Source organism: Halichoerus grypus, chromosome 8, assembly GCF_964656455.1.
Source record: "Halichoerus grypus chromosome 8, mHalGry1.hap1.1, whole genome shotgun sequence".
NCBI lineage: Eukaryota > Metazoa > Chordata > Mammalia > Carnivora > Phocidae > Halichoerus > Halichoerus grypus.
Window position 1 is genome coordinate 41,084,894 of NC_135719.1, and position 69,083 is coordinate 41,153,976.

The 69,083-nt window shown below is 56.3% G+C and overlaps 1 protein-coding gene, 1 long non-coding RNA gene and 1 pseudogene across 3 annotated transcripts; 2 read left to right on the forward strand and 1 right to left on the reverse strand.

Moving 5' to 3' along the window:
• The first annotated feature begins 769 nt into the window (after positions 1–769).
• Positions 770–23,954, forward strand: SEMA7A (semaphorin 7A (JohnMiltonHagen blood group)). Of its 2 annotated transcripts, none has more exons than XM_036117744.2 (14): positions 770–993; positions 13,782–13,933; positions 14,475–14,531; positions 14,877–14,969; positions 15,180–15,264; positions 15,384–15,494; positions 16,116–16,255; positions 16,864–17,048; positions 17,986–18,094; positions 18,178–18,376; positions 21,177–21,304; positions 21,497–21,651; positions 21,840–21,901; positions 22,210–23,954. In XM_036117744.2, exons 1-14 carry the CDS (start codon positions 825–827, stop codon positions 22,569–22,571), a joined length of 2,007 nt encoding a protein of 668 aa, XP_035973637.2. In that variant the 5' UTR covers positions 770–824; the 3' UTR covers positions 22,572–23,954. The 2 variants fall into 2 exon arrangements, with proteins under 2 accessions (XP_035973637.2, XP_035973636.2); XM_036117743.2 differs by having other exon boundaries at positions 772–993; positions 14,475–14,516.
• Positions 23,955–47,011: 23,057 nt separating this feature from the next.
• Positions 47,012–50,612, reverse strand: LOC144382872 (uncharacterized). The gene is made up of 2 exons (XR_013450400.1): positions 50,361–50,612; positions 47,012–50,110 (listed from the first exon to the last, which is right to left on the reverse strand). It is a non-coding gene; the product is annotated as an uncharacterized LOC144382872 (long non-coding RNA).
• A 13,384-nt stretch (positions 50,613–63,996) lies between these two features.
• LOC118528181 (ribosome production factor 1-like) lies at positions 63,997–65,726 on the forward strand (annotated as a pseudogene).
• Positions 65,727–69,083: the final 3,357 nt, after the last annotated feature.

Genomic DNA, 69,083 nt, shown 5'->3' on the forward strand with positions numbered 1-69,083 from the left:
TGGGCAGAGACTCCCTCAAGCCGGTCTGACCCTGCATCCAGGACAGTGAGTCTTGGGAATGCAGGATGCTCCCTTCTCTTTCTACTGGGGAAAGGGGCCTTCTTAATTATATCGCCTTCCACTCACATGGAAATGAGTTTGGATTTTCTGAGCATACACCAGCTGGCTGGGGGGAGGCAGCCCAGAAGGCTGCTGGTTGGGGAAGGGAGGAGAAGGGAGAGGGGAGGGAGTCAGGCCAAGATGAAAATTCCGTGTTCTCACAGCAGAGCAGTGATGGGGTGCTGAGTGCTCCCCACAGATCATCTACCCTCTGTCCTCTTGCCCTTAGGGGAAAGCATCTTGCTCCTCCCTATAGGCTCAGAGGAAACTGTGTCCACTCAAGCCAGCCTGTCCTCTGAGAACTACAGCTTTCAGGGTCCAAGCCACTTAGCTGGCCATTACTGAGGTTACCTGGTCTGTGCCCTGGGAGAGGTCCTCCCCAGCTTCTAGGCCAACCTTTTCATGGGGTGGAGGGGAGTGGACCTGAGGCTCAGAGAGGGGACAGGGCCTGCCACCGATCACAGAAGACCGTAAGTCTGTCTAGTCCCTGGCGGCCTGGGTTCTCCCCTTGGAGTTGCTGAGGAGGGGGTGGGTGGCGAAGGTTCCCCGGCGCTGGGCAGTGCGCCCCCCTTGGGCAGCAGGGAGGCGAGAAAGGCTGCGAGGGGGGGGCCGGGAGGGGGAGGGTGGGGTCAGGCATTTGACTCCGCCTCCTCGCCTTAGCTCTGCTTTTGGTGGGGCGCTGGCTCAGTCTAGGCTGCTCGCCGCTGTCGCTCCCGGGCTGCGGGATGACACCGCCTCCGCCCGGATGCGCCTCCCTTGGCGCCCAGCGTGCCCGCGTCCCCGGGCCGCTGGCTCGGTCCCGGCTCCCGCTGCGGCTGCTGCTGCTGCTGTGGACGGCCGCCGCCACCCAAGGCCACCCCAAGAACGGACCCCGCATCTCCGCCGTCTGGAAAGGTAGGCGGCGCCGCGCGGCCGGTGGGGCGCGGGATCGGACGCCGCGCCGCGCTGGTGCGGAGTGTGCGGGCCCCGGAGGGAGTGCGTGCGCGCCTCTGCGGGTCCCGGGCTGTCCCCGCGGGGAGCGTGTGGGTCTGGGTGAGCGTGTGAGTGTGCGCGCTGGCACGCCGGAGCGGGCTGTAACGCCGCGGTGAGCGAGCGGCTGGGGCCGGAGCCCCGGCTAAGTCGCTCCAAGTCCGCCCCCAGCCGGGAACCGCAGCGCCGGGGCGCAGGGGAGGGAGAGGGCCCCTCTCTCGGCGGAGGAGGGCCGTTCTCGGCCCTTCAGCGCCAGGACCTCGGTACAGGACCCTTTCTTCGGCCGGGACCCCCCACCCAGGTCTCCTCTTCTTGAGCGGCGGGCTCCGCTGTCGCGCGGGGCGCAGGCTGGGCCGGCAAAGGGGGGCGCGCACCCCTTGCCGCCGCCGCTGCGCTCCGGCTGCGGGAACAAAGACCCCGCTGCCTGCCCCCGCCCCCGCCCCGGCCCGGAGCGCGGGCCGGGTAAAGGGGTGGGCACCCTGTGGCGAGCCGGGCCACAGTGCGGTGCGGAGGCTTGGGGCACCCGGGCGCTGCCTCTGCAATGCCGGGACCGGCCGCTCCCCCCTTGTCCGCACGTGGCAGTTGTCACCAGGAATCGGCGCCAGCGTGGGGGGCATGCCCGTTGGGTGGGGCATGGTCGTTGGGACCCCCAGGCGGCGGATCTGGGGTGGGAGTGCAGCTTTTAGGCCGCGATGGATTTGTGAACCTGGGGGACCAGAGTCTCCCCCAAGGGCGCCTCACTTTAGACCCCTGTACAATGGGTCAGAAAGCGGGCTAGGTGGGATTTGAGGCTTTCTGCCGCGAGGGGCTGAGCTCCTCTCCCCTGCATTGCACACACATGCTTCCCCGCCCCTAGACCGACAGGGCTCTGTCCCCCAAATTCGGCGGCACTGCGGCCCCCCTGTGGTGGTGGTGGACTCGCGGTGGGGGTTGGGGGACTGGTCTGATCTGGCCCTGCTGGGAGCCTTTGATGCCTGCGGCGGTTTGCAGGAATTGCCAGAGCCTGAGCATTATCTGGGGCAGGTATTCTTAGCAGAGATCGAAAAAAAAAAAAAATCCCACACAAAACGAGTGGCCCGATCTGCAGCTGCAGCAGAGGGAATGAATGTGACTTGCCCAAGGTCACTCTGCAGCATGTGCGCTCACAGTGCAGACTGGGGGCTCTGATCTGGCACAGGACCAGAGCTAGTTCTGAGTTAGGGAGGGGAGAAGGATTTAGGCAGTTTTTTGGCCATAAAGGAGGGACTTTGGGGGCGAGCTCTGCTACCCAGCCAGAGGTATTCCTGGTGGGAGTAGAGTAGGAAGCTGGACCTCTGGTCGTCTGTTCGTGCTGGACACCTGCACAGTCCTCACTCATACCAGCTCCAGCCCAGGCTTTCTCTGCATTCCCAGTATCTTTGCTTTGCCTCAGTCCCCTTGGCTGTCCTGGATAGCACAGCATTTGGGCACTCTGAAGAGGACTCATGGCCATATCTGAGTGTTCTGGAATCTCCCCCTGCACCAAACCCCTTGCATACGGCTCTGCTTGCCCCTACCCCCAAGTCGTCCTAAGACCCCTTCCCCCCCCATACTTAATGCATAGCCAGTTGTTAGCACTTAATGTGAACCTCCACATCCAGGGCACTTAGTCCTCACCCTGGGGCTATTTAAAGATGCTTTCAGTCCTCTTACCCACTTTCAAAGCTCCCAACCCAGCTCCAGCTCTTCTTTCCACTGCACGCAGTTCGCGACTGTGCCGCACTGGGCCGCACTGGCCGTGCCCTCTGCGGGTAATGCACTATTGATCCCTACTGGGATCTGCCACCCCCTCACCTATCTTGTCCAGAGGCAGTCTTGGCTCATCTTCGCCAGTGCCAGGCGCCCCACTGGCCAGACAGACCCTGCCATCAGCCTCTCCCCCAGGACCACCAGCTGGTGACGGTATGCCTGGCTGACAGGTGCCTCCTGTTTCCTGTGAGGTGACACATGGCCGTCGGACAGGAATGGGCTTGGGCGGGCCAAATCGGGGAGTAGGCTGAGAAGAGGCCCCTCCAGCCTTGCTGTAGACCTAGGTCCCTGTCTTCCAGGGGGTGGGTGCTGGGAGGGTGGGCCTCCACCAATGACTAGACCAAAGATAATGGTGTTTCTGAAGCTACTTTTCTATGAGGCATAGACTGGGGTTTTAGTTTTCAGCCAGGACAGGTGTGGGGACTGGAATAGGTATGGAGGGTTCTTCTCTGTTGTTTATTTGGTGTTGCTTAGACTCCTAAGCTTCAGGGAAAAATTCAACCAGAGTTCTGGGAGATTCCCAGCCTGATGCCTCTCCAGCCCGATGAAGGCCTGGCCGGAGAGAGACGGATGTGTCAACACTGACCTGCTGGGTGCCCTTGAACTCTGCACCTGTCTCTGACCCTCCGAGCTTGCCAGATCAGGAAGGGCTCTGGAGATTGTCCTCTGAGGGCGTCAGTGACACATGGACCAGTCACGGATGCAGAGTGTGGGCCTGACCTCCCCGCCAGCAGGGACTGCAGGTGAGGGCAGGAGGTTGGCATGCTTGTGTAAGCTGTGCACCCCTCTCTCATTCCATCCCTGCTTGGAGGAGATGGAGAAGCCCAGGAAGGTCCTGACCTCCATCCAAGATCAGAGGTGAGCCAGCATGTCCACAGCGAGAAACAGCCCAGGCTCCAGTCTCTACCTGCCCAGCTGGTTCTGAGCTCTCTTTTGTCCAATTAAACAACAAGATGTTGTTGTTGACTTGGTGGCTGCTGGGGGAACCATTATGGGGCGACTCCCCAGGGCAGGGGCTTGTTGTCATTTCCACCAGGGGATGAGGTCACAGCTGGGGCTCCCCAAGCATCAGCATTTCCAGTGGAAATCCTTGCCTCCTTGGGGACTTAGATGTGCTCATCACCTTCAAGGTGAACTCCCCCTGCAGAACCAGGGAGGGGGGGCAATTCCCAGGAGGAGAGAGGGGGTTTCCTGAGCTGGGAGAGCTACTCGGTGACGTCACCGGGAGTGTCTGGTCAAGCTGTGTGTGGCCCCTCCGTCCTGGATAGTGAAGATTCTGAGAGCAGGCTGGGGTGCGGTGGATGCGGGCATAGGCCTAAGACATCCACAGTGTGGGGAAAAGAGAGCAGAGGTCAGGAGCCTGGCTCTCGTCCTAGCTCTGACCTGATTTTCTGTGTGACTCTGGACGGGTACTTGCCTTTTTCTGAGGCTTAGTTTCCTCAGATGCCCAAAGTGGGTGGAGGGGGGAGCTTATACTTATCAGAGCATGGATTCCCTGGGATTCCTGCCTCTCTGGGATGGGCAGAGGCTGTGGTGGCCGGTTCAAACCTTAGCACTGAGGAGAAATTGAAACCTGGGATGTCAGGGGAAATCCTCGAGTTTTGTGTTCTTTCCTATCTTTTTGTCTCATGAGCTGAAGGCTGAGATCAGCTGGAGGAAGTGGTTCATTTAGTTTGTAGTCTCAAAGGTGACATAGTAATTTAGCGTGTTTGACATTTGACATTTGCTGGGGCCAACATTGTATTGGTCCCAGGGCAGGGCTTGGGGACCCAGGGATGAGACTTCTCAGTGTAGATGGGGAGACAGACAGGCAGGTCAACCTTCCGTTACAATAAAACGAGGCAGGACCTGTAACAGAGGGCAGCTATGGGGGTTGAAGAGGTACCTAACCCAGTCTGCCCAATCAGGGAGGGCTTCCTGGAAGAGGTGGTAAGTTGGGATGGCAGGAGGAGTAGAAGCTGGCTGGGGAGGGGAGGGATAGGAGGAGGTACCTGGTGTGACAGGATTTCAGACCCCAAAACTTGCAACTAGGACCAGGGAGAGGAGAGGAGCTGAGTGGGTGCCCCCAGGAAGGAGACATTGAGTTAGCCAGGGCTTGGGGGCTCCAGAAAGGTTTCTTGCAGGAGGGGACATCTGAGTTGGGCCACTTGACCTTACACAGCCAGTGGGAGGAAGGACCATGGCTGGCAGGAGAGGCCTCTGGAGTGTCATAGCTCCTTGATGGGAAGCCAGGGCTGGGTTTGGGGAGACCGGAGCTTTCTGCCTAACTCCTGACTGCGGGCTTCTCCAGATGAGGCAGCCTATATCTCAGCAGAGGCTCTCCGTGGTGGGGAAGAGTTTCCACCGGCACCATCTAGGCCCTGCTGATGGGGGAGGGGCAAATGCCCTTCCTGTGACCAGCTTCCCCTTTCAGGAACCTTCACCTCCTTGGGGGGGGAGTTGGGGGGGTAGGGAGGTGGGGGTGGGGGGTGGTGTAGATCACTCCTTGGGCTACGGAGCATGGGGGGAGTTGCCTGCAGGTGAGGGCAGGAGGTTGGCATGCTTGTGTAAGCTGTGCACCCCTCTCTCATTCCATCCCTCAGGAGAAACAGGGAGAACTGGGCACCCTTCTTTGTGAAGGGCCAGGCCAGGGCCCCTAACGTGTAGGTGGTAAGCCGAGGCTCAGAGCAGGGGAAGAGGTCAGTAGCCTGCAGGGGGGCAGTGGTGGGAGTGGGTCATCCTGAAGTTGACAGCTGAGGTCCCAGTTGACGTCCTGTCCTCCGCCCCCAGCCCCGTGTCCCTCATTACAGCTACCACACGGCGTCTGGCTATGTCACAAGAGATGACCGTACTTCCTCTACTCCGGTTGGTAACTTTGGGGCCAGAAAGCTTCCGTTTCTCTTAATTTCCTTTTTTGGCCAGGCCTGTCTGCCCCCAGAAGCCTCCTCCCTCCCGGGGGGGGAGGGGAGGAAGGGGTCCTCCTAGAGCCTGGAGGATGGTGGTCCCTTATTGGGCCGCCTGTCAGAGAATATGCGCTTCCCCTCCCCTAGCTAGCCCAGGCCACAAGGGACCGGGAGATCTGTCCCCTTGCCACCCGTCTATCCCTCCACGTCCCTGTGTAGCACGGTTCACCTAGAACATGCAGTGACAGAGTTACCGCCCTCCCCAGTGCTGCGTGGTGGCCAGGCCCTGCACCCACCTTATTTCCCATACATCTGTCTTCACCTGTGTTTTCCTGCCTCGGGGCTGCTGCCCTGCTGGTTGTCACCCCCATCACCCTTCTCCTTTCTGCCATTTCTGTCTCACTTCCTCCAGGAAACCTTGGATGACTCCAGCCCACAGCCTAATGGGGGCAGAGCTTGAGGCGTCAGAAGACAAATGTCAGAGATCAGCTGGGCCAACCACATATTCCACGGATGGGGAAACTGAGGCCAGAGATGACAGGGACTGGCCCAAGGTCACCCAATGACACAGGCAGAGCTGGGACCAGGGCTGTATCTTCTGTCCAAGCCTGCTCTTGGCCTCAGCTATTGGCCTCCCTCCACCTGTCTGTCTGCCTACATGCTCCTTCCCCAGGCTTGGGGCTCACTGAGCCCCTTCCTTCTTGGTCAGCTCAGCTGAACCCAGATTCTTCCTGCCCCAGTGCTGTCTGCTCCCAGGAGCCCCCCCGGCAATGACCATCCTCACTTCGGGACCTTAGATTGGGCCAGCTCGATGTGCCTCTTCTGGTCTTTTCCTCAGGGCAGCTGGGCCTCAGGTCTTGAGGGCAGGTTGATCTGTGTCACGGCTTGGGCTAATCTGGGTTTAACCGTCACGGCAGCCTGGGATTAGGCTGATCCTACCCTGCCTCCTGCACCCCTTGCTTCCAGTCAGGGGCTCGGGCTCTGAGCTAAGACCGTCAGGGGCAGCTCTCATTGTGGAGGGCAGCCAGCAGCTGCCCCCATGCCTGGGTCCGTCCATGTTCAACAACTCTAGGGGAGAGAGCAGGAGAAGGCCTAGGTTTGCCCTTGGAGAGCACACAGGGTCCGTCCATGTTCAACAACTCTAGGGGAGAGAGCAGGAGAAGGCCTAGGTTTGCCCTTGGAGAGCACACACTGGCGAGGTGGGCCTGCTGTCTGGTTAGGGAGGGCACCCGGGAGACCCGGAACCTGTAGGTATAGCCAAGGACTGTGACAGGTCGTTGTGGGGTGGCACAACCATCCTGGGGAGGGGAAGAGCCAGGCAAGAGCGAAGGGCAGGTGCATGGGGTGGGGGCAGGGTGGGGAATGGAGAACCACTCATGCTGTTTATCTTCTGGTCCCAGGGCTCTAGCCCAGCCTAGTGAGGAAGGAAGGTGACCGTGATAAACTCGGTACCCTGTCAGTAGCCCAGGAACCTGTTCCAAGATGTCGAGCCTCTGGCATGGCAGTTTACCCTACTGCCCCCGCCCGCCCCTCCCTACTATCTGAGCTGTCCTTACTTGCCCAACATTAGCCTTGGCTTGGCAGGGCCCATGGAATGAGAGGAGGCCTGGCCTTCACCTTGAGGACCCTACAGTCCGGGCAAAGTCGCATCAGACAGTGTGATCTGAGAGAAGATGTGTGTGCCAGATGGTGCGCAGCACAAGGTCAGAGGGAGGATGGAACAGTGAGGGCTGGAGCAGTCGGGAACGCTTCCTAAAGCCAGGACGGTGGAGGCCAGGTGTTCAAGGACAGATAAGACCATGTGCACAGACAGAAGGGGAAAGGGCAATCAAGGGAAAGGAGAGCACAAGCAAAGGTGCGGAGGAGGGCAAGAGCCGTGGCAGAGAGGAGCAGAGATGGGCCTTGACTGCCAGGTCTGCCAGGTAGAGGGGGAGGGCCCTGCTGGGATAGGCATTTGGGAGCCATGGTGGCTTCTTGAGTCAAGGGTGGAGGCGAGTGTTCCTGGCAGTTGCTGGTTGGGTAGGAACGTGGCTGGGCAGATAGTAAAGAAGGGTTCATGAGTGTATCCTGCCCTTCACTGTGGTCTACCCCAGGCCGCACAGTGTCTTCTATTTTAACAGAGATCTCAAGAGATTTGTCTTCCTAATTAGTCATGCCGGTCAGCACTCAGTGCTGTGCTGCACCCCCAGATCCCTCCCCCCTCCCCCCCACTCCTCATGCCTCAGGCCTGCAACCCACGCTCACTTCCACACACTCTCTTTAGGGTGTCGTGGATAGAGATCAGGGCTTCCTGTGCCACGAGGCCTCTGGCCAGGCTCCACTCTCTCTGGTCCCCAGTCTCCTCTTTTGTGTGGGAGGCACTGGCTTGGAAGCTTCCGGGGGCCCTTCTGCAGAGCGCAGTGCTATAAGCACAGATTCCAGACTCAATCTGCCTGAGTCTCAACCTCCACTCCACCACTTAATAGCTGTGTGATCCTGGGCAAGTTCCTCGAGTCCTCTGTGTCTTGCTACCCTCACTGTAGAATGCGGGTAATAAGAGAACCCACCTTAGAAGAGTTCAGCGATCATTAAGTGAGTTAATGTATCTAAAAATCACTTAGACTAGAGCCTGGCACATAGTAAGTGCAGGGGAAGGGTGAGGCGGGAGGGATGTCACTGTCGCCATTGCTGTTGATCTCCCCCTTCGGCATCTCTGATTTCTGGGGAGACGGCCCCTCCCGCTCTCCCTCACCGGCTGTGCTGGCGGGCTGCCCTTGCCTACCCCCACCCTCCCCGCGGGGGAGCCTTCTGTTCCTCCACTCGGTTGGTGTAGCCATCCTCTGCCCTCTCCCCCACCTCTGCCCTGGCTCTGCGCCCAAGGGCAGGCCCTGCCCCTGTGCCCATCCACTCCTTTGAAGGAGCTACCCGTTGACCTTGACCTCACTCTGGGGCCAGGCTGAAGAACAGGCGGAAGGTGGGCAGGACATGCTGTCCATCCTGGGTTTCCTGCTTTCCCTTGGCCTTGGAACCTCCTCCCTGCTCCATGTGGGCCTCGGGAGGAGAGCCTTCCCGCCTTGAGTCCCCTGAGTCTGGCTCACAGCTTGCCGTCCACACTGCCCCTTCCCCCGCAGCCTTTGTCCCCTCTGGTCCCCCCCCCTCCCCCGAGCCAGGCTTCTGGTCATTTGAGTGCAGTGGCCCAGTGCAGAGAGCATACAACCCTTGCTGACTTGGAGAGGCCTGAGTCTTCCTGTCTATCAAATGGGGTACAGACACTTGTCCTGCCTTCTTTGCAGGGTGGTTGGGGAATTTGCAGGCTAGTTGACGGAGGCAGAGGGGGATGTTGGCTTCTTCTGCTGCCCCCACCTCCATTCAAAAAGCTGTCTGTGACTTTTCCAGGACTCATAATCCCACACTTCCCCCAAACGACCCATGAACTCAACACTGTGATTTGTCCTAAGAACCACGGTTGGGTCGTAAAACTTAGACCTTAGCAGATACCAGGCCCTTCAATTCAGAGAAGGAAACTAAACCTGGGGAAGGCCCTGGTCACAACCAACCAGCCACCTGGCTGCCAAAGCGGGCACAGGCTTTCTTGGAGCCAGGGCTGAGCCCACATGTGAGGCATGCTGCCCTCCCACCCATAGCTGACCTTGGTGGGTAGGAGGATGTGTCCCTTCAGCCCAGCAAGTTTTCACCTAGTAGACAAGGGAAGGAAGGATGGGGAGTAGGAGATGACCCAGGGAAGTAGAGAGAAGCAATATACAGTGTTTTGTAAAGCAAGAGGCTCTCAAGGAGCTCGGGGATGTGGTCCTGGAGGGCTGGAGCTGGTGATGGGGCCCAGAAGCCCTGCGCTGTGGCCCGGCCCTGCTTCTGCTTCTTTGGGCCAGTGGCGCAGCCCGTCTGGGCTTCGTGAGTGTTCAGATCCTCTCCTTTCCAACTTGACCTCTGGGGTATGGGTTGCAAAGGGCGGAGAGGCTGCACCCTCATTCCTGGGTCACACATGGGCCCTCCCTCCTCTTTCTCAGCCAGGTGTGTGGGGTAGGAGAGGGTGTGCGGTGGGCCTGGCAATGCAGGGTGGGGTGCAGGGTGGGAGAATGTGGCTGAGTCCCCAATCTGAGGTTGGCCTGGCTCCTGCCCGGTGCCTTGGCCTCCCTGGCTGCCTGACTCAGGCATTCCCTGCTGGGTGCCCACATTCCTACCATTCTTAGAGCCTGCCTCAATGCCCACTTTCAAAGGGCTCCTTGAGGTTAGCATTCAAGGCCTGTCGGGTCAGTGGGTCAGGTTGGAAGGCTGTCCCTGCCTGGGCCAGACTGCCGGCCCTGTCCCTTGTTGCTGCCTTCAAGGACAACATCATCCCCTACGTTCCATCCTCTACTCCCACCCTCCTCTTGGGCTGCCCCCCTCTTTCATTAGCAACAAGGATGTGGGGACAGTGGGGACCCGACGGTGACAGCACCCAGAGTGAAGGAGAGGAGGAACGATACCCCTCCAGGCCAGCCTGCTTTAGGAAAACCCACCCTATGGAGGTCCAGACTCGCTCCAGCCGTTAGGCCACTGGGACGGTGGTGGGAGGGTGGTGGCCATGAGAGCAATCAGGTCTGATTCTTTCCAGTGGCATCTTGCCTCCCACACCCAGCCATCTTCTTGACCCTCCTCTCTGGCTGGGGCCGGGTCCTGCAGCTCCTGCCCCCATGAGGAGGCTGAGGCCATGGAATCCGGCTGGGCACAGGGCAGCCTGAGTGTGCTCTTTCCCGGTCCAGAAGGAGCAAGGGTTGGCTCAGAATCGCATGGGGGTGGGGGTGGGGGTCTTGTGGCTTGGCCCACCTTTGGGGCCATGCCCTCCCTGTGGGCCCCTAGCCCCCTCCCCTGCCCGAACCCCTGGTTATTCTGGGAGCTTTTAGCTACCACTTAGTCAGCCGCTAATGCGTCAGGCTGGGGAGTGAGGGGGGAGACCCGGTGCCAGACGGTGCTCCTTTTAGACATCCAGGATGGGAAGCAGAGGGGGCTGGTCAGGCAGGGAGAGCAGGGGGCATGCTGGAGGAGGGGAGGCTCTCTCCATCCTAGCCCTGCCTGGAGGGAAGGGGGGGGCAGCACTGCAGACTGATGGGCAGTATCCTTGGGCTCCCCACCCCATCCCGCTCAGGGCCGTTAGGTCTAGGTACTCCCCATTCAGTCAGCCTCCCCACCTTGGCTCAGCTCTTGCCCTTGTCTGGTATTCTTTTCCTGCCTGTTCCTGACCCATCTGGCTTTGATCCGCCTTCCCCAGCCCTTTGGATTCACTGGGAAGCAAAAAGACGCATTTAAGGAGGTGACACTTGCTCACCCGCCTGGGCTTTTTTAGGGGCAAGCTCTGGCCTTGCTCAGCCCCGGCATGGGCAGAGCCTTGAAGGCCGCCCCCTCCCTGACCCAGCTCTTTGTGATGGTGCCACGGGGACACGGGGCCTGGCTGTGAAGGCTTGGTGCTGCCTTCACTTCCAGGCAGCCCTCCTGCCCCTGAGCCCCCCAGCCCCCGCTCCTGCAACCTGAACAAAGCTTCCTTTCACATATTCATCTAGCTGCTGCCGCTCAGACACTTCCCCGGCACAATCAGGCCCTTTGAGGGCCTTGGGCAGTTCGGGAGCCAGGCTGGGGTTGGGGTGGAGAATGGGCCAAGGCCTGGTCCTGGGGCTGAGCTGGTGCCGTCCTTCCCATACACATCATCAGGCGCAGAGTGGGGAGGGGCGGGAGCCTGGGGGTCAAGGGAGGCGATGCTTCCTGGCCCCTGTTTGTTCTTCTGCAAAATGGGGCGAACAGTTCCTGCTTAACCCACCCCTGGCTGCTGTAGCCAGGATTTGAAGGGCATGGGACTCATGCCTGCAGATCTGTGCGGGACCGTCCTGGGCCCGGTGTGGTAGCCTGCCACACTGCACCCCAGCTGCGGGCAGCCCTCACCCGCCCTCCCTTTGTGTCCTCAAAGATCCTTTGTGAGCAGCCCTGAGTTCTGCCCCGGGACAGTCCTGCATGCGATTCGGGGAGGCTTGCTTCCGGGTGGCTGTCTCACTGTCTGGATTTCAGCGTAGGGCCGGATCTCCTCCACACACCTGGCTCTCCAGGGCCAGGCCGTATGTCTCCCATCAGGCTTGACTCCCCAGGGCAGGACTGCCACCTCCAGACAGGAGCTGTCCCCGGGGCCCGCTCTGGTGCCTCTTTCCCCGCTACCAGAGCTGTGGTTGGCCTTGAGGGGTAGGCTTCTGGGGGCTTCAACTCTCAGGCCCCAGCCCATCTCCAGATGCAGACATGCAGGCTTTCCTGGCCATGGCTGGCTAGGGGAGTGGAAGGGGGAGCAGCTGCAGACTCTCTGGATCTCTGGCTGGCTGCCAGTGAAAGGGGAGCCGGGCACCCCACCTGGAAAGGCGGGGGAGCCCGGGCCCCGAGACCTGCCAGCCATGCAGTGCCCGAGCCTTGGCCAGCAGCCCCCACCCCCAGCCCAGGGCAGAGCTGGGCTCTCAGCACTGGCCTGCGCAGCTGGGGCTGAGGGGGTGAGCCTGCGGGACAGTGAGGCATGACACGCCGAGCTGCCCAGGCTGTGTGTGGAGCGCTCCAGGAGAGCCAGGGGAACCCGAGGGCAGTGAGCTCAGCACTTCTCTGTGGCTGGCATCTCCGAGCACCGATCCTGTGAGCCAGTCTGCCTTCCCTCCTAGCGTGACCTTGGGCTAGCGTGTCCCCGGGGGCCCTGACTTTTGGCCTCTGTGCTGTGAGCCAAGCCACAGTGGCAGTGAAGACTGAGAATATCCCACTTCCAAGACTGTGCGGGGCTGTAGCCTATGGGAAGGGAAGGTGGCTGCGGGTCACAAGGTGCGCCCCCGTTGAATGCAGAACCAGTAGGCATGGCTCAGATGGCCGGAGAGGGCCCGGGGCAGACGTGAGGAAATGGCAGCCCTCTTCCGAGTGGGCTGGGCTGTGTCCTGCTTCAGTGTCCCTGGGGAGCTGGCTGCCCCCAAACTCCCTGCAGCTGAATAAACAGTGGTCGGGCCAAATTCTGGGGTGAGCCCCAACTGGTCAGGGGTGGAAGACGCTAGCTGGGGCTGCTTGCGGGGGGGCCCAGCCACAAGCCATCCCATCTCTGTAATTTAGTCCTGCAACCGGGCCGACCTCGGCAATGTCACCGGAGATGAGATATCTTCTCCCTGAGGTAGTGGCTACAGACTGTTTCTTTTTTGGGCAAAATTGCCCTGGTCAGCCCTTCTGCTTAAAGGTCCGTGCTGTGCTTGTGAAGGGCTCCCTGTCCCAGAGCTGCTGCGGAGGGAGGGCTGATCTTCCCCCGCCTGGGCCAGCCGGCACCCTGTGAAACCAGCCCAGAGCAGGCCAGGCCACCGGGTGCAGCTGGGGGGCTGCGGCATGGGATGTCATTCGGCGCCTGCTACTGACCCTGTGACCTTGGGCTGCCGCCTCCTTCTGGACTTCCATTTTCCCATCTGTAAAAATGGGGAGGAGTGGATACTCAGAATCCTTTCTAGCTCTGATCTAAGCTGGCTTGCTCACTAAGGGGCTGGGTGGACCAGGAGGGGTTGGAGAGGGCTTCCCAAAGGAGGGGTGGGCGTTCTGACCAAAGCGATCCCTGGGAACCTTGACTCTAAGTGGGCTGCATCGAGGCCCTGCTACCCGCGGGAGACAGAGCTGGCCGCTGGCTCTGTCCTGGCAGTGGTGAGCCTCACAGACCAAAGCCAGGGAGCCCTGGTCGAGTCCCGAAGGCTGAGCCCAGCTTCTTAGGAGTAGCAGACTGTGCGGTGTGTCTGTGTGTGTGTGGATGTTGGGTGGGGGTGGACGGTTCTGTTTTCTCCAGGGGGGCCCCTAAATCCTGCCCTCATCCAGAGGTTACACATATTGTAGGATAGGGGTCATGGCTCTGGGCCAAGGACAGCTGGTTGCTGGACCCCAGCAGGGGACCCTTCACTTCTCCCACTCATGGCTCTGAGTCCTGGTACTGCCCTAGTCCAGACCCCAAACACTAGTTGTCAGGCAGGTGCTGATATGCCTAGGGGGGTGGGTAGGTTCTTCCTGCCCAGGGCTGAGCCTCAACGTTTCTGCCAATTGCCTCCTCCTCAGGCCGCGCAGGACAGGACTGGGTTGACTTCGGCCTGGCAGAGCCTCACACGGTGCTTTTCCATGAGCCCGGCAGCTCCTCCGTGTGGGTGGGTGGACGTGGCAAGGTCTATCTCTTCGACTTCCCCGAGGGCAAGAATGCCTCCGTGCGCACGGTGAGCCTAGACCCCTCTGCCTGGATCTTTCTGCTGGCCCCAGGAACAGAGCTGAGCCCCTCCCTCTCTCCTTCCTCCCCCCATTTCTCTCCTTATCTCCCCTCTGGGGTCTCAGGGAATCCATGGGAGTTAGCGCTCTTCCTAAATTGGTCTACTCCCTATTATATCCCATAATATAATTATATCCCATAATATAGTCCCTGGGAGAGGCTCCCTAAAGATAGTCCAGATCAGCATGGGTGTTGGGGCGGCATGGAGAAAGGCCTAGAGCTAGTCCCCCAGGCCAAGTGGGTAGTGCTGCTGCAGGGGACCCCGACAGGAAGCTGGGCTCCAGGACCCCATGGCCCCCGTCCTCTGAGATTTCTGGGCTGGCTCTGGGCTTCGGCTCTGGGTATCAGGCCAAACAGCCTGTGATCTTGGGTAAATCACTCAGCCTCTCCGAGCCCTCATCTATAAAATGAGCTCATCCTGAGGATGCATGGAAAGTACTTAGAGGCATCTCGCCTTGCCAGAGTGGACTAATGCTCTCCCCTCCCCCCAGGTGAACATTGGCTCCACGAAGGGGTCCTGCCTGGACAAGCGGGTGAGTGGGGCCCAGGTAATACAGACGGGAGGCTGACTCCCTTGGAAGAGGGAAGGGAGTCCCTGAGAGTCTGAGGAAGGAGGCATGGACCTGTCTTGGGAGCCATAGTCTGGGAGGAGAGAGGTAACCTTGCCTCAGGATTCCCAGTTCTGAGGGGGAGACATGGTCCTTCTCCAAGGCCTCTCTGCCCTACTCTGTTCTTGGGGGGTTGGAGTGAGCGGCACCCCCTCTGGGCTCTCCTTTTGGAAGGTACCTCCTATACTCAGACTTCTGATGCCTCCTTCCCCAAGACCGAGGGTCCTAGTGCTAGGCCTGCCGGGGCCTCCAGCCAACCTGTCTCTTTCCCCTTCTCCCTGGCAGGACTGCGAGAACTACATCACGCTTTTGGAGAGGCAGGGTGAGGGGCTGCTCATTTGCGGCACCAATGCTCGGCGCCCCAGCTGCTGGAGCCTGGTGAGAGGGCCCCTCCCCGTGGACCTGGTCAGCGCAGTCTTGTCTGGGTGGGCTTCTCCATGGTGGGAAGGAGCTGGGGGGGCTCTGAGGCTGGCCTCACCTTGTACAGAATCCCTGGAAAGAGGGGGACCCTGGCTGGGAAGCTGGCACCCATGGGAGGCAGTGGCCATGGCGTCACATGGCTGTCTGACCCTCCTTGGTGTCCCCCAGGTGAATGGCACCGTGGAGTCGCTTGGCGAGAGGAGAGGCTATGCCCCCTTCAGCCCGGATGAGAACTCGCTGGTTCTGTTTGACGGTAGGGCTGCTGCCTTGGGCTGGGGGAGGGCGGTCAGCTCCGTGTCTGGTGGCCCAGGCGTGGAGGAGGGACTTCCAGGAGCTGTCTGCCCTTACCCATGGCCCTCCCCCCATGCCCAGGGGACGAGGTGTACTCCACAATCCGGAAGCAGGAATACAACGGGAAGATCCCCCGGTTCCGCCGCATCCAGGGCGAGATCGAGCTGTACACCAGTGATACCGTCATGCAGAGTAAATCAGGCTCCGGCTGGGCCGGAGGGGCGGTGGGTGGGGTCCTCCTCTTCCCTGGGAGGGCTCCCCGAGGGCCGCTGGGGCCACAGCCCACTCAAGAAACGAGGAGGCTGACCTGTAAGGGAGCAGGGGAACAACAAAGACAACAGCATGCCGGTGGGGGGGGGGCCTGTACACTCGGGGAGGAAAACGGAGGAAGCTGCAGACCCAGCGGGGGCTCCCCGAGAGCCAGAGCGTATCCCTCTGCTGAACTCATGTGGGGGCAATGCCTCCTCCCTCCTCATTAGGGCTCTGCCAATTAGGCAGAGGTGACATAGGGGCCCCCAGGGACCTCCCCCCAGTCCCCAGGCATGAAGTCATTGCTCTTGGGCCGATGACATCTTTGTAGGAGAGGGCAAAACAGGTGTGGGGTGGGGGTGCAGACTCAGGCCCCTTGGGCTATTGGACCTGATGTTCTTGAGTTTTTTTCCAGGTCCGATTTGCCCTGGGTTTGTAGAGACTCGGGGGGTAGGGTGTGTGCTCACATGCACGCAGAGTGGGTGCACACAGGGTGGTTGCACAAAGGGTGGGTCCTCTGAGCAGACTCCCAGCCTCACACCCATTTGCCTGTGTCTCTGGCAGACCCCCAGTTCATCAAGGCTACCATTGTGCACCAAGACCAGGCCTATGATGACAAGATCTACTACTTCTTCCGGGAGGACAATCCTGACAAGAACCCCGAGGCCCCTCTCAACGTGTCCCGCGTGGCCCAGCTGTGCAGGGTGAGTGGGTGGCTGAGTGGGCAAGAGCGTGTGTCCGTGCCCGCGCAGGAGTGAGCAATGTGTGAAAACACACTTGGGTCAGGTGTCATACGTGTTTGCATGCAGGAGCATGTGAGATGTGTGAGTCCGGGTGTGGGATTGTGGGAGCAAATGTGTGTGCCCAGGAAGGCCTGTGCGTCTGCGAGTGGGCGAAGGTGGTGGGGCTCGGGTGCATGCGTGGCGGTGTGCACAGGTGTGATTTCATGTGGGACGTGTTCGAGTGTGTTCGTGAGCGTGGAAGTGCGTTTACATGTGTTCGTTTCACCTGACTGAAGGTGCTGGGACGTGCATCTGTGGCACGTGTGTGAGCGTGTACGCGTGGTCTGAGCTGGTCTGCTCTCTGGGGACCTGGCACCCGGAGCCTGCGGGTCCGCACTGCTGGCCCTGCGTCCTGGATCAGCCAGGCCTGCGGCTGGAGCCCGGCCCCAGCTCCTCGCGCCTGTGCCTTGGCACCTGGCAGGTTATGGCCCCTTCCAGAGCTTCCGTGCCGGCTCTGAAGCCCGGGTGCCGGCGTTCCTGGCAGCCGGGGCAGGGACTGAGGGGCCTCTTCCTCCTCCTCACCCTTTCAGGGGGACCAGGGTGGCGAGAGCTCCCTGTCGGTGTCCAAGTGGAACACCTTCCTGAAGGCCATGCTCGTGTGCAGCGACGTGGCCTCGAACAAGAACTTCAACAGGCTGCAGGACGTCTTTCTGCTCCCCGACCCCAATGGCCAGTGGAGGGACACTCGAGTCTATGGCGTTTTCTCCAACCCTTGGTGAGTGACCTTCGCCAGGGCCGGGGCCGGGGCCGGGGCCGGGGCTGGGGCCAGCGGGGCTCAGAAGGCTGGGGCCCTGCTGAGGAGAAGGCTCATGGGGCATGAGTGGACAGCGCTGCTGCGGGGCCTGGGGTGGGGGATAGTCCGGGCTCAGGGAGATGCGCGCGCTGGAATGTTTGTGCGTCTGCACCGGCTGTGCGTGCACGTGCCATGTGCGTGCTGAAGGCTGCAGCTGTGCCCGTGTGTCCCTCGGCGGTGTGCTCGGAGTGGGTGCCGGGGCGCCGGGGAGAGGCGACCGAGGCCTCCTGGGGTGCTGGGTGCTACCACACCCGCTCAAGCACCGCCTGCTCCTGATCATTCACGCCTCTTAATCGTTCTTGTTGATTGAAAACAAGGCAGGTGTTGGTTGGGTGTGTGCGGGGAGAGCTGGGTGGCAGGGTGCGGAGGCCAAGCCCCTGCTCTGTTGCTCCTGTGTGGGTAGACCCAGCCTGGCTGCGAAGCGGACGGGAGTCTGGCCTCCTCGGGCCTCAGCAGGCTGCAGCTGGGCCCAGAGAGGTGGGAGGACCGCCCAGCTAGAAGGCACACACTGGGATTTCTCCCCCAGCGTTGGCCTCTGAACTCAGTGATTCTGTGACAGAACACAGGTTGGGGTTTTCGATTGCAGCAGAAAGAAATGTGGTTGAACTTGCCTCTCTCCCTTCCCCCTTCCCTCCCTCCCTCTTTCCCTCCTTCCTCCCCCCCTGCTGTCCCTCCGTTCTTCCTTCCTTGGTGTTTTGATCATCTTAGGCACTGGGCTTGACCCGCAGGATAGTCCCTGCCCTCACAGAGCTCATAGGCCAGGCAGCTTGGTTATGTCCCTGTCTGGTGCTGGGCTGGCCTGGGTGAGTGGGGGTGGGGGTCCCGGGCCCCGCACTGAGGAAGTCTCTGTGTCCCCCAGGAACTACTCGGCCGTCTGTGTGTACTCACTTGGGGACATTGACAAGGTCTTCCGTACTTCCTCACTCAAGGGCTACCATACGAGCCTTCCCAACCCTCGGCCTGGCAAGGTGAGCTGACCCCCCACCATGGCCCAGGCCCCAGCCCCACCTCCCAGCCGTGCCACTAACCTGGACCTGTCCTCCTTGCCCAGTGTCTCCCAGACCGGCAGTCCATCCCCACGGAGACCTTCCAGGTGGCTGACAGTCACCCTGAGGTGGCACAGAGGGTGGAGCCCATGGGGCCTTCGAAGACGCCACTGTTCCACTCGAAGTACCACTACCAGAAAGTGGTTGTCCACCGCATGCAGGCCAGCCGTGGGGAGACCTTCCACGTGCTTTACCTAACGACAGGTGAGGGGCCACCCCAGGATCTTCTGGCCTGCCTTGTAAAAATGGATATGAAAGGCATAAAGAATAATATAACTAACATCTGGTTGGATCTTTATACCTGGAAGGAAGAATTGATTGACTGAGAGCTGTCCCGGGATAGTATGTGTAGCTATGGAAGAGTCAGGCTGGGAGGGCTTCTTGGAGGAGGTGGGGGCAGAGGGAAGAGGAGAGGGTATCCCAGGATGGGAGAAGAGCAAGCGTGAGGGTTCAGAGGCAGAAATGTAGCAAGTCTGAGCAAAGCTGGGTGTAGCTTTGGTCCGATGTCTGACCCAGGGAAGATGGTAGGAAGAAAAGTGGACAGTCAGGAGGAAGGACTGGGTCACTGGTATCCCGAGGGCCTCTGCCAGGCAGCATGAGGAAATCAGACCCTCTCCCTGTCTGTGGGAGTATGCAGGTGAGGGGAAACATTTGATGGGGGGATGCTAAGAATTTAGTGAGATGTGAGGAAGGACTTCCAGACAGCAGAGCCTTTGCAGAGTCTTTTTTTAAAAAAATATTTATTTATTTGAGAGAGAGAGAGAGCATAAGAGAGCACAAGCAGGGGGAGCGGCAGAGGGAGAGGGAGAAGCAGGCTCCCCGCTGAGCAGGGAGCTGGATGCGGGACTCCATCCCAGGGCCTTGATATCATGACCTGAGCTGAAGGCAGACGTTTAACCAGGCGTCCCCCTTTGCAGAGTCTTGTAGAGGACCACAGAGGGGGCTTGCTTGGGGGTCAGGGCTTTGCTGACTCCAGAAGCTAGGGGGAATGCCCTGGGAGATACCCCTGTATTCTGGGAAGCCACCAGCCATGGAGAAGCCAGCCCCGAGCTGAGTTTTTGGCAACTTCTTGGTCCCAGGCTGTGGGCAAGGGGCTCCTGGGAGCAGGCATGGAGATCAGTGTTGGTGGGGTCCACAGGCCTTCCCTGAGACTGAGTGGTGGTGCCATGAGAAAGGGCAGTGTCTCCCCAGGGGCCTCAGGCACCTACCCTCAGTACCTCCCCTGCTATGTGGCTTCCTGCTATTGCTTCACCTTGTGGCTTTCTCAGGGCCATGGTGACCTTCATGGTTGTTTGACTCCTGGAAGCCTCGGGAGAGGAATTCCCCAAGGGGTCTGCTTCTGGGTCCTGAGACCTCACTTCTTTACTCCTCCATTCATCCTGGCTGTACCCATGGGCCCCTGTCCTTGCTCTGCTCAGCCGTGGCCGTCCTAGCTGCTGTGGTCAGCCGGGGCGACGGCAGGGCATTGGGGTGCAGGAGGGAAGGGTCACACAGTACAGGACTGAGAGCAGGAGACAGGGGCCGTGGGCTCCCCTCACACAGACCTGGGAGGCGAGCGCACTTGAATGATGAGGCAGTTGTCCTGGTTTATCCGTGAGGGCCATTGGAGAGGTACCATTTTGGAGCCTGCCGCAGGAAGGATTGGGGCCAGATAAGAAATAGAACTTTCTGAGCCCTCTGCAGAGAGTGGGAGGCTCTCACACCTGGGAGAAGCTATGGGAGGCACTCACGGGGCTGCCGTGGAGGTGGCGGAGGGCAGCATGTGTGTGTGGGTGTGAAGGCAGCGGCGAGGCTGAGGGCTTGTCAGGACAAAGGAGCGTCTGGTCACATCTCAGAGCCTGCAGAGGGGCATCATGGACACATAGAGGAAAGTCCTAGGTGGGTGATCATCTGATCATCTGACTGCTTTTTGGGGGCAAGTGATGCCCTGGGAAATTGGGAAGGAGGCAGAGGGAGGTAGGCTATTCTAGAAACTGGGACAGCGGGTGAGGTGGGAATGGGAGGGCCCAGGGGTCAGAATGCCCATTAGTCCCCCACACGTATGAATGGAGACAGCATGGCCTTGGAGGCAGGCAGCCTGCTTCTGACCTTGGGAATCTCTATGTGGCATCTAAGGTCCTTTTCAGATCAAATATTTTATAAAAATTAAAAAATCCCCGAAGATTAAATGCAATATGGAGTCCTAGATTGGATCCTGGAACAGACAAAGGACATTAGTGGAAAAACCCAAGAAATCCCAATAAAGTCTGTCGTTGAGGTAATAGTAATGTCCCAGTGTCAATTGCTTCATTGTGACCATGTACCACAGTTACGTAAGATAGTAACGTTGGGGGAAACTGGGTGAAGGGTATTCGGGAACTCTGTACTATCTTTGCGACTTTTCTGTAAAGCTAAAAATATTCCAAATGAAAAGTTTATTTAAAGCAAACATCCCCAAAGAGTCCAGGAAGCAGGGAAATCATAGAAGGAGCTGAGGGGTGGGGTTCTGACGTCTCTGGGTTCCAGTCACCGGCTGTGTGACCTTGAGCTAAATTGCTCAGCCTTTCTGAGCCTCATTTCCTCGTCCCGGAATTGGGAAGATGATAACCACCTCTTAAAGAGTGTGGAGCATTCCTCAAATTTACTGTTTTCTGTTAATAAATTGCCTTTGTGTGAGCTAAAAAAAAAAAGAGTGTGGAGGATTAAACAGTGCACAAGGCTAACGCGCAGAGGCTCCACAAAGTACTGAGGACAGCCAGTTCTGTTCTTCATGCCCCAGCTGCCCCTGCGGCCTTGGGGAGCCATGGGCCTCCTGGGATGGCCTCTGTGGCCCAGCCTCCGAAGCTCCCTGGGTTGCCCTCAGGCTCCCACGTCCCTCCAGCCGTACTCTCCTCGCCCCGCCCCACCCCAGTCCTGTGACCCTCGCCTGAGCCCTGACTGCCCAGCCCTCCTCCACGTCGGCCCGGCCGCGCTGTGGTGGAGCTCCCGCCCATGGGCCCGCTGACCCTCTGCCCCTCGCCCACAGACAGGGGCATCATCCACAAGGTGGTGGAGTCGGAGGAGGGGGAACGCAGCCTTGTCTTCAACATCATGGAGATCCAGCCCTTTCACCATCCGGCCACCATCCAGGCCATGTCGCTGGACACGGAGCGGGTGAGCCTCCTCACCCCGCTGCAACCCATGGGGCTACCGGTGCTGGAGGACAGAGCTCCTTTGCCTGTGATTTGCATGTCCTTTAAGAGCCTTGGGCCCCAGGGCCTGCCAAGGCAGGGCTGGCCTGGTAACTTAGAATGCAGTGTTGGGGCTGTGGGCCCTGGCCTGACCTGAGTCCTGCTCTCCTTCCAGCGGAAGCTGTATGTGAGCTCCCAGTGGGAGGTGAGCCAGGTGCCCCTGGACCTGTGTGAGGTCTATGGCGGGGGCTGCCACGGCTGCCTCATGGCCCGAGACCCCTACTGCGGCTGGGACCAGGGCCGCTGTGTCTCCATCTACAGCTCCCAAGGGTACGTTGGCCCGGATCCCTTGTCCCTGGGAGCAGGTGAACACAGGAGTGGGGGTGGTGTTGGTGGGCTGCACGCCTTCCCTGGGGAGGGGGGGCACTGCTGCTGATCCTGGGTCGGGGTGAGGACAGGGAAGGGGCCAGACCCCTGGCCTCCTCTCTGCTTAGCCTCTCTCTGCCTTCCAACTCCAGACCAGTGCTGCAGTCCATTAATCCAGAAGAGCCACACACAGAGTGCCCCAATCCCAAACCAGGTACCTGATTTGGCCCTGCTGGGACCCCCGTCCGCTGAGGGTGGTAGAGCCTTGTCTGAGGGAGACATGGCCTGGTCCTGGGGGCCCCAGGCAGATGGGGCAGGACAGTCCTGCAGAGGGGGCCCCCTTCAGTATGGGCTGGTTGTGGAGACGGGAATGGTGAGGGAGGCAGGGGAGTCGGGAAGAGGTGGGGCACTGTGTTCATTTATAAGAATTGGTCCGGGTGGCCTGGTCAGCAGGGGAGAACACAGCCTGCCTTGGGAGCCCTCGGCCCCCTCCTCACGGCTGCCTCCCCCACCCCTCTCCAGACAAAGCCCCACTGCAGAAGGTTTCCCTTGCTCGGAACTCTCGTTACTACCTGAGCTGCCCCATGGAGTCCCGTCATGCCACCTACTCATGGCGCCACGAGGAGAATGTGGAGCAGAGCTGCGAGCCGGGCCACCAGAGCCCCAACTGCATCCTGTTCATCGAGAACCTCACAGCCCGTCAGTATGGCCACTACCGCTGCGAGGCCCAGGAGGGCTCCTACTTCCGCGAGGCTCAGCACTGGGAGCTACTGCCCGAGGACGGCGCCACCGCCGAGCACTTGCTGGGCCGCGCCCGGGCCCTGGCCACCTCCCTCTGGCTGGGCGTCCTGCCCACGCTCGCTCTCGGCCTGCTGGTCCACTAGGGCCTCCTGCAGCTGGGCATGGCGCGGGTTCCTGCAGCCTCAGGGGCACCGGGACAGTCTCCCACCCAGAGCCGGCTGGGCCCGGCGAGCTCCTTGCCCGCTGTCCCTTCCAGGGGGCCTGCATAACCCGATGAAGGACACCAGGCCTGGAGACGGCCAGCCGCGGGCGGCTGCTGGGCCCATGTGGGGCACGGGGGCTGGGGGCCACGGGAGGAAGGCACTGCTGTGAAGCTGGGGCATTGATGACTTCAGACTTGATCTTCTGGAGACTACTTTTCGAACACCCCTCCTCAAACTTGACTAAATGCAGTGATGTTCCCAGCCCAAGAGCCCATGGGCCAGAGAATGGGGTTTGGAGAGGGAAGGTGGGACCCCAGCTTTGGAGCTTGGGGCCAAGGCCTGAGTCCTTCCGGACTCCCCATACCCCAGCTGCCCCCTCCCCCTCCTTCCTGCCGTGGCCGTGGCCGGGGGTGGCCGTGGCCGTGGCCGGGGGTGGCCGTGGCCGTGGCCGGGGGTGGCCGCTGTTCCTGTAGGCCCCGGGCTGCCTTCTGCGACTCCCTCACCAGCCTTGGGGCCCAACAGGCAGCGGCCTTGCATGTTTATTGAAGGATGTTTGCTTTCCGGACGGAAGGACGGAAAAAGCTCTATTTTTATGTTAGGCTTATTTCATGTATAGCTAATTCTGACTGCATCTGTATGAAAATACCAAAACTACATGCTGGGGGTGGGGTGGGACAGGGAGGGACTGGGGAAGACATGGGCTGGGGTGGGGGGTCCCAGTCTGAGGCTCCGGGGACGGGATAAGAGTCTGGGGACAGGCATGGGTTCACGGAGAGTGGCATGAGCTGGCTCTGCCCTGGGATCCCAGTCTGAGGGGAACATGGTCCCAGTCCCTTGGTATGGGGGGCAGTTATGGGAGGGGGGTAGGGTGAGGGAGACAGGGGAGAATGAAGGAGAAACTGAGCCCTAGGTTCACCACATTCATATAGAAGGAGGAGCCGGGTCCTCAGGGGGAGGTTCCAGGACTCTGCCCTTGGCATTGGGGGTTGGGGGGTGGGGGGGTCCCCTCCCCTCCCCTCAGCCCCCTTCCCCAGGGGCTGTGCTTCCATGCTCCTAGTCTCCCACCTTCAGCTCAGGACATGTTATAACTTAGGCTAAACTGTGAATTCCGGTGGGGACAGCCTGGGCCAAGCTCTCTAGGTGCGTGGCTCTGCCCCCAGCCCTGTCCATGGATTTCAGCAGAGAGCCGGGCCCTTCTCTGGCTGTGTCTGGCCAGCCCAGGGCAGGGCCTGGGGCCGGCGGCCTTCCAGCTTTGGCCCCTGCATCTCTTCTCAATGCACTTTAATAATGTAACATATTACTAATAAACAAACTATTTATTTACCTGTGCCTGCTCCTTGCCTGCAAAGCCATCCTGGTCAGGGGAGGAGGGTGGGGGGCTCCTGTTTAGGACTCAGTACCTCCTGCCTGTGTGAGCATCACGCACACTTACTGTCTCTGTCCTTGGAGACCAGGGAGCACTCAGTAGAGCTCCTAGCTAATGAGAGGCAGGAATGGGATCCGAACCCACCTCTCCTGAGCAGTGCACTGCCTGCCAAGCTGCTGAACCCAGGCAGCTTCTGCACCCCACGTCCTCTCCTCACACCTCGGAAGCTGGCCTTTCTCCCCCCCCCGCCCCCCCCCCCCCGCAACCCTCCAGGCTCCACCTCCCATCATTTTCCTGAGAGGCCTGGCCTGGCCAGGCTAGAAACAGCCTCAGGCCTCCCTGCCCTCCGGGGGCCCACTCCGGGAGGGAGACCCGGTGGGATAAATGTATGGTGATAAAAGTGTGTGTGCAGGAGGCTGGAGGGCTGCCGGAGGTGGTACCCGAGTGGGGATGAGGTACTTTCTCCAGCCTGGCCTGCCAAGCAGGGCAGGAGGCTGGGTGAGGGCTGCATGCAGAGGAGATGGCTGGAGCGAGGGGGGGACTGGCAGGCAGGGTGCAAGGTTTGTGTGCTAGCCCCCAAGTTTGGTTTTTCAGCCCCAGGGGCGGTGATGAGGGCCAGGGTGGGATCTGTGCCTTAGGAACTCTCAAGCTCCCTCCAAGATAAAGCACACAGTGTTCAGAACCCAGAAGGATGGCTGAGAAGGGTCCCTGAAACTGGGGTGGGAGGCAGGGAGGGCAGTTAGGAGGCTGTTCAGAGGGGTAGTGGGCCAGACAAGGGCAGGACCAGGAATGGGAATGCCCAGAGGGAGGGAGGCAGAGAGGAAGGAACCTGGAGGCCTCCCGGGGGCCTTGCCTCCCCTTTGTTCCTTTCTCACCTGTGGTAGGGGCCCAGGCCCTTTGGGGTTTGTGGAAGATTGTCCTGAGCAATAACTGCTAGAAAGGGAGACGTGGCAGATTTGGGACAGTTCCCCTCTCTGAGTCTGAGCCCTGCTTCTGGGTGGCTCTGGCTGACACCCACAGAACTAGAATCACCCCCACCATGGCACACCCCCTCTCTGTCAGTCTGCCTTGTGCTTTCTTGGGCCAGCGCCCTGGCTGAAGATTCTGCCTGGTTCTTTCCTCCCCACACCCAGCCTCCCCAGGATGACTAAGGCAACAGCAGGTGCTTGGGGCTGGGAGTCTGGGAGTCTGGGGGGACCCGGAAGAGCTCTGGGCTGGGGGCAGAGACGTGGGTCCGCCGTTACCCTTGTGATCTGGGCAGACCTTGCCTTCCCCGAGACTCATTCTCCTCATGTGTAAGAAGGGGTGGGCCAGGGCTTCTGTGGGGGTCCTGCTTGCACACAGTTCTGGGCTTTAAGTCCAACTTCCTTTGTCTTGGGGGACCTCAGAGTCTATGTCTTGGCCTTGTCTGTTTTCCCAGCTCACAGCCAAGCAGCAGTAGCAGAAGAGCTCACCCCTCAGGAAGCCCACCTGCCCCACGGTCGGGGGAAGGCAGGAAGGAGTGGGGTTTAGGAGCAGCTAGTGGGGAAAGTGTGGGCTCAAGCCCCCCTCCCCCCACCGGATTGCTGGGTGACCTCCAACAAGGCCCCTGCTCTCTTTGGACTTCAGCAGTCTCCCTCTTTCCCGCCGGGATGCTCTTGGTACCCGGATGGGCCTCTGGGAGAAGACTCGAGGGACTGAACACGCTCCTTTGTCTCTACAGAGGCGCCAGGAGAGGCTGGGCGGGAGGAAGACATGTGCATCGAGGCATGAAATGAGCCCCTGTAAATCCATGTAAATGAGCCGGTGGGGAGAGGGCAGGCCGGCCACAAGGCTCCTGACCTGTCTCCCCTGCCCCCGCCCGGGGGCAGAAGCACAGCGGGCCTCGGATGGCAGTGGACCATTAGGACCCTTTGGCCGGGCCCGGAGGCATGGCGATCCCCCATGATATCAGGACACCAACATCAGCCTCTTGGGGGCCAGGCTGGGGGCAGGAGCCAGGCCTGTCCTTCTGCCTTCTTTCTTGTGCACCACCCCGAGGGGAGGAGTGGGGTGGGCAAAATAGGGAGTTCAGACTGTTAAAGACCAAAGCTCAGCTCTGCTGGGGAAGCTAGAGGGAATGGGAGGCTCCTTTATAATTCGAAAGGGCCACTGAGGTTTACCCTGGGGGCTCCGCCTCCTGCTGTTCTAGTCTCTCTGCTACCGATGTCCTTGACCCATCATTTATAGCCCCGCACACCCCTGCCTTCTCTATCCTCGTCTCTTTCAGTCCCCTACCCACCTTTGCTCTCTCCCCTGAAGTGCCAGGGGTAGTGATCCCAGGCAGAGATTTCAGAACGACTTGGAATTCTTCAGAGGAGTCCTGAACCATCCCTTCCACGAGCACCACTGATGCCCCAGCCTACTTGGTCCTGAGCTGCGGGCTGGGGAGGGGGCAGATGGAGCCTTAGGGTGAGTCAGGCCCTGGGGTCCTGGCTAAGGAAGGCACAGCCCCTGCCCCTGAGACCCTCAAAGCCTGGTAGGGGAGGCAGAGGTGGGGTTGGATGGTGATGATCCTAGGAAGGTGGTACCCAACCCATGGTGTGTGTGTGTGGGGGGTGTGTGGGGGGGTTGAGTGGGCCTTAGCGGACAAGTAGGAGACCCTAGGGTGGAGAAGTCTCTGAAGAATGGAAGAGGGAACAGCGTTTGCGAAGGTCTGGGGATGTACAAGGGCCTAGTGTCCTTGGGTTTGGCTGGAGTAGTGTGAGCTCCGGGAAGGCAGAGAGACTTTTGTCAGTTTGGGTGACGGCTGCATCTCTAGCATCTAGAACAGTGCCTGCAACACATTCTTGTTGAATTCATGGATAAAAGAGGAGAGAGTATCTGGAAGTGCCATCGAGTGACTCTGTCAGTGTCAGCTCCTGGGAGCTAAGGCCCTAGATCTTCACCCTGCGGGTACTAGGAAGCCATGGAAGGATTTTGAGCAGGGGGAGGGTGATGATGACTCTAATGACTGTGAGGATGATCAGGGCTGGATGGGGGCCTCCAGTTCCCACGGTCACCCCTGCCTGCCTCACCCCAAGCTCACCCTCTCTCCCATCCCCAGTCATTTCCAGCTGCCTCCGCGGCCCAATTTGAGCCTCTCATTGTCTGGACGGGGCCCTCCCAGCTGGGGTTCCGGCCAGGAGGTCTGTGGGCGTGGGCCAGTGGAATGGGGCTGACATGGCTAACTCAGGCTCAGGAAACACTTTTATGTTGATATTGGTTAACTCTGGGAGGAAGAGTCCTTGGGAAGAAAACAAAAACAAAACCACATTCCCAGGGTCACCAGTGGCCACAGGCCAGCCCACATGAGAGGAAAGAGCACAGAACCACACCCGGGAAGCACTTGTCCTGTTGGCGTGCTGGTGCCCTTCAGTAGGATGGTGCCCATGCCAGGACTGCCGGGCCAGCACCTGAATAAAGTTCCCGAAGGCCTGGCCTCCCACACTGGCTGTTTATTCAGGTTGGGCCCGTGAATGCGCTCAGAGGGCTTAGGCAGAGGTGAACACAGGCTTCGGGTTGGGCCTATAACCTATAACACGTGGGCTAACGTGGCCTGCAACTTTATCCAGCTCATGGGGCTGACTCATGCCCATAGCAGACATTACTAATCAATGGGGGCATTTCTTTCTCCTGAGCTCAGTGACTGATTTCCTCTGGAACAACATTCTTCAAGAGTTCCCGAGCACTTGGGATGTGGCTCATCTGAATTGAGAGGTGTTGTAAGTCTAAAAGACATAATGGATTTTGAAGGTGTAATAGGAAAACAAAAGTTATTAATGCATTGTTACATCGATTACACTTGGAAATGAAAATGTTTTGGATATACTGGGTCAAATAAAATATACTGTAGAAGTTAATCTCACCTGTTTCTCTTAACTTCTGCTTAATGTGACTATGAGAAAATTGAAAAGTATCTGTGTGGCTCAGAAATATTTCTGTTCGGCAGCACGGCTGTGGAGTATCTTCTCTGTGAGGACAGGGAATGTTGTCTTTCTTTTTTTTTAAAGATTTATTTATTTGAGAGAGAGAGAGCACGCACACAGAGCACGAGTGGGGGGAGGGGCAGAGGGAGAGGGAGAATCTCAAGCAGACTCCATGCTGAGCGCAGAGCCCAATGTGGGGCTTGACCCAATGACCCTGAGATCATGACCTGAGTGGAAATCAAGAGTCAGACATTTAACCAACTGAGCTACCCAGGCGCCCCTCTCTTTTTTTCCACAGCTAAATCTCCACCTAGATTAGTGTCTGGCACATAGTAGGTGCTCAATAATTGTGGAATGAACGAACGAATGAATGAGTGAATCCTTGTTAACATTGATCTTCAGGGAACCACCGCCAATTAATCAGGTAGGACGCATTTGCCCCCCTGAGCTTACACAATAGCTCTAGCACGGTGCTAAATCCCCATTTGCACTTTCCAATTTTAGAGCATGTATCACCTTCTTTGGACTCTCTCAAAACCCAGAAGGGGCAGCTGGAGGTGGACTTGGGTGATAGCTCTTCCCCACTACTGGACCTCTGAAAGGGAACTTTCGGTTCCTTCTGATGAGGAAGCAGAGCAGCATGCAAATGATATGGAAATCACCTCTTAAGGACATTTACCTCCCTGGGGTGCTGGGGATGCTTCCAGTCTACTTCCTGGCCCCAGCCCCTGGTCTCTAGGGACAAAGTATGAAGCTCTTGAGCTCCAGGGGCAACTGGGGCCACTTTAGTCTTTCCCCAGCGAGCAAGGGCTATAGCCTGGAGCATCCTTGTGTCTCCATCCAACAGGAGCCTAAAAATAGTCTGCAGTTCCAGCCTCCCCCACAGCCGCCCGCGCCGAGCCGGGCCCTGTGCCCACCAGCTCCTCCACAGCCCAGATTGTCTGCACAGTCTGCCCCAGCTACTGACCCCCCATCTCCTCCGCCTCGGTCCCATCTTGGCCCCTGGGGACCCTGAGCTCAATACCTGTCTGCCTACTGCCCTGCCCTCCCAAGCAGACTGGGCCCTGACCCCCTGGACCTCCAAACCCTATGTCCTGTCCACTTTCCCATTCTTGAGGGAATGGATGTTGGCCGGACACAGAGTCAAGGTGAGCGTGTTCCAGGCAGTGGAATCAGCAGGTGCAAAACCAGGCAGTGTGAGAAGCTAGAGTGTAAGCCATATGGAAGGACTGGTTGAACAAGTTGGAGTGGTGGGGCCGCCCACAAGCTGGAAGTCTGCTGGCTCCCATCCCCCATGCACGGCTCCTCCAACTGTCTCTGTCCTGCCCCACAGAGAGGGGGCTGTCCTCTCAGATCTGGTGGCCCATGGTAGAGCTGTTGCCATTCTGTCTAAACTGAGCTCAGGGGGAACACTCAGTGCCAGGGCCATCTCCCCATTTGGGTCATCCATTATCTATGATTTGTGGGAAACCCTGGTGCCTTCCAGCTCTGATCTTTTGGGGTTCCTGCCGCCTGAAAACGCGGCAGGTGGGCAGGCAGGACTCTCCACTGATGCCCAGAGAGAGGAGGTACTCAAGGCAATCTGGAGTGCCTGCCAGAGCTGGGACCAAAACCTCCATATCTTGACGCCCAGCTGGGACTCATCCCCTTACTCTGTGGTGTGGTCGGATGATCACTGTTGGGAGCACATCTTGCTCTGGGTCTGAAGAGTGGGGTCGGGGGCCCACGCTGTGGAGGGCCCTCGTGGTGGCAAGAGTGAGCGAGCAGGTGATGCTGTTGGCCCATGACGGTTTCCCCACTCTGAGCTGAGCAGGGTCCCAGCTGCAGGAAGTGGGGGCAGGGGAAGTCACTTTTTCCTCTTCTGGAGGGTGACTATGGGGGAAATACTGAGTTCACGGGGCGGATCTTCCTATAGCTGGTTCCAGGAATCCTATTACCAAAGCTCCTTCTTGCCCCAATATCCCTGATAAGCTGGTCAAACCCTCAGAGGCAGAGTGCCAGTGTGGGTACTACTGTCCCCCAGTAGAAGATGGGGGGATGGTGCCTGGGAGGGGAGCTTCTTGCCCAGAGCTGCATAGCCCATGAGAGCCTAGCCCAGAACTCTTGCCTCTTCCCACCCTTGCACGGCACCTGCCCCCAGTGGAGCAGGGGTGGGTGTGATCTAGATGCTTCTTGGTTAAGGTAAAGGTGTTGGGGAGGTTTTGAGACTCTTGAGATTTTCTTACTCCCACCACTGCTGCGCTCATTTCCCAGTAGATGGGGGCCCTCCTCAGTGTGCACGTTGGCCACCATAAGCTGTCAGTCTTAGGACATTCGTCTCTGGCTCTGGGGCATGTCAGAGGTGCTCCCCTCCCCTGGGGCCTGAAGAGCCCAGAGTCATCTGGAGCTCTTCTGCACCTTGGATGGCATCCTTGGGAACCTAGTCTGAGGAAACCACGACCCTTGAAAAAGGCCCAGACTGGCTCTTTGAATGAGGAGGCATGGGACTGTCACCATCCTAGCCCTGATACATCCTTTCCTGAACTCCACCTGCTGTCTGCTCACCTCGTCTGGAGACCTGCCCCAGTCAGTGTAATGAGAGGAGAGCCCCTGCCAAGGAACATGGCTTTTCTGTGTCTCGGTCTCACTCCTGTATCGTTCAGTCTGTCTCTTCATGTCCCTCCTGACTCTCTCAGTGTTCTCTTATGTTCACTCACATAGAACAAGCATGTGTACACATAAGATGCAGGCACATAGGACGGCACATATTATCTGCTCACATGTACACACAGGCAGGCATGACCATCTCGAGTCCTGTCTACCCACCTGGGGGGCATGAAACTATCTTCTCATGTGTCTACAGGCTCAAGGCAAACCCACATTTCATTTCAGCTGTCTCTGCCTCCCTGGCACTGTGGGGGCTTGAAGACCTAGGCTGGGACTCCCACTGGTATCTGGGGAATCCAGTGGGGATCACTGGGCCAACGTCACTTGCAGAGAGACAGAGAGACTGCCCTGGAGGTGAGCAGGGGAGAGAGGGACACAAAGATGCAATGTGGAGTTAATGATGCACTGGCCCAGAGGGGACTCAGCCCCAGCCCCATTTTATACCCCTTCTCCTGGGCTTCTGCCGAGATGCCCTCTGGCCCACCTGGGAGCTGGGAACAGAGGGACACTGCACCATAGGAAGCCCCAGGATCAGGAGGCTGCAGGGAGGAAAGCTGAACATGTACTCCACCCATGGAGAGCGGGGGGCTGGATGTCCCTGGGGGAGGTTCATGGTGACCGAGGTCTCAGTTTCCGTCCTTTCAGGACAATGGGCCAGATGAGGCCCTACCAGGTACTTGGGTTTCCTGGGTGGATCAGGGCTTTCCTGGAATGCCTAGCCTCCCTGGTCTCCCAGGGTCAAAGTGATCGCATGGGGTGGGGGTGGGGTGGGGTGGGGATGTCAGGCAGGCAGGAAGTCCCGGGAGTCACCTAGGACCTGCCCTGCCCGGGCATCTGGGCTCAAGTGGTCCCCAGAGCCTGTCTCCATTGCGAGCAGCCCACTTACTGAGCACCTATTAAGCACAGGCTCTGTGTAGGGGAGGCTCGCAAGAGGCAGGAGGAGCCCGGGCTGGACCCTTGGGAAGGGGGCACTTTCCACTGCTGGGGCAGGAGCTAAAGTCCCTCCAGGGCCTGGGGCTGACCCAGGTGGAGCCCAGAGGTCCTTCTGAGAGGTGTGACTTCTCTCCACCCTCCCTCTTTGTCAGAGAGGGGCATTGGTCAGCCAGAGCCCTGGCTCGGCTTCAATGGCAACAACCATGAAGACAGAGTTACAAACGGTTATAGTGGTGGCCCTATACCACCTATGATGCATATGCCTGAGACGATTCTAGAAGTTTTACATAATTATCCTAACTTTCTCAGCAGCCCTATGAGGTCAATACTATTATCATTTCCATTTTATTGTTAAAGGTACTGAAGGACAGAGAGGGTAAGTAATTTAACACTGCACAGCAAAAACATGCACCTGGGTTTGTCCTCAAGAAATGGGTTTCAGACCAGTTTCTCTGCTCTCGCTTACTCATTCTGCAGCTATAGTTAAACTCCTCTGCTTTGCTGGCCTTGTGGGTGACACAGGATGTACATAGCAGAGGCCGCAGACACATGGGGTCCCTCTGCTGAAATGAAAAAGGTCAGGCCTGGGGCAGAAGCAGCCCCAGTGGGCCAGGACCTCTCGCACACCATCCACTCGGACCTGATGCTTGGCCATCAGAGGAAGATGATGGGACCACCTGTTCCAAGAGGCTCAGAGAGGGGAGGGCCACCCGCCAATGCATCCTCCAAGGGTGGGAGCGGGGGGCGCCTCCGCTTTGGCTGGGGGGCTGCCGCAGGTGGGTGGGGAGGGTGTCAGCCTTCCCCTTTCGTTGGTTGCCACCAGCACCACCTCAGGAAGCAGCTGCTAAGGGGGCTGGAGGGAGCCCACATCCTGCTCCATCATGGCGAAGTGAACACTGTGGGGTGAAGACCCCTGTGGGGGCCTGAAACTGAGTAACGTTGAATCAGACTGACTCACTGGAAACCTCTGCCCACTACTGACTCCGAGCCAGATACTCCAACAAACCAAAGGAAGAACTTCCCAACTGCGGGTCCATATACACGTGTGCCAAACGTGTGTGGGGTGCCCAGTCCTCAGGCTCTGTCACCCTCACCTAATGTGGAGGTGAACTGTTGCTGTGCTTGAAGGAGGGGACAGGACCTGTGTCAGAGACCAGACTGTAACCACACCTCAAGTCCCCTTGTCACGGGGGCACCTGTCCTGAAGCCGGGGATACAAGAGAGGTTTCCATCCCACTGCAAGGCCCACTGGGTCTCCCGGGGCCCCTCCCAGGCTGAGCGTGGGGGCAGGGGTGCAGTGAGCCGGTGGGGCCCTCCCAAGGCAAAGAGTGCCTCCCATGGGGTGATGTTTTCAGACACAAACCAGCCAGCCAGACAGGTTGGCCTTCCAACTCATCCCTAGGGAGGTAGTTTGCCTTTATTTTATTTTATATTTAATTGAGATAAAAATCACATTTTAAAGTATACAATCCAGTGCTTTTCAGTGTATTCCCAATGTTACATGACCATCACCACCATTTAATTCCAGAACATTCCATCATCCCCAAAGAAACTCCGTGCCTTAGCAGTCACTCCCCTCTCCCTGTCCCCCATGAAGTTACTTTCTGTCTCCAGGGATTTGCCCATTCTGGACATTTCACGACAAGGGAGTCATACACAATGTGACCTTAAAGCCCGGTTTTCTTTCACTTACCGTAATTGTTTTCAAGTTTCACCCACATGGCAGTGTGTATCTGTCTCTCACACACTATCCTCCTCTTATTGCTGAGTAATATCGCAGGTGCCTCTGCCACATTTTCTTTACCTGCTCACCGGTTCCCCAACACCCGGGTTGTCCCCACTCTCGGACAATTGTGGGCAGTGCTGTGTGGACGCTAGTGTGCAAATTTTCCTGCGGGCATCGGTTTTCCGTTCTTTGGGGTATCTGTCTACCTGGGGGTCGAGTTGCGGAATCACGTGGTGTTCAGCTTCGGGGGAGCTGCCAAACTGCTTTCCGCAGAGTCATACCAGTTTATATTCTCACCAGCGACGGGGGCTCCGCTTTCTCCACCTCCTCACCCACACTTGTTCTTTTCCGTGCCTTTCTTCTTTCCACACCTATCTTGTTGAGCAGCTACTTGGTGCCTGCGCTAGGGGTGGGGGAACGGGGGCACAGATGCTCCGGCTGCCCCGGCAGAGCCGAGGGGACACAGACCGGAAACGGTGGCGCTCGTGGCGAGGGGAGCGAAGGAAGAGTCACGGGGCCCTCGTGCGTGCGAGGGACAAGTGGGAAGCCTCCAGGGGAGGCACCGGTTCTGTGGGCCGCGCCCCGCCTTTGCCCCCTCCCAGCACTCGCGTCCCTGGAAAGGGTGATGGTCAAGGTGCCAAAGTGCCTCAGTGTTGCCGGCTGAAAAGTCCCCTTCCTTGCCTCACATCCGCCCATACCGCCTGTTCCTTTCGTGCTGAGTCCTCATCTCCAGCTCATGGGCCAGCAGCCCAGGCCAGACGAGGAGACTGAGGCTCTGAGTGGGGAGTGATCTGCCAAAGGTCACCCTAGAAGGCAGTGGCGGAGGGAAACCAGCGCCCTGAACCCCTCCCCCAGCCTGTGGTCCTTTCAGTTCGGATGGGGTGAGGCCTGGGGAGCATGGGGCTGGGGGTAGGGAAGGGGAGGTGGCAGAAGGAAGCCAAGCTTCGAAGACTTTCCCAGGCTTGGGGAGGGGGGCTGCTGGGCAAGGTGTGTGTGGGTGAAGGGTGAGCACTAGCAGTCCCTGGGGCTTGCTCCGACCAGTTTGTCCTCTGCCCAGTTTCAGTTCTGCCTGGCTTGCCCCCTGAGACCCCAGGGCTGGGGGTAGGGGTATGGGCCCAGCACAGAGTCAGAGCCACCTCTCTCAGCCTGCCTTCCTGTCCCACCCCCTCCACCCTCCCAGGTCCTGCTCTCTGAGGGAGAGGCTGGAGCCTGGCTGGGTCCATCCTCTGTGGGGAGGGGTGAGCTACAGCAGGACCCAGCTGGCAGGCAGAGTCGGTGGCCTCCTGCATTCATATCCCAGTGGCTGGCCTCAGGAGCAAGGTCTGGGGGATGCCTGCTCCATGAACTCATACTTTCTAGGACAAAGTTGAAATGAGCTCACCCTCTGCCTCATGCTCTCAGTGACTCCTGGGGCTCCTGGGTAAGTTCCTGGCCAGATCAGGTGTTGAGGTGTGTGCAGACAGGGTGGATGCAGCCCCTGTCCTCCCAGACAGCAGGAGAAGGTCTTGCCCTCCCACCAGCACCCTCGGCTCTCTGCAGGCCAACGGGGTCTGGACAGGTGGGGCCAGCCTGACCCGGGTGCTGGTGTGGGTGGGCTGGGAACTCTGGGAGCTGGCAGCCCTGTGGCTCTCAAGCCCATCCTGCCCGCTTGTCCCCCCTCCCCCCCCTCATTTCTTCATCTCAGTGCTCAGCTCGCTCGGGCTGATGCTATCTTTTGACATGGTTCCCTGGCAGCCCCCATGCTGTGGAGAAACTTTTGAGTCATGGGGGCATGGGAAAGTCCAGAAGATGATGTCCTTGAAGTGCCTCCTGCCACCGTGGCCTCCAGAAGGCCTCACTTCCCTATCATGGAGCTCCTGTGGGGCTTCCGGGGCGATTTCTGAATCTTTAGCAAAGGGCCTCAAGGCCTGGCTTTTCCTTGGGGCTGCCCAGGTGTTGCGGCTCTGTCAGGTGGGGGATTTTGGCAGGGCCAAGGGCTTGGCTTGGCTAAAACTCCCCTGGAGGGCTTAGCTGCCCAGGCTGGTGGTGCCGTGAAGACAGACATCGGGACATCATCGGTGCCCTTGGGATGAGCCATCCAGCGGGGGCCAGGGTTCCGACAGCAGCGAACCCAGGGAGGGGGGCATTAAAACCAAAGTGATTCTTGGATTCCATCTTTGTGGAAAAGTAGGTGTTAGCTAGGCAAAGATGGGGCCAAGGGCCGCTACACGGTCGGAGGCACGGAGGTGGGAAGCAGAATGAGCTGTGTGGGAAACTCAAGTGTTTCCATATGACCGACTGGGGTGGAGTGGATGTGTGGGGACAGGAGGACAGAGGGTGAGCAGGGAGGCTCCGACAGGACCCTGAGGCCTCAGCCAAGGGGTGGAGAGCTGGGACCCTCCCGAGCCCCTCACATCTGTGCCAGGAGGCCTCCTGCACGACGCTGGCCTGGGCAGCCTCCACCCCACGGCAGATGGTGGCTGACTGGGCTCAGCCTGTGAGGCCGGCGGGAGGCCCACAGGAGCCATCTGAGCTGCGGCATGGCCCGGGCTGGCTCTCTGGGGCTGCCCTCTCCTCAGCTCGGCCGGTCCCTCTTTCAGGGATCTGTCCGACCGCCCAGGGCAGCCAGGCTTTGACCCCGCACCCTGCTCACCGGCTCCCACCCCTGCTCCATCTCTGAGGGGCCAAAACGGGCCCTGTGTGTACCGATGGGTAGGTCAGAGGCAGTGGCTGGGAGAGGAGACCCAGGTGGGGAGACCCTGGGTGGGAGTCCATACCCCTGGCCCCTGGCACGCATGAAGGCTCAAAGTGTTCTTTGAGAGTCTGGGGGCCGGCCTCCCCAGTGCTCCCGGCTGGGTCCCCAGGATCCCCATATAGGCTCAGGGAGGCCGACCATGACAGAGGCAGAAAGCAGAGCCGGCCTTCAGTCTCAGGCCCCTCTTCTGAGGGAGGCAGGTTGGTACGGGGGGGCAGGGCGTGAGTTCAGAGTCCCCGGGCTCTGCGTCCGGCTCTGGGCCCTGCTGGGGCACGTACCGGGGCAGCGAGGGGGTAGGAAAGCAGCTCATACCTCACTAGTTACCTTCGGCCTCTGGGATTCTGTCCCACAGAGACACTTATGTGCAGGTGACACGCGCACAAAAGCATCCACAGCAGGGCTGTTGTGGTGGCAAAAGATTGGGAACACCCCGTGTGAGCGTCAGCATAGGACGGGCTATGGCTCTGGCAGCTCCCCGTGATGGACCACTATGCAGTGTAAAAAGAATGTGAAAGCTCTCTGTGTGTGCAGGTGCAAAAAAGCTCCGGGATTCCTGTCCAGTGAAAAAGCAAGTACGAGTCAGAGAAAGGGGCCCATGCCCAGGCAGGGGCGGGACGCAATGTGACGGTTCAGGAGACCTGGGGAATTTAGGGTGATCGGAATGAAGGGACAATGCCAAGCAAGTCAAATGGAGGCCAGCTTGGGAGGGTCCCTGTCTTTCAGAGAAGAAACCGAAAAACCCCAGGAGCCCAGGGACAATCTTCAGTAGGTTCTGCTCTGCTTTGTCTGGTAACGAGATCTGGCAAGTGCAAAGCAATAACCCCCATTGATAATATGCTTTACCCATGCTGTCGCATGTAAACCTCTCCACAACTCCAAACCCCACAAGGGAGGTGTATCATCATCATAATGTCTCTTTTACAAATGGAGGAATAGAGCACAGAGAGGTTAGGGAACCAGCCCCAAGTCACACAGCCAGTAACTGGCAGAGCCAGGGAAAGAACCCAGCCAGTCTGGCTCCTGAGACCATGCCGGGTCCCTTGTCTCAGCCTGGTGGCCTGGAGGCCGGGGAGAGTCAGACAACCCAGATACTGGAGCTGCAGGGCCTGGGGGGAAGGCAGCGGCTTTGGGGATGAGGACACACGTGCAGACTTGAAAGCTTTGAAGGAGGTAGAAACAAGGCTTGGTGGTGAGTGGGATGTGGCTGCTGTGGAAGGGGAGGAGCCTAAGATCCCACCATTTATTGACTCACGTAGCAAAATCCTTGAATGCCTACTGCGTGCCAGGCACAGTTCCAGGAACCGAGCTTGCCTCCATCACCGAAACAGACAAATCTCCGCCCTTGAGGAGCTTTCTTTCTAGCGGGTGGTGTCAGACAATAAATGTGATGATACATAAATTACAGAGTCTGTTACAGGTGTGGAAAGCATACAGTAAAGGGAGGGTGATTGGCAGGCCTGGTCAAGGAAGCCTCTGGAGTTTTAAATGGGGTGGCCAGGGCAAGCCTCACCAAGGAGACATTTGAAGGAAGGCATAAAGGCGGCGAGGGAGGGAGGCTCGCGCATCCGTGGGGGAAGGGCAATCTGGCAGAAGAGCAGAAGCTGAGACACCTGAGGTGTTCGTTAGACACCAAGTGGATCACCGCGTGGGCACCTGGGGAGGGCTCTGGACAGGGGATGGCGGTTGCCTCGGTGGGTGTTCGGGGGTCCACAGCAGAGAAGGCACTTGATGCCTCGAGACCAGATGAGATCTAGTGGGAGAAAGTGAAAGGTGTGCTTGGTTTCAGCATCTGGGAGGGCAGAGAGAGAGACAGAGAGAACTGGGGGGAGGGCAGGTTTCGGGGAGATCCCGAGAGGCAGCCAGAAGCGGTGTCCGGTGGGCACATGGATTATTTGGTCTGGAGCTCACCACCCTCTCCCGGGCCGGGGCCAAACATGCCAGGAGGGAACGGACGTGGGGAGGCAGGGCCAGGTAGGCGGGAATTCAGGCGACCCAGCCCGTGTCAGGTCACCCTCGCCCTCTACGGGACCTCACCTACGAATGGGCAGAGCCAGACCCTTGCCAGGGGGGTGGTCTTCCCCTCTGGTCAAAGTTTCTCAGGAATCCACCTACTTCCTCTTTTCTGAAAATTGCAACGACCTCTTAATTTCGGGGAAAAGGAACTAACCTTTGCTGTGTGGCCCTCCCCCTACACACACACACACACGCACACATACACACGCGTGCGCACACACGCACACACACACACAGTGAGCAGGTGCCAGGCCTGGAGTGTTATTATTCACCTGATAGGAAAAGGCCTCACAGAGAGGACATTGTTGTTTTTCCTTCTTGACAAGTGGGGACGCTGAGGCTGTGGGAGGCTCAGCGACTTGCGCAAGGCCAAGCTGTGTGGTGATGCGGAGGGCACTGACATGGAGGTGCGGACAGGCCTGGCCGCATTATCTGTCCCCTGCACATGGCCGGGTGAATCTCTAATCTTCCCTCTTATCTCGGGTGCTGGTTTTCTGGATGCCTGGGGGTCCTGACGCTCTCACAGACACATGAGAGTTCTGCCACCTCTGGTGAGAGGCCCAAGGGGCCTGAGAGGGTGCTTGGACCTCCCCCCTCAGTCCCTAGGGCACCCCACTGGGGACTGGGGATTGGCTCCGAAGGGGGCTGGTGGTCAGGGCTTGGGGTCCCCACATGCTGGCTAGATCTGGCTCCCCTGTTGTGACCCACAGAGGCCTGCTCTCTGCTTGTCCCTTGCCTCCCACAAATGCCCCCCACTTTTCTTTGCCTGTTCAAGTACAAAGAGCACAGGCTCAGGGCTCAGAGGTGAGGATCTCTAGCACCTGTGTGACCTTGGGCAAGGTCTGTACACTCTTGGAAACTTCCTTTCCTCATTGGCAACAAAGGGGTGCTAACAATGAAATGACAATGTCCCCAGAGGGTTCCTGAGGATTAGGGGAGACGGTTCCAGAACCTAGCTCACAGGAGGTGCTCAGTAAATACTTCTTCCTTTCCCCAGGCCCCCAGCGTCCTGGGACAACTCCCACTGTCAGCTGCTAGGTGCGGGGCCCAAGTCAGCTTGGGAATGAGACAGGGAGTGGTGCTTTAGGACTTGGCCTCTGCTTCAGGGAGCTGATGGTCCAGCCTGGGAGTTTGGGGTTCATGTCCCTTCCAGGGCATCCCGGAGGAAGGAGGCCATGAGCTTCAGAGCAAGAACGAGGAAGCACATGGTGGTGGTGTGGGACTCTGCATGTAGTACCCCTGCTAGGCCCAGCCTGACAGCTGTGGGGCTCAGGGCAGACGCCCGCATGCCGTATGTCTAGATAGTTCCGTTATAAATCCAGCTAACGAACTGATAAATAGGATACACTCTAGCCTCCCACGTCGATAAACAGTCCTTGAGAACCACCTGGAAGGCCAGGTTGCTTTTGGAATTCCTGGACTCTTGGGGTCCGGTTGCTGGAACGTGGCGGCACGGGGAGAGCCCATCCGCAGCCCTCCGGCCACGTTTCATTCACAGACGAGTGACCACCCCTCGGGCCTGGGCTGTGCACCCTAGCTGCAGGGCTGAGGGAAAGACCCTTGCAGACTGTGGGGTGGGGAATTCTGGGGTCCTGCATTAGGAGAAGGGGTATGGGCCTTGGGTGGGCCTGAAGCCAGACGAGGGACAGAGTGGGTTCCTCTGGAGTGTGGGGTCCAGGGCAGGGGCCCTTCTTGCCTGGGTCCAAGTTCGAGGCTGTCTTGGGGCACCCCCAGGGCCCGGCTCCGGAGTGCACGTGCCCACCCTGCTTGCATCCCAGCACTCGAGCCGCACTGGACCAGGGTGCTGCGGGCCACTGTGCTTTGCTGCGGTCTGGGTCTAGGGAGCTGGCCCTCCCCCTGCCCCCGACATCAGGGCTCCTCTCCAGCACGAGCCCCTCCCTTCCTACCTAGCGGGCCTCACTTTCCTCGTCCGGGATTGGGGAGGGGTGTCTGCTGCCACCTGTCCCCCACCTCTGTGGGACCATGATCTTAGGCTGCCTCATCTGGCTCTGCGGACCACTGTGTCCTGGATCCTGCAGGCAGTGGGCAGCCCTTCCTCGCTTGTGCCAGAAAGTGGGGCACCAACTCTACTTTAGCCCATGTTTCTCGCTCACTCAGCTGAAAAGCCACAGCTTCCCTGAGGCTCCTAACCCTCACTTCTCTGATGCTATGTGACAGGCCCGACCGCAGGGCTCCCGCACCTGTCCTGCTGCCCCGATACCCGCCGCCTCCCTCACGGTGGGGTGGGGGCCGCAGGGCTCTAGGTGTCTAAGCAACCCCCCAACGGTGCTGCCTGCCTTTGGGGCTCAGCACGGCCCTTTCTGGGCTCCCTTGTTAATGCACATTCCCCCTCCCACCCCAGAGGGGGCGGTGGGGTGCCCAGAGAGGGCGAGACAGTGGGGGTGGTGAACACACCCTGCTATCAGGGTTCAGAGGCAATTCAGAGACCTGTTGGGAGAGGAGGGCCCTTGGCGGGGGGTGACAGGGATTTCCCAGGAAGGCTGAAGTACGCCCTGAGCTGTGGCCACGGGGGGCCTACGCCAGCCCTGCTTCCCAGGCTGCGATCAAGAACACGCTGGACTGAACGCTCGGGGAGAGGCGATCTTGTGCTTCCTCCCTCAGACACGCAGCCGGTGATGCCGGCCACCAGCTCAGGAACCGTGCCTGCACACGCAGCCCCCTTCCCGTCTCCCTTTGTTCAGCGATAGCCTTGCTCTTGCCGTGTCAGCATCAGGCTGGCCCCAGCCAGGCGGGCCGCTGTCCCGCAGCCAGTGCAGCTCCCCTGGGCTGGGGGCTCCCTGTCGCTGGGGACCAGGTCTGGGGCTGGGTGAAGGGGGTGCCCACCTCGTCCCACCAGGGAATGGAGGGAGGGAGAGGCACCCGTTGCCCCCAGGGCATCTGTGGGCCACCCTGGGAGGCCTCTACCTCTCTCATCCTGGTGGGACACACCCCCTCCTCTGGGAAGGTCACAGGAAGCAGTCGAGGATCTGACCTCATGTTTGCATTCACCCAGCCCTGTCTGGTGCCACCAGATGTCCCAGGAGCTTCTGCCAGGGAGCGGGGAGCGGGCAGGAGATGGGCCTGTGGGGATGAGAGGCTGGACCTGACCCCAGCCCTTCTTGGGATGAAGATGTCCTCCATTCTAGCAGGGGTCCCCAGTTGGGGGGCAGCCCTGGCTCTACAGCTAGGCTGCCCACGCCTCTTTGCCCAGGAAGACAAAAATCTACCCAGTGGAGACCAGCCCTCAAAGCCGCCCGAAGCCCAGCAGCTGTGAGGAGGCAGGTTTGGGGCTGCAGCCAGCACGAGCGGGGGGGCCGCCAACAGGAGGCTGACTTCAGCTGGGCACCCTACGAGGACAGGACAGCAGGCCACCTGCGAGGCTCTGAGCCAGGCCCTGGAGACAGGAGCCTCTGGGGCATTGTGGCCTCTGGGAACATCACTAAACTGAGCTGGTGGGACAGGCGGAAGGACCAGTTACTTCCTCTTTCCTGACCACACCTTTCTAATGAGATCACCTTCTACTTCACTGCCTGGCATACCCGGCTGCTGCAGGAGCAAATGAGGTGATGCAGAGACTGAAAAGCATAAAGGTGGTATTATTATTAGCAGGAGTCGTATTTGACTTGCTAATTAGCTTCCTAAAAATAGTCACATTTATTATAGTGCGGGGAGAACCCTAAGCTGGAGCTGGCGCCCTGGATTCTTGGTGTAGCTCTGTGGCAGCCTTGCTGTGTGACCTTGGGCTGGGCCCTGACCCTCTCTGGGCAACTGATTCTAGATGGGACTCCTCCAGTTGGGGGGCTGGGTTCTGGAGGACTGGCTTCCTCTGAGTCGGTAGGTCATGGCAATTGGTGTCACCGAGGCTCTCCCTGGCACCTGCTGGGGAATTTACAGGGGTCTTGAGTCTGACCTTGATCTTGGGGTCTGGGGGCATGCTGCCCAGTCCCCACCCAGAGCCCAACCAGTAGGAGGCTCCAGGGATCGCAGGTGACCAGGGTTACCGAGAGGAGCTGGGGCCTGGTGAGGGGGAGGTGAGGGGCTGCAGACGCCCCATGGGACATCCCTTCATTCGGTGCGTGTTCACTGAGTGCCTGGCTCTGAGCCATGTGCTGTGGAGACAACGGAGGCCACACTAGACCCAGTTCTGACCTCGTGGGGGACGCAGGTGCTCATCACAGACCATACGATTAAACCTCATAACATATACTCAGCTCCTGCCAGGGTCCAGAGAAGGGTATAGTGCCGGGGGGTCTGACTTAGTTGTGGGGGGGTGGTCAGGGAAGGCTTCTAGGAGGAGAACCTGAAGGCAAAGTATGGGGTGGGAGGGGCTGAGGAAGACATGGGTGGTGGGGGTGGGGACACGGGGACCCCAGAATGAAAGCCCCAGGACGGGGAGGAGACTGATGATGTGAAGAAGCTCTTAACCGTGGTCCAGGCCGGTGGTCATGGTGGTTGAAGCAGGGTGTTTGTTGGTGGCAGTGGGCTTAGGGGGGGGGGCGTTTCTTATTGTAAAATCGAGAGCACTAGGGCGGGGGACAGACTCTGACGACAGCATGAGACAGCAGGAGGGTCACGGTGATTCCCGGAAATGCTGGCCTGGATGTGCACCTGGGAGAACAAAGCTGCAGGATGTGTGTCCCTCCCTCCCGCGCTTCCCCGTCTGGGCGCTCCCTGTCTGGTTTCGCCTCGGGAGGAAATGCCCCTCTGGGTCCCTGTGAGTCACCAGCCCCTCTCCGTGGTGCAAACCTGCCACCTGCCAGGACGCTGCCCCCCCCCTCGGTTCCCATCTCCATGTTTCTTGCCTGCTGTGGACCCACAGCCCCCCTGCCCGCTTTCTGGGCAAAGGAGCCAGTCAGCTCGCGAGGACTGTAGGGTTGGGGGTGAGACTCCTGGCCTTTATGGGAGGCTTCCCGCAGACTGTGCCTGGACGGGGGTATGTGGGAACAGCAGTGGGAACTCAAGGACCGTGATGCTGGAAGGGGCCCGAGAGACCATTTGGTCTGTCCCCCACCAGGCACAGCCAGGCTGGGTGCCGAAGACCAGAGAGGGTACGGCTTACCATAGGAAAGCACAGCTCACCTGGATGACATTCTCCAGCCTCCTGGGCATTTTAAATCTCAGTGGGGGGAGGCAGGGCTGGGGGGTTCTTTCTGACCTGGGGATCTCAATATCCTCAGTGCCCCAGATCTTGCTTTGCCTTCTGTCCTGGGACTTTTGCCCCTAGAAGTTGGACCTCTGGGACTTTGAGTGGAGGCCTCAGGAGATATAGTGAGCTCTCAGTCAGAGCAGAGATTCCTGCTGTGACCAGATTCTAGAAGACTGGTCATAGGAAACCTCACGAGTGGGAAGGGTCGTAGGCTGTTGGGGGTAACACGGGGAGCCCTCTCACAATGGGCCAGTTGCCTGGTACTGGGATCTCTTCTGGGTCCTGGATTGGCTCATCACCCCCACTGCCCTCCCTCAGCTGTCCTGGGGAAAATTCTCTCCCCTCACCTAAGAGGGGCCTGAGACAGAGGCAGAGACATCTAGCTCCCCCCCACCCCACCCAGCAGTCTGATCATCCTTCTTGCCCCCCAGAGTAGGATTTCGGTAAAAGGACCGTTGGGGCCACTCTGTGGAGACCTCCTGAGGTCTAGCCTCTTTTGCAAGACTTCTATACAGGGCTGCAGCCTAGGATGCATTCTCTTTTCCAGAGAGCAGAGGTTGCATGGAGCTGGGTATATTTCCAAAACCTTCTCTAAGCTGGTGGGCATGTAAGGAGGGGGAAAAGGTCTGATTTTCCCCCAGTGCACAGCTGGGGAAACTGGACCCTTTGGCAAGAGGCGACAGGTGTCAAGACTAGCCCAGGGATCCTAATTTTCAGCCCTGCATGCTCTTCCTGCTCCTGGGAACTCCGTTTCGCCCCTCCCCTGCCTCTGCCCTGGGACCTTGGGATAGACCTGGAGAGGTGGCTGGGGGCCTGGGAGCTTTCACTGTGGGACAGCACCACCCTCTGCTGGCCACCCAGAGAGGCCAGAAAGTTCACCAGTGCCTGCTGGTCCGCCCAGTGAGAGCTGCTGGGGCCCCAGAGGGGCTGCATCCTCACTTCTCCCCAAGGCCAAACTGGGCGTGCCCTGGGACAGGGCCTCAGTCAGGCCTCCCTCTCCACCAGCAGCCCCCACTCCTCCAGCCAGTTCAGGATACCCTGGATAGAGGTGGGGCCCCAGCCTAAAGGACAGGTCCCAGCTCAGCCTCTGACAGGCTGAGTGACCTTATTATGCAAGTTTTTATTCCTACCCGGGCCTCAGTTTCCCCATCTGTGCAATAATCAGGTGGGCCTCAAGGAGGTTTCCCCTAGACCTCAGCTTGAGAGCCTCTCTCTCAGCCTACCTCCCGGCCCTTCCCCAACCCTCTTGTTGGCATCTGGCCGGCCCCAGCTCTGGGCACCCCTCCACCTGTCTGTGACCCCTCTCCCACCTGCAGGCCTCACTGGCTTCAGGAGCAACCCTTAGCCTCCCTCCTACCCAGGCACTAACTATCCGAACAGGGCCCTGACGGGGTGTGTAACAGGACCATTGCTCATTGCGCCTGTAAAATGGGATAATTACCCCCAACTCCCAGGGCTGTTATGAGAATTAATTAACAAGCTAATAATATGTTTGCGAAAGAGCTTTGTAGGTGGCGGATGTGAGGTCGCCCTTCCCCAGACCCCTGCCTCCAGGGCCATGCCCACACAACGGCACCCGCGGGCCACAGGCCCACCCTCCCAGGTTGGGATTCAGCTTGTCCCATCCTGGCCCCTTGTGGTGAGAGGCAGGGCTGTGCCCGGCAGAGCTCCGTCACTTACTGGTCCTAGCGCCCATGTGCGGGCTGCAGCCAGGGCGGGGCAGGCTCTCAGCTTCTGCAGGACAGGAGGTAGGACATCCCTTGGGCACCATCTCAGATACAAAATCGGTGGGAGATTTTATTCTGAAGGCTCTCCACTCATCTCAGGAGCAAGTTCATGGGCCTCTTAGTTGAACACAGTTTTCAGAGACCTGGCTCCTGTGCCCTTTCTGCCTCATTTTACCCCCTTGTCCCCATCCCCTACTGGCCACTCTGAATTCCTCGGGAACCATCCTGCTCACAGGCACCGAGGAGACAGATACCAGCACTAAGAGAACGAAGCACAGAGATGCTAAGTAGCTCGCCCAAGGCCTGGGGCCCAGCTAGGAGCAGAGGAGCCAGTGATGGGACCCTTGGGGCCATGCGCCTGATTTCCAGGCTCCACTGCCTCTTGGGACTCAGCGGGGAGACCAGCTAGGGCCCTTGAGAGGTTCTAGATGACTGAGGACGGTGGCCTGAGTGGGGCAGGACCAGGGGTCTTGGAGGAGAGGGATGGGTGTGGGCCTGCGGGCGGCCTGGGATGGCTGCGTTCTGGGAGGCGGCAGGAGGCAATGGTCAGGGACTCAAGCTGGGAGCCACTTGGGGGTTGTCAGCCCAGTGCCGGGGACTGGATGTGGGCTCCCAGGAGCACGTGTCCAGGGAGAAGCCCCAGGGAGCCACAAATCAGGGTCCTCTCAGAAACTGGTTGGGCGGAGTTGCCAGGCAAGGTTCAGGGGCAGACACCTGCCCGGGAGAGGACCAGCCTCCATCGAGACCCCCAGGACGGAGGGAACAGCAGCCCCAGGGGGTTGAGTTGGGATCCGTGGGTAGGAATTGCACAGAGGGAGGCTTCTCTTTCTCATATGTGGAGCTCTCAAAGAGAAGGCAGGCTTGTTCTTGGGGTCCTCTTGGGGTCCTGAGTGCCCTGTCAGAGCAGGCATGCGAGGCAGGGCTGCTCGGCCCCTCTGCAGGGGGAGGGCTGTCTCTGAGGGGTCTTTGCAGTGGGTGGTGATGGCATGAGGCCAGAGAATCTGCATCTAGTCGGGGGGCCTCGCTTCCCAAACGTTCACCAGCCTCCTTCCCTGGCTCAGGCTCTGACTTGGCAGTGGTCGGGCCAGCGCACCGGCTGCGTGCATGGAGGCCTCCTGCCTCTGGCCCTCCCGGGGTCTCGATCCCCACTTTTGGGGGCGCTTCCCCTGCCTCCCCTCACCCCGCGCCCATTCCAGGGCAGGCCTCTGAACCAGCGCTTCCTGCGTGGTCTGGCGTGAAGGGAGCTGTGGAGGGAGGTCCGGCAGCAGCTGCTAGCCTTCCCCCCCATTTCTGGTTGGCCTGGGGCTGCAGCTGGCGGGCTGGCCCCGGGAAGGGGGCTCCTGAGACGCCTCCTTAGACATGTAATTGGGGTTGCACGGCTTGGTAATTAGGAGACGCAGCACACTGTTCTCTAAATGACTATAATTAAAGCTACTTTCTGCAGCCAAACCACGAGTTTCAGGCATCACCTGGGGGAACTGTGTGGAGGGGGGAAGGGAAGAGAGGCAAAGACTTGGCTGCAGAGGGTGTCCTGCGGGCCGGCCCCTCTTTCCCACCCCTCTGCAGGCCCCTCCACAGACTCCTGGGGGCTCTAGTCAGCCAACAGGCCTGGAGACCATCTGGTTCAAGGCCCTGGTCTGACAGAAGGAAGATGCCTGGAGAAGGAAGGACACTTGTCCCAAGCGACAGAGGTGTCAACAGCAGAACCTGCACAGAAGCCCAGCCTTCCCCTCAGCAAGACTAGCCTCCTGCATTGGTTTCTAGTGCATACCAAGCACTTTCTCCTCTCCTGGTCTTTGGCCAGCACTCCCTTCAGCCTGGCACACTCCCCACCCCTCTCTGGGATCCTCTTACTCTTCCCTCAGATTTCTGTGTGACAACACCTCCTCCAGGCAGCCTTCCTTGAACCCCTGGGTAGGGTCAGTGCCTCCTCAGGTTCTCCACGGCCCCACTCTGGCCCCGGCTGATGACCCACGCTGGGTGGGCCCGTCTTCCTTACTTAGCCAGTATGATCTCGGGGTCAGGGACCACATCTGATTCCTAGTGGGGCACTGGGGCTGGCTGGCAGCGGCTTTTGAGAGCTGGTGGTTGAATTTTTAGGAATTTTCTGAAGTGGATGTTAAACTCAGCCATCGTTAATAATTAAATTTTACAAACTTACAATTAAACACATTTTTAAAAAAGATTTTATTTATTTATTTGACAGAGAGAGACACAGCAAGAGAGGGAACACAAGCAGGGGGAGTGGGAGAGGGAGAAGCAGGCTTCCCGCCGAACAGGAATCCCAATGCGGGGCTCGATCCCAGGACCCTGGGATCATGACCTGAGCCGAAGGCAGACGCTTAATGACTGAGCCCCCCAGGCGCCCTCTAAACACATTTTCTTAAAAAGGGAAATACACACTAAAAACGTATGACTTCCCAATTATTTTACTGTTATCTAAACTAAGCTTATTTACGGCTACTGTGTCCGGGGGTGGACACACACTATGTAAAGGTGGGGACCAACTCGGCAATCATCGACATCACACCGGCGCCTTGCTCCCCGCCACGGGAGGAATGCGGACGCCGCAGACGTAAGCAGGGCCCCTCACCCCAGCCCAGGGAGCTGGGTGTAAAACATCTTGCAGCACACCACCGAGCTCACCTCTGACCTGCTGGCCCTTCCAGCAGGGCGAGGGGCACAGCAGCGCTTCATGAAGGCCACCAAACAAGGAGAGAAAGAACGCAGGGTTTGCCTTGGGAAGCAGGATTACTGACCTGCAACACCTGCCACCAGGTGCTGGCTCTACCCCTGCCCCATTTTCGTCCTGGGGCTTTCATGGGGGCATGGGGAAGGCCCACGGCTGGGGCCTGTGTCTGTGGGTGCTGGGGTGGAGGGGAGCCAGCTCTCCCAGGCCAGGGCTGAGGGGCCCCGGAGAGGCGGTAGGTGTGGGCGGCCTTGGCAGGGCACACAGAGAACGGGGCCCAGGGGAGATCCTGCTGCTTCCTCTTCCAAACGGTCCCGGGCAGCGTGCCACCCTCTTGCGCCCCTCCCAGCCTGGCCACCACAGTGGGGTGGGGGTGGGGGGGCAGGTAGAAAGGCCATGCAGCTGGGCTGGCTTCAGAGAAGGTGCCTGAAGAGCTCCTCTCCCTTAGAACTTGGGGTAAGAATTGGCCTTTTCAGGTTCTTTCTTTCTTTCTTTCTTTTTTTAAAGATTTTATTTATTTGGGAGAGAGAATGAGATAGCGAGAGAGAGAGCATGAGAGGGGGAGGGTCAGAGGGAGAAGCAGACTCCCCGCTGAGCAGGGAGCCCGATGCGGGACTCGATCGCGGGACTCCAGGATCATGACCTGAGCCAAAGGCAGTCGCTTAACCAACTGAGCCACCCAGGCGCCCTTTCAGGTTCTTTCTTAAAAGTGGCATCCCCGCCCACCCTGTGGGTAGCAGGCCCTTTAGAATCCCAGAAGGTAAGGGATGAGGAAGAAGATGGAGGCTGAGCGCTTCCTGCCCATTGCCTCATTTAACCGTACCGCAGGCAGGCCCGCTCTGCCCTCACGGGACAGGAGGGGACTCAGATGATTGCAGTTCACCTAGCCCAGGGGCTTCCTGCAGCTCTTCTACAATGTTTCTCTTCTTTTCTGAGAGAGAATGTGTGCGTGCCTGCATGTGTGTGTGTGCGTGCGCACGCGCGTGCAAGGCAGGGGAGGAGCAGAGGGAGAGGGAGAGAATCTTAAGCAGGCTCCACACTCAGTGTGGAGCCCGATCTCACCACCCTGAGATCATGACCTGAGCCGAAATCAAGAGTCAGACGCCTAACCAACTGAGCCCCCCAGGCGCCCCTCTTCTGCAATATTTCTGAAGCCCCAGGGCACATTTGGCAATGTCTGGAGACATTATTTTACTGTCACAACCGGGAGCGGGGGCGCTACTGGCATCTAGTGGGGAGAGGTCATGGATGTTTTAAACATCCTACAGTGCCCACGACGGGCCCCCACAAGAAAGAATGATCCAGGCTAAAACATCAACAATGCCACGGCTGAGAAACCCTGATCTAGAAAGATGTACTTGGACATACCCACACAATGTCTGTCCCCAGTTAAGAACCCCTGGCCTCCCACCTGGTAGTTCATGGAAGAGGAGCGAACAGAAGGCAGGGTGGATAAACGGCTTGTTTCAGGGTACCCAGCGAGATCCCCTGGCAACCAGTGCGGGGAGCTCAGCACTTGCACACAGCAGCAGCTCAGCAGGGATGAAAACCAAGAGAGGCCCGGGTTCTGGGCTAAAACGCCTCTCAAGGTTGTCCTGGACAAGATCCTCATCAATGTCTTCTTGAGGTTTGTTGGACCCCAGCCTCTCTGACCAGCCCCTTCTTGACTGCAGTGAGGAGGCCTGATCCAGGCCCATGGTGGGGGTAGGCGGGGTGGGGGCTGCTTAAGGGACAAGGGAGACGGTGGGTTGAAGCCAACTTCACACGTCTAAGCCTGAGAGGCCATGGTGGTTGGAAAGGTATACCATGGTGGTGGGCACTGGAGGGCGGGGTCCAGGTGCTGGTGATGGTGTGGACTGGTGCCACTTCCCCATGGCTATATCCCTGGCGAGGCAGGTTGGGTATCTGTGGTGGGAAGCTCAGATGTTCTGACCTTACTTGACAGAGGACTTGGTATTGTTTCTATTAGGCTACTCATGCCCTCTAGAGTGGGTGTGAACTAAGAATCCAGGGCTCTTCTCTCTAGCATCTCCAGCTCTCTGCCGCCCTCTAGTGGACGCTGGCTGCATTGTCCTGAGCGGACACTTGGTGTGTCCACAGAGGTAATTTCTTCCTTCAGATTTCAAAGGAAATTTGCCACGTAAGGAAACCTTATGGTTGATTCCTGGATAGAGTCAGACAACTAATTTCTTCCCCTTCCTCCCAAATAGAAGTCACTTTTGGGTTGGTATTTCCATGTTGGTTTGATGGAGCTGCAGCACCCTGTTGTAGTGGAAAAGCTACAGGGGGGCAATTTTTCTTCTTGATAGCGATGTTGATCATTTTCAGTTTTTACAGGTGTGATTACCTTTAACCCCAACACATTTCTGCAGACTTACTCATTCCACTGTTGAAGCCAAACATTATCACCCACACCCCAGCGTGGGGATTTTTTCCCCACGTGTCCGTTTTCTCAAGTTGTTTCTTCTTCGTGCAACAGTCTGCGTGGAACCTGGGGTACAGCAGAGACCGTGTCTGTTTTGCTCGCAGCTCTATCTCTGGTGCCCATTACGGGGTCTGGCACACGTACCTGTCTGTGGAATGAGGAATGCACTCATGACAACATGTGGCCTTGTGGCTCCCTGCCCCTCCTTCCTCCTATTGAAAAGGCCACCACAGAAGGGTGGGGGATCTACTGAGGCATTACAGGGGGCGGGCGGGCTCTGTGCTGAGCGCTAATGGACTCTGGGAGGAGACTTATTTAAAGGGAAAGATGAAGGCAAAGGGAAGGCATAGCTGTTGGTGAGAGGGGGCGCGGGGGTTGGAAAAGATCTGGACACCTACCTGGTTTGGCCGGAGGGAGGTCAGTTAGACCACGTGGAGGGGCAGCAAGAGTCCTGGATTCAGGCTGTCCCCGAGGCTCCCCAGGGGGGAGCCTGGAACTTGGTCTCCCGCCGCACACCTGTGCCTGGGGACAACATGGCCGACGCTTACCCCAGACGCCGCATCAGCTCTGTGGCTCACGCTCCGGCCGGAAAAGGAGCGCGCCACACCTGCGCCAGGTCTGCGCACCTTCCCCACGTATTCTCTATTCAGGTTTTTACGGCTCTCAGCTCCGCCCTTGGCCCCGCCCCTCACCCCCCAGCCAATCCGAGAGCCCCAGCAACCCCACGTCCAATGCGGAGCCTCCCGGCCCGAGCCCTGCCCCACCGCCTCCACCTGCAGCCGCGGCGAGTAGACGCGCTCCGCTGCTGGGTCACCTGCACTTGTCCGCGGAGTCCTGGGCCTCCGCTCTGCTCTTGCGGGTGCTGGAAGGGACAGCGGCCCGGGTGCCTGTCCCGGGGCCAAGCGTGTACCTGGCCAGGGCCCGCTCCCGGGATCGCCCTATCCGGAGGCGGCACCTTCTTCACGTGCGCGCCCCCCGCCCCCCGTCCCCCGCCACAGTCCTCTCTGAGACCGTTTAACCTTTACGGCTAAGGCAGACTTTGTAGGTCCAGTAAGTCCACTCTGAGCTGGGTCCGGCTGTCCCGCCCCCTCCCTGGCCCCGTCGTAGGGCCGAGACTTAGCCCCTTTCTCCCTTAGTCCTCTGCCTCCCGAGCCCACCATCGTCTTAAATCCGCGCGGCCGATTGCCGTCGCTGTGGGCTTTGGCTCCACCTAGTGGCGCAATGTTTAACGTCCGAGGCCCAGACAGGCTGGGGCGAAAGCGGCGGCAGGTATGCGGGCGGATACGTGGAGACACCCCAGTAACCTTGGAGTGAGCCCAAAGTGGCCTTTCTCTGCCTCGGCCCAGCCCCTCCCTCTGGTTCCGAGGGGAGGCTGGGGTGCTGGGGAGGTTCTTGCAAGCACAGATGCCCGTTCAGACCCCTCTGCCTCCAGAAGGCTTTGGTGACTTAACTCTCAGAGGAGTTGGTGCCCCTGAACTCCCATCCCTGGCTGCCCTTGACACCAGCTATTGCCGCTGCTGTCCCAGGGTTCCCACAATCCCAAGAGATGCTTCCCTTCCCCTGAGTCCTGGCATCCAGCCCCCTTCCCGCTTTACTCCCTGCCCTCATTCGGGCTTCTTCTCAGCCATTTGCTCTCCCCACCCCCTTGCTCGCCCTCCCTTCCTCCCTCTCTGCCCCATCATCACCACCCTCTGTGTGTCCAACTGTGAGTCTGTCTGTGTCGCTGTGTCAGCCTTTCCCGCCCTCCTGGTGGGGCACTGCCCTGGTGCCACAGGAAGCCTCTCCCAGCCCTCCAGCCGCTGTGTCCACCTGCCTCTGTTGTCCCCACGTAGGTTTGCACAACAGCTGTGAAAATCAGGGGGAGTGGTCCCTTCTGGGGACCTTCAGAGTCCCCTCCTCAGGAGGGAAGACGTGTCTGTGCCAACCTCTGAGGCCGGCTTGTCTCAGACTCTGTGCCCTCAGCAGCTCCTGCCACGGGTTGCAGTAAAGGTGTCCTTTCTTACATGATGGGACATGACAGGACATCGCTTCCCTCCCTGCTCTTAACTGGCCCCATTGTCTTCCCCATCTGCAGCCGGGCTCTGCCTCCCCAGTCCGGCCAAGAGGATGTTTGTCCTTAGGCGCGCGCGCGCGCGCGCGCGCGCGCGCGCGCGTGTGTGTGTGTGTGTGTGTGTGTGTGTGAAGGTGTGTGTGTGTGAAGGTGTGTATGCTTTGGGTGGAAGATAGGGAAGACCTACGGGTCCAGGTTACTTGTGTGTTACCCATGAGAGGAACCCATGGCCCGAGCCCCCAAAGGGGACCATGTGAATATTTGACAGCTGAAACCAAATGATTGGCTCTAAAATAAGAACACTGCGAAATTGAAATCAATAAATTCTTAATCAAATGTCCGACTGTAACATTATATCAACCTCATTAATTTTAAATTTAGGATTCATAAAATTTTCATTACATTTGAAGGAACGTGTGGGCTGGGTTTTACAAGAATTCCCAATTGTGATTTAAATCAGTTACTCCTAGCCAAATGGTTTCAAGAGCAAAATTATAAATATCCTTTCAAAAATTTTACAGCAGATTTTTAATATTTTAATATATTTGCACTGATATGGGGTGAAGCTGTCAAAAATAAAGATGCCAGGGCTTACAGAGGTCCTAAAAACAGCTCTTTGTGTTAGGGTGAGGCAGGAGGCAGGAAATCAGTGAGGATGAGGGGGTGGGGTTGGTGATGGGGCATAGGAAAGTCTCAGGGGACAGGGTGGGGACAGGGATGGTGAAGGGGAGGGGGAAGAATAGTGTCCTTTTGCTTCTTCAGGGAGTGCTACTCAACCCCTCAAGTTGGGGTGTAGAGGCTCCTCTGGATGAACAGGGGTCTGGGGTCTTATTGGAGCAGGGAGGGGCCACAGGGTTGCTGAGTGAAGGCGGGTTCAGGCTTGCTCTCCCCCATGGGAAGTCCATATAGGGGCTTGGCCCAAGGGGAGCAAATTCTTATAGGAGGGCTGTGATGGGAGGCATCTGGGGCCAGCCCTCAGAGGTGCCTTTTGCAGGGACCCCCAAACTGGGAACGCTCCTTTGCTAAGGGCTCTGGGCCCTTGGCTTCCAGGTCCCATCTTCTCCCCTCCCCCACCCGACTTTACTTCCATCCCAAAAGTTCTGTCAACTCAGTCTCATATTTTCCTTCATTTCACTCTCTCTGGCTAGAAGGAATAGACCAGGGTCCATTAAAAGTTCCCCAACTGGGATCCCCTTTCCTCCAGGACACAAGCACTCAGGCTTTATAAACCCCGGTTATGTGATAGCCAGCCTGGGTGGGGAGGACAGATGTCATTTCTTCCTGGGAAGGTGTCACCACTGGCAAATGGCCACATGACTTCCTGGCAGTCTGCCCCAGTCTGGAGTTGGGCATGTGAAAAGAAACAAGGAAAGAATCAGAATTTTCCTGTATGGTGTTTATATCCTAAACTAATAAGGGGGTGGCGGGGGGTGGGCGTTAAATGCGGGGAAGTTAGCTAGGCTACTCTGAGAACCCACACATTTTCTGAGTGCCTCATTTTCTTCATCCTTGCAACAATCCTGAAAAGCAGGTGTGATGCCCTATTTTAAAGTCTCTGGTCTGCCCAGTATTCTCTGCCTTTGGATACTGTCTTTCCCCCATCCTGTGTGGTTCCCCAGAGGCTGCTGGCCCCTGGCTGCAGGGCTGGGTACCTGTCAACTCTGTACTGGACTGAAGGCTGGCCGGTCAGAGTTCCTCTGTGAGATCTGTGGATGTTGGAAGGTGGGGTGGAGGGACACTCCCTCCACCCTGAAAGGTTGAGCTTCATGGGGCCATGGAGTCTGGAGTGGCCTGGCTTCTTCTTTTTTTTTTTTTTTAAATTTTTTGTTATGTTAATCACCATACATTACATCATTAGTTTTAGATGTAGTGTTCCATGATTCATTGTTTGTGCATAACACCCAGTGCTCCATGCAGAACGTGCCCTCCTCAATACCCATCACCAGGCTAACCCATCCTCCCACCCCCCTCCCCTCTAGAACCCTCAGTTTGTTTTTCAGAGTCCATCGTCTCTCATGGTCCGTCTCCCCCTCTGGTTTCCCCCCCTTCATTCTTCCCCTCCTGCTATCTTCTTCTTCTTCTTTTTTTTTTTTTCTTAACATATATTGCATTATTTGTTTCAGAGGTACAGATTTGAGATTCAACAGTCTTGCACAATTCACGGCGCTTACCAGAGCACATACCCTCTCCAGTGTCTATCACCCAGCCACCCCATCCCTCCCACCCCAACCCCCACTCCAGCAACCCTCAGTTTGTTTCCTGAGATTAAGAATTCCTCATATCAGTGAGGTCAAATGATACATGTCTTTCTCTGTTTGACTTATTTCGCTCAACATAATACCCTCCAGTTCCATCCACGTCGTTGCAAATGGCAAGATCTCATTCCTTTTGATGGCTGCATAATATTCCATAGTATATATATACCACATCTTCTTTATCCATTCATCTGTCGATGGACATCTTGGCTCTTTCCACAGTTTGGCTATTGTGGACATTGCTGCTATAAACATCAGGGTGCACATACCCCTTCGGATCCCTACATTTGTATATTTGGGGTAAATACCCAGTAGTGCAATTGCTGGATCGTATGGTAGCTCTATTTTCAACTTTTTGAGGAACCTCCATACTGTTTTTCAGAGTGGCTGCACCAGCTTGCATTCCCACCAACAGTGTAGGAGGGTTCCCCTTTTTCCACATCCCCGCCAACACCTGTCATTTCCTGACTTGTTAATTTTAGCCATTCTGACTGGTGTGAGGTGGTATCTCATTGAGGTTTTGATTTGGATTTCCCTGATGCCAAGTGATGTTGAGCACTTTTTCATGTGTCTGTTGGTGGAGTGGCCTGGCTTCTTTCTTGCCATGTGCAGAGGACTGCGGGAACGTGCAGCCTATGAGCAAGAAAGGAGAAGCAAGAGACAGGGAGAGTGACAGAGTGTGCAAGCCTTGGAACAGTATTCAATCGCCAGCTTTTAGCCTGACTTTTCAAATTTATGTCAATGAATTTTTATTTATTTATGTATTTATTTTTGTTTCAGCCGATTTGAGCTGGGTTTTTGTCCTTTGCCCCTGCAAGAGTTCTGGCTGATATTATTCTACAACACAAAGCTCTTCCCTCCTGGAAAGGAAGGGGCAACTGGGATAGTTGTAGTTCTTGATGGAAAGCAACAGAAACCCAGCTGGAGTTAGGTGATGCAGACTGGGGGTTTACCAGAAGGACGGAGATGCAGCTGGGCCTCTGGGGGCTCTGGGAACAGGAGCAAAGTCCCGGCTGTGACTCGTGCTTTGTGGTGCTCTTCTCTGAGTTGCTCTGGCTCTGGCTTCCTTCTCTCTATTGGCTTTTTCCCTCTGGGTGGACAGAACATGGCCTTACATCTCAGCGTTTGGTCACCACAGAAGGACGGATGATGTCTCCTCACATGAATTTCAGAAGGTTCTGGAAGGGACCATGAATGGTCCAGTCTGGGTCAACTGATACTCAGGTAGAACTGTCATCTGTGGCCAGAGGGGAGGGTTACTTGCGACCCACCTCTGTGTTTTGAGGGTCTTTCCCAGAGAGGAGGGGCTTATCATGGGACAGAGAAATCCCTTACAGAGTGTCTACCACAGGAATGAAAGTACTGTGTCAGGCACTGTACTAGGGGCTTTCTGGGGTCCCAGGTACATTCCTGCCCCCTGAAAATTTTGTAGGGATTGAACAATAGAGCCAGATGTCAGACAGGGTCAGATTCTCAGCTTCATTCTTGGCGAAACCAGATGGAAGGACTAGGCTCCCTTGCCATTCTTTTCTGACTTAGCCTAACTTACTGCAGCTAAGACTGCTGGCTGGCCATGTTGCCAGCAAAGTGAAAACTGCCTTTCCCAGTCTCCCCATAGCTAGGTGCACGCACGTAGTCGGGTTCTGCCAATGAGACGTAACTGGGCCTGTGTGACACCTTGAGGAAGGCCCCTTCAGTGGAGCTCCTCAGCAGGGAGGGCCCTTTTTGTGTTCTTTAGCTCTTCTTTCTTCTTGCCAGCGGCACGGTTAGAGTTCCAGCAGCATCTCGGGCTGGGATGCGGCCAAGGAGATGCAAGCCAGGTACTGACATGCGTGGAGCAGGAAGACAGAGCTTGGGTTTCAATAGGGCTGATACACTAGCTCCAGACTGTCCAGCTCTGAGCTCCCTTTCAGTTGGAGAGAATAGGCTCCTATCCTGGGTAGCCTGTACTTTGGATTTGCTGTTTATCCATCTGAATCTGATCCCAGTCAATCTAATCACTATCTGGGTCACAGGCAACATTCTAGATGGATCTAAGCGTCTACTAGCTCCACTCTGAGAACTACAGGGTAGTTACGGAATGCAGGAGGCAAGAGGAGGAGGAGGGACATGCCTTTGTAAGCACTGGCCAACCCTCCTGAGAGAGCCAGGAAGGACTCAGGCATGCCCGCTCACTAGTCCAGCCTCATCCATCAGAGAAATAAAACCCCTTTCCATTGTGAAAGGCTTGGTGAGGGTGGATCCTGACTGTGATCACTTTTGAGAGGGCGAAAGCTTCAGTTTGGGCACCGGCAAGAACAGAGAGAGGGGGAGGAAAAATTATATATGTACGTTTATTTATTTATTTAAAGATTTATTTATTTATTTTTGAGAGAGAAAGAGCGTGAGGAGGGCCAGAGGGAGAAAGAATCCCAAGCTGACTCCACGCTGAATTTGGAGCCCAACATGGGGCTCAATCTCACGACCTTGAGATCACAACCCCAGCCAAAACCAAGAGTTGCACGCTCAACTGATTATACCACCCAGGTGTCTCTAGGTATGTATATATTATGTGTATAGATAGAGAGATAGATGAAAAAACAGTATATGATTCCATTATTTCCTGCAATAGTCCGGTGACGTGGGTGCTAATTTTTCCACGAGCAGATGAGGAGCCTGAGCATTTGTCGAGGGCCCCACAGCTAGTAGGGGGTAGATATGAAACTTAACCACATATTTGTCAGATTCTTAAAATTGCTGATGCTTTTTCCACTGCATGTGGGTATTTGTCTGAGTTGGGGGTGGAAGGCTTAGGAAAGCATATCCAGAGCGACTTTTTGTAGTATGGAGGGTGTTAGGACCCATTAAAGCCTGAGTGCACGAATCTGGTCCCATTTCTGGGACCCAACTCATGTGTCTCCTGGACTTTGGTTTGATCTCAAAAATCTGACATTTGAGCATTCTCTCTGGGAAATAAAATGAGAACATGCCAGATGTGTAACTGTCTTAGAATGTGTTCTAAACTGAGTCTCCTCATGAGATGGAGGGCACGGCTACACTGCTTGTCACTTAGGTAAGAGCCTGCTAGCCCCTCTGCTCAGGACAGCCTCAAGAGCAGGTGGACCGTGCCCTGGATCCCCCCCCGGCAGTGGGTGTGCTTGCCCTTATAATCCATCATGGGTGATTAGACCATGTGACTCAGTGCTATCTTCTTCATTTCTAAGGGGATCAGAAGATATTTGATTCCAAGCAGCAGAAATCCCAACTCAAACTGGCTGAAACTAGGAAGAGGATTCATCAGCTTATGTACTGGAAGATCTCAAAGAAGGCCTGGTTTAGGGCTGCTTTAATCCAATATCTCTACAGTAGCATCAAGGGCCTGGTTTTTTTACATCTTTCTAAAAACTGGCTCCCCTTTGTAATTGCAAGATGGCTGCCCCAAATCCCTGGGGCTGTAAGCTTCCTCAGGGCAGATGAAGATATGTCCACAAATTCCTTGACACCTCCTTTAAAAGTTGGAGCCAAATTCTCTGCTCCTTGAGTGTTCTTCCAAGCGATGGCACAGCTTCAGAGACTAGGGCGTGAAAGAGAATGCAGCTTTCTGCTTGTTCTTGCTCGGATCACTTGCTCTGAGGAAACTCAGCTGCCATGTTATAAGGATGGTCAGGCAGCCTTGGAAGAGGCCCATGAGGTGAAACACTGAGGCCTCCAACCAACAGCCAGGGAGAACTGAGTCACCTGCAGGTAGCCACTGAAAGGTCTGGAAGTCGGGCCACTTTAATGCAATGAGCTTGGGAGTTGGTTTCCAGCGCCAGCCAGACCTCAGGTGACAGCAGCCCCTCATGAGAAACCATGAGCTAGAGCCTCCCAGCAAAGCTGCCCCTGGATTCCTGACCCACAGAAACTGAGGTAAGGCACATTTGTTGTTTTAAGCCACTATTTTGGAATAATTTGTTAAGCAGCAATATTCAGTGTGTCCAGGGAAAATGATGTGCTTCTAGAAGCTCTTCCAGAAAAGTGAAGAAGCCTCTGTCCCAGAAGCCTCCACAAACCCTTCCTCTTGTCTCATTGGCCCAGACTTATCACAGGCCTGTCCTTCAACCAACAACTGGCCAGGGGGGCGGGATGAGGCTAATAACCTTGGCCTGGGCCAATCCCCGGGGTCAGTGCCCTGAGACACATGGGCTGAGGGGCAGGTGTGGAGGGAAGCCTGACTAAATTTGGGGTGCTGCCCAGAAGAGGACCACAGGTCTTCCATGCTGGGCCAATCAGAGCTCCTCCCAGGGAGGAAGAAGTTTGGGCGGCGGGGGGCGGGGTGGGGGGTGGCGCTTAAAACCAAGTGCTTGGCTTTCAGTCAGGAATTTATGAATTTTACCTTGGTTCTGTGATTCTGTGAAGGAAAACAAGTTGACTGCTTTTTTCTGGGGAAGCTCATTGCCCCAATACTGCCTGTGAGACATGGCCTTCCCCTGCTGATGTCATTCCAGGCTCGAGGTCAGCAGTGAGGCAAAACAGCTCCCTCCAAACTCTCTTTATCAGAAAGTCTGTGCCTGGAAGGGCCAGTGGTCACACCTCCAGCGAGAGCAATAATCACTCTGGAGAAGTGCAAATATACATATATATCTATTTTTCCCCCCTAAAAAACTGCTGCTTTAAATTTTTTGGAAATGGTCCAACACTATTTAAATCCTGGGTCAGGTGGCTGTGTGGGGACAACATTCACTATGGGTGAATCTGTGGGCTGATAAACACAACAGAAGGGGTCAAGAGGATGTCAGCCTCTGTGTGTGTGTGTGTGTGTGTGTGTGTGGTAACAGCTTTATTGAGCTCTGATTCACATGCCACACAATTCACCCATTTAAACTGTACAATTCAATATTTTTTAGTACATTCATAGACAACAATCACCACAATCAATTCTAGAATATTTTCATGTTCATCATTCCAAAAAGAAACTCTATACCTTTTATTTAATCTTATTTTTGGTATTTTTAAAAAGATTTATTTATTTATTTGAGAGAGAGAGAGCACAAGAGGGGGAAGGGACAGGAGAGGGAGAGAGAATCTCAAGCAGACTCCCCACTGAGCGTGGGGTTTGATCCCACGACCCCAAGATCATGACCTGAGCCAAAATCAAGAGTAGGACACCCAACCGACTGAGGCACCAAGACACCCTAAAACTCCGTACCTTTTAGATATCATCCCCTCAGCCCTAAGCAACCGCCACTCTACTTTTTGTCTCTTATAGATGTGTTTTATTGCCAGCAGACAAGAGTCTGAAAAAAATGGAGAGAAATAATTTTGTCCAATGTGAAACATAAGGTGTAGTGTGGATTATTGTCATGAAATGTTCTCCATGGCATGTGTGTGCTTTCTGACATATACACTTTTGTCAAGTGAGCTGTAGTTTTGTCAAAAGTCTATTATGATTGATCTTTGTTGTCTGGGAAGGTGTTGGGTGTAGGAAGGATGTGTAGGGGGCTGACCTTGGCTGGGGTGGGTTTGGGGGCGTGGTGTAGTGGTAGGGGTATCATGGTAGAGGTTGTGGAGACAGCCCAGAGAGCTTGGTGTGGACAGGGAGAAGTTGACTTCCCAGTCTGGGTGGTGACCTGATTTGCCAAGATCTTGGAGTGAGTCCAGAATGGCCTGACCACAGATCTCACTCAAGGGACCCAGGGCTCCTTCTGAGTCAGCCATGTTGAATCTTGGCTCCAGATCAGGGCCAGCTGAGGAAGGATGACGAGGATTGGGGTTCAAGGTTAAATTCCTTTGTTTCAAGTTTCTTCAAGGCCTGGGGGATGAAGGTCTTCTCATTCCTCCTCTTCCTCCTCTGGACTTCCCATCTATCATCAGCCAGGTGCCTACGCTCTGCTAGTCTGCAGTGATTGCTGGGTTGGCCTCATACAGGACAGGCTGTGGGGAGGAAATGGCTAGGCCTCTCCAAATGGCCACTCTTGATTTGGGCCTCTGTGGCTCTTTGGGTCTCAAGGCCTGGCTTCAGGCCTGCCTCTGTTCCTGCTTTGCTCTAGTGACTCAGGGCAGATCTCTGCCCCTCTCTGGATCTCAGTATTCTCATCTATATAATGGGAGACCGAATAAGTGATACCCAAGGGCCTTTCCATGTCTCTCAGCCTGTGAGAACTAGCTCAGTTTAGGAGAATTGGTCATTGGCTTATAGTATGCAGAGTGTTCATTATTTGTCCTCCTTTGGTGCCCTCAGGCCTTCTCAACAGCATGGCAAGGGGACTGAGAGCCGAGGCCTGGGAGAGGGACCACCTGGGACTTTTTTTTTTTTTAACTAAGCTCCACACCCAACATGGGGCTTGAACTTACCATCCTGAGATCAAGAGTCGCGTGCTCCACTGACTGAGCCAGCCAGGAGCCCCAAGGGACCACCTCGGTTTTAATCCTAGATCTGTCACTTGTTAGTTCTGTGACTTCAGGCAAATGCCCATCCTGTCTACACCTTGGTTTCCTCATTTCTGAAACAGGGAAAGTATTAGGACCTACCTCATGGCAGGGTGACGATTAAGTGGAATAATGCATGTGCAGTCTCTTGCACATAGGAAATGTCCATTCTGTTCTAGGATGTGGACATGGAAAGTCATGGGGCTTGCCCAGCGACAGAAATGGAAAACCAGGATCTTCTCAATGTTCCTAAACCCAGATGCTTGGGAGGCAGGTGGCCTGGAGCGCTCTTCTCTACTTCTGTTGGATGCTGGTCTGGTTTGCCCCATTTTGGCGGTGTGTTGAAGGGGGCTGGGGGGATTCTAGAGCAGTAGGCCAGGAGGCTGGCCTGAGCGAGGGATGCGGGTGGCCTGTGGACTGAGCTTCAGACATTGGACAAGGACGTATCCTGCTCACTGGGGGCCAAGTTCTTCACTCTTATCGGGGTGCAGTGTGTTGAGGGCGGGGCCCCCAGCTGGAGACACAATGCCCATTTTCCTTCTGTTTCTCCCCTCCCTCATCCCGAGCCCTACTCATCATTGCCAGGCATGGTGTGACCCAGAAAGAACTTTTTGTGGAGCTGATTGCCCTCCTGTCCCTGCTGGCCTTGCCCCCACTCCCTCAGTCCCCTTCCACCCAGGCTCTGGGCCTGCTCACGTGCTCTCCTGGCCCTGTCTCCTACCTGGCCTCTCCTTCTCCCTGCACAGGCCCCTCTGATTTTGCCCAGGAAGATGGAAATAAAAGGCATCCTGACTTGACCTGTCTGCCCCATCTGGGTGCTGTCCAGTTTCCTTCCCCCCATCCCCATGTCCTCCTGGGGGAAGTCCACAGCCAGGATCCATGGAGTGCAAGATCTGTGCACAGGCTTCCAAGGACAGTGTCCTCCGACTTCCCGGGACCTCTCGGATAACTCACTGGGCAGAGGTGAACTCTCAGAGAAGATGCATCAGTGTCTCAGGACCTCCAACTTGTAAGAGGCCGGTTTCCTTCCCAGGCTGCGATCTAACTCCTGTTCCATGTCTCGTTTCTTCTATGGAATTGCTCCTTCGACAGCTGCCTTGGGGAGGAGGGCGTGGGCAAGAGACCAGCCGGCCATTGCTGGTGCCCTCAGCCTTGGTGGAGCAGTTCAGTGTGCAGAACACAGACGGCACGGAAGCTCACGAGAGTGAGAAGGGCCAATGCCGGCAGACCCAGCGCCACGGCCTCTCCCTCGGAGGCTTTCAGAAGCTTATCTGCTCTCCTCTTGAAATTTGGCCCTCTCCTGGTCCTCGCCAGCCTCTGTAAGTGCTCCTTCTTTGTCCTCGAAGGAGTCTCATCTTCTCCCGCTCTCACCTGTGGGGGCCACTGAGCCCCAGCCTACAAATCCTGCTTCATCCTTCCCCTCAGAGGCCAGAAGCCTCCTAGCGTCCTCAATTTCGGGCTGCTTCCCTGGACTGTGCCCTCCCCAAGGCCAGAGCCCATGTGTCCCTCCCCTCTATGCCATCCCCTAGCCCAGTGCCTAGAATAGAGATGAAAAAGGCTGCAGGTGTGGGAATAAATCAATACACCTGTCCCCCGACCCCTTGGTTGTTACCCAGCACGGTCTGGCTCTTCCTAACCACCCAAGGTGACCTCAGAACCTTAGAGTTTTGAACATAAAAGAATGAGGCAGAGATAAGCACAATCATAGAATGTGATGCGGCTTTTCCAAGAGATAGTTCAGGAGCATTTCATAATAAGAAAAATGCTTATGACAATTTGGGTGAAAACGCAGTAGCGCACAAAATTGCATGAACCCGATGACCTTGGCTGTGTGCACAGACCGCCTGAAGGGCTTCTGGGTCAACACGGTGAGGTCTGCTCTCTGGATTCATTGAACCAGGAAGGCTCTTGCCCTGGGGACGTTAGCCATAGCGAGGCAAGTGAGGGGTCCCATACTGAAAATGTAGATTGTTCCTCAGGGAAGATGAGCAGCCGACGTGAAAAGTCAGGTAGCTGCTGACCTTGGAGATCTGTCAGAGTCCTCCCTGATGAAACCCTGCCCTGCCCCCACAGCTAGACAAGTCCCGCCAACATGCTCCAAGCTGGCCAGCCTCTTGGGTTCTGACTCCTAAATTTGGCAGGACGTCTAGTGGACTGCCCCAAATCTGTAGACGCTTATGGAAACTTCTAACACGAAAGGCAGGAACCAAAACAAACAGAAAAAGGAACTCAGAGGAACAGGGACAACATAGAGAGCAAAAGAAAACAAGCAAAACCACCCAAAGAACCCAAACAACTAAACAACTGTGTGATTAATATCCTGGAGAATTTGAAGGAGCCATTGTGTCTATATTGTGCCCATATCCAGATACAGGAAGGGGCCCGAGGAAATTAAAAAAGAAAAACCGTGGAAATAAAAATTGCAATAGGTTGGAAGCAGCAGTAGGGAATCTCTCAGTAGGTGGGATGAGAAGACAATGTAATACGGGAGATAAAGAAAAAAATCAGTACCAGATAGAGCCAGGAGATTCCTAGATGAAAAATAAGAGTTCCAGAAATAGAGAAAAGAGGAAGTGGAGGGAGAAATTATGAAATAAATTATACAAAAAAGTGTCCAGAAATTTGAGGACTTGAGTTTCCAGATGAGAAGGGCTTACCAAGTACCCAGCCCAAGAACTGATATGGCAAGTTGGCACTGTGAAATTTGAAGCAGCCAAAAGGCAGAGCAGGTCCTAAGAGTGACTGGAGGTGGGGGGAAAAGGACAAATGCAAGGAAGGGTTCAGGAATCAGAAAGCCTTTGGGTTTCTCAACAGAAGTTCCACAATGTGGGGCGCCTGGGTGGCTCAGTTGGTTAAGCGACTGCCTTCGGCTCAGGTCATGATCCTGGAGTCCCTGGATCGAGTCCCGCATCGGGCTCCCTGCTCGGCAGGGAGTCTGCTTCTCCCTCTGACCCTCCCCCCTCTCATGTGCTTGCTCTCTCATTCTCTCTCTCTCAAATAAATAAATAAATAAATCTTTAAAAAAAAAAAAAAAAAGAAGTTCCACAATGTGGAAGACCATGGAGCTATGCTTTCAAATATTATTATTATTTTTATTAATCAAAAATTATTCCCAACCTAGGGGTGCCTGGATGGCTCAGTCGGTTGAGCATCTGACTCTTTGTTTTGGCTCAGGTCATGATCTCACAATTGTGAGATCGAGCCCGGAGTCAGGCTCTGCACTCAGTGGGGAGTCTGCTTGAGATTCTCTCTCCCTCTGCCCCTACCCCCACCCCTCTCTCTCAAATAAATAAATAAATCTTTAAAAAAATTATTCCCGACAGACGCCTAGAAGCAAACACCATGGTGAAGGCTGGGGATAAGAGTGGCAGCTGAGGAAAGAAAGGCCTGAAACGGAAAGCGACCGCCGAAGAACCTCAGGAGGCTGCAGTTGCTGAGGATGGAGCAATGGAAAGCGGGGTCCAACCCCCAAAAGCGGCCGCCTTCCCCCCCGGGCTTCAGCATTTTGGAAATTAAGAACAAACAACGGCGACACTTAATGTCCAAGCGGTGGAAACAGCAGCAGTGTAAGAAAAAGCTGGCAAGTAAAAAACTTAGGAGAGAGAAGCTCTTGGTGATAAGGTTCCACCAAAGCCTATTCCAAAGACCACTGACAACCAGAGAGTATATGATGAAACTGCAGTAGACCCTAATGATGAAGAGGTTGCTTATGATGAAGCTACAGATGAATTTGCTTCTTACTTCAACAAACTTCTCCTAAGATTCTCATCACAACATCAGATAGACCTCATGGGAGAACAGTACAACTCTGTGAACAGCTCTCCACAGTTATACCAAACTCACATGTTTATTACAGAAGAGGACTGGCTCTGAAAAAAATTATTCCACAGCGCATTTCAAGAGATTTCACAGATGTGATCGTTATTAATGAAGATCGTAAAACACCAAATGGATTAATTCTAAGTCACTTGCCAAATGGTCCAACTGCTCATTTTAAAATGACCAGTGTTTGTTTGTGTAAGGAAATTAAGAGAAGAGGCAAGGACCCTACAGAACACATACCTGAAATAATTTTGAATAACTTTACAATAAGACTGAGTCATTCTGTTGGACATATGTTTGCATCTCTCTTTCCCCATAATCCTGTTTATTGGGAGGCAAGTTGCCACATTCAACGATCAATGGGACTATATCTCCCTCAGATTTCATAGGTATATATTCAAGAGTAAAAAGAAAGTGGGAATTCAGGAACTTGGACCACGTTTTATTTTTTTATTTTATTTTTTTTCTTTTATTATTATTATTTTTTTTGCAGAAAAGTATCCCTTTGTCACATTTTTTTTTTAATTTTATTATGTTATGTTGGTCACCATACAATACATCATTGGTTTTTGATGTGGTGATCCACGATCCATTGTTTTCGTATAACACCCAGTGCTCCATGCAGTACGTGCCCTCCTTTATACCCATCACCGGGCTAACCCATCCCCCCTCCCACCTCCCCTCTAAAACCCTCTTTGTTTCTCAGAGTCCATAGTCTCTCATGGTTCATCTCTCCCTCCAATCCCCCCCCCTTTTTCCCTTCCTTCTCCTAATGTCCTCCATGTTATTCCTTATGTTCCACAAATAAGTGAAACCATATGATAATTGACTTTCTCTGCTTGACTTATTTCACTTAGCATAATCTCCTCCAGTCCCATCCATGTTGATGTAAAAGTTGGGTATTCATCTTTTCTGATGGCTGAGTAATATTCCGTTGTATATATGGACCACATCTTCTTTATCCTATTCATCTGTTGAAGGGCATCTCGGCTCTTTCCACAGTTTGGCTATTGTGGTGGACCACGTTTTACCTTAAAATTAAGATCTCTTCAGAAAGGAAACTTTGATTCTAAATATGGAGAATATGAATGGGTCCATAAGCCCCGGGAAATGGACACAAGTAGAAGAAAAATTCCACTTATAAAATACTGAAGGAATAGTATTGAATTGTGCTAAACAGGCCTATCCTGGATTTATGATAGAAGACCCTTTTCAAAATGTCATTTACTGGTTTCATAAACCTTTTCATGTTTGGATAAAATATCAAGTGCCATGAATTACCATTCATGGTATCATCTATTTGTATGTAGCACATACAAATAAAAGTCATTTTGGTGAAAAAAAAAAATTATTCCCAACCTAGAATTCCTCTCCAGCTGGACTCTCAATCTGTGAGGGCAGAATAAAGAAACTGTTAGGCAAGCAAGGTCTTAACATTATACCTTTCATGCACTCTTTCTTTCTTTTTCTTAGAGAGAGGGAGAGAGCATGTGTGGCCGGGGAGCGGGGGGTGCGGGAGGCAGAGGGAGAAGTCCCTGGATGGCAGATGTCATTGCTCAGAGATAAGCAGTGTGGATGGGGGAAAGCGAGCATGTGTCAGGCCCCAGGAGGGATGCTTCCAAGAAGAAGCAGAGATGGATGGGAACCCAATGAGTTTGATTATGTTGAGAAGAGAGTTCGATCCCCCTCCGGGAAGTGGCATCAAGGGTCAGGAGGGCTGGAGCAGAGGGTTGCCATTTTTCCTTATAAGCTTAGTAGTAATGTGATGGTCAGTTGGAGATGTTAGCTTAGCTAGGCTCCAGTCCTGTTATTCAAGCACTGAGCTGGGTGTTGCTGTGAAGGCAGTTTGTAGATGTGACTCAAATCCATAGTCAGTTGACTTGATTGAAGTAAAGAAGATTATCCCAGACAATCTGGGTGGGTCTGATTCAAGCAGTCGAAGGGCCTTAGGAGCAGAGCTGAGATTCCCCTGAAGGAGAAGAAATTGCACCTGTGGGCTGCGGCTTCCACTGGCGCCGGGCATCCAGCCTACCCTTCTGACAGGCGCCGGTGGACTTCACACTCGCCCAGCCGGCCCCACGTTGCACAAGCCGATCCCTCAGCACCTCCCTCTAGTTCTGCTTCTCTGGTTGAACCCGGACTCATACATCTGCTAATTGAATTTTTAAACCACTCTATGGATTATTTGGATAAATGAAGGAAAAAGAAATACAATTTCAAACGCTCAGAAAAAGAAAGAAGAAAACAGAAAAGAATTAACTTGAAAAGCACTGGAAGGAAATACAGGAACATGTTTTTAACCAGGGTTTGTGTTTATCTGAAGGTGGTGGGGTCACAGGCATTAGAGTTGGTGGTCCCCATAACACACCTTCGGCCCCCCTCTTTCCAGGGAACACAACTGTGCCATGAGACTTTCTCTCTTTGGTTCCCAGAATGGCCGCTTGATGAGTTCAAGCCTGTATGGGGCATAAATTAAAAGTAGAATGGTTCAAAATGTTCCAACTTGGCCATATTGATTTAGGTGCAGATGACTGAAATGTAGGAGTGTGACAGATTTTTAGCAATATAATTATTTACTCTTGTATCATTCAGAGTTCCTCGTCATCAAGAACAGAGTTCACTCCAGCTAATATTTCCCAGGAAGGGTTTATCGGGAGACACTATAGAGTTCACAAAATCTCCGGGAGGGTGGATAATCAGGCTTGGAGGCCGAGGTGCCAGGAACGTCACCTGAATCACATCCCAGGGCTGCCTCGGTGGCCACCCACTGACCCCCACGGGGCTGCCCCGCTGCAGCTGGCCTGGGCTGGAGGTCTCTGCCATCACACGTGCCACAGTAGGGTTCACGTGGTGCTCGCCTCTTCCTGCCATCACCTTCTCAACCAAAATTTCCTGAGGGGGCATCTGATTGGGGGAGTCCAAGCTATCTTCCTGCATCCCAGTCACAAGGGACTCTGGAAAAGGGAGTTTCTGGCTTCTGCCTTGAGACCGAGCATAGAGTCCTTCGTTGGAGAGTCTCCAAAAAACCCAATCTGGGAGCATTTGTTTCTGGGCAGCCCCATTCTGGACGCCCAGCAGGTGTTGATGAAAGCTGGGACCACATTCATCCACCCCATATACAGGGAGAGGCCACTGGCTGCCACCTGGGCCAGAGGGCGATGTTCGGGGGTGGTGATGCCGTCACCCTTGCTGGGACCCACTGGGCAAACTGCTGCCCCTTCCCAGCCAGGTGGCAGTGCTCCACACAGCTTCTCGGGGCCAAGGCTTCCAGTACCCTTCCCCGTTCTCTGTGCGGGGGTCCGGGGGGGCCGTGCTCTGCCCCTAGTGACTATTTGCTCTCCCTTGACCCAGGGGACTGCCCTCTCCTACCTTATCTTAGGAAGAGGGAGCGACACCAGCGCTTGAGCTGGGTTTAACTCCTACTCGGTGAGACCGTGTCCTCTTTGTAAAGGTCCGTTGTTTTTAATAGGAAAAACAGTCTGTTAGAAAAAGAGGGATTTTTTTTTTTTTTTACATTTTATTGCGGTAACTTATATTCCATAAAATGCGAATATTACAAGTGTATATAGGTCAGGTGAGTTTTTACATATGTAAACGCACAGAGCAAGACAGAGAACATTTCCAGCACCCCAGCAAGTTCTCCCATGCCCTTCCCCGTTCATTACCCCACAAGAGAAAGGTTTCTTTTTTTTTAAGACATGGAGGAAACTTTTTGAAAAAGATTTATTTATTTATTTGAGAGAGAGAGAGAGAGCTCACGTGAGCGGGGAGAGGGACAGAGGGAAAGAATCCCAAGCAGACTGCCCGCTGGGCTCAGTGCGGAGGCTCGATTTCAGGACCCTGAGATCATGACCTGAGCTGAAATCAAGAGTCCGACACCTAACCAGCTGAGCCCCCAGGAGCCCCAAGAGGAGCGCTTCTAACACCACACATTCATTTCACCAATTCTCACACTTCACTGGAGCGGAGTCCAACAGCACCCACTCTTTGGTGTTGGGTTCTTTCACTCAAAGTCTTGGGAGATTTTGATTTTTCTTGTTGGTCCTTTTCCTTAGTGTTCGATAATGAGCAACCTTGACTGTAATTTAGTTTATTTCTTATAATAGTAGCATATTTAAAAATAATGATAACAGTACCTGCCAATTATAACATTTTCAGAAAATACAGGTTTTCTTTTTCCAAGCAGAAAAAGTAGAACCTTAAAAATTGGGGAACTGACCCTATGGCCCAGCAATTGCACTGCTGGGTATTTACCCCAAAGATACAAATGTAGTGATCCGAAGGGGCACCTGCACCCCAATGTTTATAGCAGCAATGTCCACAATAGCCAAACTGTGGAAAGAGCCCAGATGTCCATAGACAGATGAATGGATAAAGAAGATGTGGTTCATATATACAATGGAATATTACTCAGCCATCAAAAAAATGAAATCTTACCATTTGCAATGATGTGGATGGAACTAGAGGGTATTATGCTAAGCGAAATAAGTCAGTCAGAGAAAGACAATTATCGTATGATCTCACTGATATATGGAATTTAAGAAATAGAACAGAGGATGATGTAATGAGCACTGGGTGTTATATAAGACTGATGAATCACTGAACTC

What these genes read in the sequence shown, in the direction of transcription:
- SEMA7A (XM_036117744.2), top strand. Translation starts at nt 825, where the DNA reads ATGACACCGCCTCCGCCCGGATGCGCCTCCCTTGGCGCCCAGCGTGCC. An exon ending in CAGTGATACCGTCATGCAGA is followed by an intron (nt 15,495 to 16,115) that starts GTAAATCAGGCT and finishes TGTCTCTGGCAG; the next exon opens with ACCCCCAGTTCATCAAGGCT. An exon ending in CGTGCTTTACCTAACGACAG is followed by an intron (nt 18,377 to 21,176) that starts GTGAGGGGCCAC and finishes CCTCGCCCACAG; the next exon opens with ACAGGGGCATCATCCACAAG.